Genomic DNA, 54,096 nt, shown 5'->3' with positions numbered 1-54,096 from the left:
GAAATCTTTCTTATTTACAATAATATATCTTTCTAATACAAGGTAATACTCATATTTAAACTTTAATTCAATTTCTATAACTATAACAATCTTATTTCGAGTGGAAATCTTACTTGAACTTGTTTTCGTGTCATGATTCTGCTTCAAGAACTTTCAAGCCATCCAAGGATCCTTTGAAGCTAGATCTATTTTTTAATTTCCAGTAGGTTTACCTACTAAAATTAAGGTAGTAATGATGTTCATAACATCATTCGATTCATACATATAAAACTATCTTATTCGAAGATTTAAACTTGTAATCACTAGAACATAGTTTAGTTAATTCTAAACTTGTTCACAAATAAAGTTAATCCTTCTAACTTGACTTTTAAAATCAACTAAACACATGTTCTATATCTATATGATATGCTAACTTAATGATTTAAAACCCGAAAACACGAAAAACACCGTAAAACCGGACATACGCCGTCGTAGTAACACCGCGGGCTGTTTTGGGTTTGATACTTAAAAACTATGATAAACTTTGATTTAAAAGTTGTTCTTATGGGAAAATGATTTTTATTATGAACATGAAACTATATCCAAAAATCATGGTTAAACTCAAAGTGGAAGTATGTTTTCCAAAATGGTCATCAAGACGTCGTTCTTTCGACTGAAATGACTACCTCTTACAAAAATGACTTGTAACTTATATTTTTGACTATAAACATATACTTTTTCTGTTTAGATTCATAAAATAGAGTTCAATATGAAACCATAGCAATTTGATTCACTCAAAACGGATTTAAAACGAAGAAGTTATGGGTAAAACAAGATTGGATATTTTTTGATTGTTGTAGCTACGGGAAATATTGTAACAATTCTATACAAATCATATCCTAGCTAACTTATATTGTATTATACATATATTCTAATATATTATGTAATCTTGGGATACCATAGACACGTATGCAAATGTTTTTGACATATCATATTGGCCCATGTATATATATTATTTGGAACAACCATAGACACTCTATATGCAGTAATGTTGGAGTTAGCTATACAGGGTTGAGGTTGATTCCAAAAATATATATGCTTTGAGTTGTGATTCTAGCCTGAGACGTGTATACACTGGGTCGTGGATTGATTCAAGATAATATATCGATTTATTTCTGTACATCTAACTGTGGATAACTATGTAGCGACCCGGCAAAATCTTCATTGACGGCGCCGCTACTTAGGTCCCGTTGCATGGTCATAGTCCCTATATGAGACGCGTTTGACCAAAATTAGGTCGCATTCATTTGAAACGTGCATGACTTGTAAAGTTTAGTTCACCAAACGGATCGACAACAAGTTTAAGTTTACAAAAGTAGTAAAGTACAAATGAAATATCTTGCGACATAATTAGTTTAAAATCACAGTTGCTATAAATAGCGTAAGTATGTAAACAATATGTTTGAATCCAAAGGTGCTATCACTAGCGTATGCATGTATGTATGCTTGACTCCAAGCAAGAAATCAGAGTGTATGCATGTATCAAATAGCCATGTATGAACCTGAGAAACATATAGAAAACTGTCAACGAAAAACGTTGGTGAAATCATAGGTGTATTAGTAAATGTTATATTTTGAACCACAAGATTTAGTATTTTCAATATGTTGATTATCCAAATCGTTTGCATTCCAAAAGTTTGTTCGCGAGCACCTAATTATCAAGACTTAACGTTTCCTTCCATAGAACCCCATCACAATAGTGTTAGAACATACACTGTTTCTCGAAAATATATTTCATCCGTAGACGGTAGCGAACCGTCCGAAATGAGGGTTTGTCAAACCCGTATGGCCACACAATATAAGTTCTCGCTTACACCCTGCAAGTGTAACTAATGATAATCGAATTGAGGATTTTTGTTCTAACTCGCTGTGGAATGTTTGTTTCATCGTACTTGTGTTCAAAGTATAAAAGTAAGTAGTACAAAATGTAACAAAGTATATGTTCCTCAGCCCACAATTTAAAAGTATAAAAAGTTGTTGAAAAGGTGGGACTATGATCTCACCTAGAGTGCACGAGTATAAAGGTACTTCACAAAGTAAACGTGTGCATGAAAGTTGCTTAGTCTTGACCTAAACAAGTAAATTGTATCAATTAACCGGTTACGACACATGGTTGGGTGAAATGTGTTCAATTAGTCCTATGGCTCGTTACGACTCGATTATGTAGCATGTGAATCACGTTGTCAAGTTTCATGCAAGAATCAAGTATAAAATAAGATTAGAACGATTGCATAAGTGTTTTGTTAAGTTTAACTAAAGTCAAACTTGGTCAAAGTCAACGAAAAAGTCAACGGGGTCGGGTCGGGTCCCGAACTATTTTACTAAGCTTAGAAATCATATATGAGCATGTTGTCCAAGTTTCATGTTGATCGGGGGTGTGTAGCATGCTTAGAATTGAACGAAAATTGACCAAAATGGGCAGTCTGCCTCAGATGCGCCGCATCTGAGGCAGATGCGCCGCATCTGCAGCTGTATCAGCAATTCTGGGGCAGTTTTCACTTATACGATTTCAACTTCAAACAACCATAACTTTTGACTCGTTAACATTCAAAACACGTATCTTATATCGTTGGAAAGGTAATTTAAAGAGGAATGCAACTAAACACATTTCATGAATCAAATCCATCACTAACAACAATGAAAACCTCATCAAATGATCATTAAACGTTCAAAATCAAAGTTTCAAGTTCACAAAACGCATTTCTTGACTCGGGAATCCAATTTACACATACGATACATCGTTTTGAAGGTAATGAAACATATAATACAATTAAACACTTACTAACAACATTAACAAGCATTCAATGCATCAAAATCCCATTTTAAAGTTCATCAAACCCTAACCAAAATCACGAATTCAACAATTTTGTAAATGAAGCTTTTCTAAATCAACCTATACATCAATTTGAAGCTAATGATGCTAGTAACACTTTTAATACATGAACTTTAACATTTAAACAACATTAACTCATCCAAAATCAAAGATTAAGCAAGCACTTTTCATGTTCAAGCTAGTTACACCAAAAACAACAAATCGAGCAAACAAAACATATATTCATGCTAGACACGAGCCATAGACACTAACTAACACCATTTCAAGTCAAAAACACGAATTTATAGAAATCTAGAGTTTTAGAAATGTTACCCAAATGTGATGAAATTGGTACCAAAATGTAGAGGATGAAGAGAGGATCACGAAAATGTAATTTGTTTTGATGTTTGCTTCTTGATTCGAATTTAGATGATGATTTTGTGAGTTGGGTGTTTGAGTTCATAAAATGGAAGTAGAGAGAAAATGGGGAGGTGGAGGATGGAGTGAATGAATGGTGGAGAGTGGGGTTTGACTAGTTGACCTAGTCAACTAGTTTGGCCCCTTTGCAACTTTGGTCCCTCAAGTTTGAAAGCGGGTGCGGGAATTAACCAAACGAATATTTTAAAAACGCTCGAGTAAACGAGTGATGTTATAATTAAATAACGGGAATATTAAGAACGTTAGTCAACGGAAAATACGATTTTAAATAACGAAAGGTATTATTTAAAAAAAAAAAGACGGTGTTAAAAATAAATTTAATGGAAAAATGCGGGATGTTACATTACCTACACCTTAAAAGAAATTTCGTCCCGAAATTTAGTTGGAAATAGTAGTTGTCGTTTCTTCCTTGAAATCTTGCGTTGTCAATTCTACGGTTAAGTGAAGGTACTTCTTTGGGTGTTTCTACGAACTTTGACAGTCGGGATTTTTGGTCGTTTCAGAGTTTGGTTTCATGATTCAAATTTTTAACCGGTTCTCCTAGGAAGTGAAGTTTGTCATCGATAGGAAGTTCATCAAAAGGATAACAAGTTCTTGTTCCACAAGACACGTCTTTAAGTTTGATACACGGAATGTAGGATGAACGGAGCTCAATTGAGTCGGAAAAGTCTAAACGGCTAGCAACGGGTCCAAAACGCCCCAAGATTTTTAAAGGATCAAAATATCGCGGATTTAGCTTTCTACGTTTTCTGAAATGGATTGCACCTTTTCAAGGTGCGACTTTTAACGTTACGCGGTTACCCACTTGGAATTCGAAAGGTTTACGTCTAACATCGACATAGCTCTTTTGGCGACTACGGGCCGTCTCGAGTCTTTCTTGGATCTGAACGATCTTAACGATTATTTCATGAATGAGTGCGGGTCGGGTGATTTGCTTATCATTTACTTGGTTCTACAAAAGGAGAATGACGTTTCCGGTCATATAAGATTTCAAAAGGTGTGACGTTAAGACTTGAATGATAACCATCGTTGTAAGAGAATTCGGTTAAAAGCAAAGACTTTTCTCAAGAAATTTTGAAGTCGATAACACGAACTCGTATTATGGTTTCCAAGGTTTGAATCGAATGTTTGTTTGGTCATTCGAGATGCAGTTGATGTGTTGTACTCATGTTTAAACGTGGTCCCGAGGCTTTTTGTAAGGCACTCCGAAATCTAGAAGTGAAACGAGGATCTCGATCCGAAACGAAGTATATCTCCTTAAGATATATTTTGAACAAGTTTTTGTTTCTCAAGAATTTTCGCGCCGCGGAAGATTTATCGATTTCCGAAAACGTTCATTAGGACTATTCTCCCTCGTGGTGAATACTTGTATAATGTGAAGAGTCTCTCTCTCCATTGAGAATTTTGATAAAAGATTTCCTTATACGGAAGTACGAGTGTAATGCGAGAGAAGTTTCCGCCTCGATGTGAGCATATCAAGCATGTTGTAGTTCGTCGATAAAATTGTGCGAAAACAAAATAGTATACACGTGTAACATACGTCTGATGTTGAAAGAATTTGCCATTCATTTGGAAGCATAAATATGGTTCGACAATAATCGAAGATGTGTCCCGGGTATGGTTGTTATCAGTATTCTCGGAGTTTTCGAATGTCCAAACAAGAAAGATAAAGTCATGTACATGGCACATGGTGGTGATTAGGTTGATCGAGTCCAATCACCATCACGTGTCATTAGAACTTTGGTATGGCTTACCATAATATAACAACGTTGATCGAGTGTCGTTATATTATGCTAACTCATACCTCCATTCCCACATCACTCCATAAAATCAAGTTCGGGTGATCGTGAAGATTTAAAATGAACAAAGTGTAACGACGTCTCTAACGTGACTCGTATTGAATCGAAAGAATTTGTGCAACTCTGAAGATGCGTTTCTCAAGGGAAGTGAATAAATGATTGTTCATGTCAAAGCGGTTCGAGTCAAACAATAATGTATTTCGGTACGAGAAGTGCAACGAATCATGATAATGAGTAGTACGCAACCGTAGTGATAAGTATTGATGACGATACTCACTTAGAGTAGTGATGGTAGTAACAGGAAGTGGTAGATAGTAAGGAACACCGGTGTGACACCGATAGTAAGTTGAGACGGTGGCGAATAACAACGTGGGAGACAGAGTTCCCGAATAAGTGTGACTAATGAAGTCGTCGTCATCCATACGCATATGAATCTTGAATTTACGTGTTTTACCAAAAAGTGGCAGAATACGGATTCGTATGATGAAAATTTGGTACCATTAAAAAGTTTGCCTAAGAATGATTCAAGTATAATGCACAAGTAGTCAAGTAAGTGCTATCTATAGCAAATGTATGTCAGAATGCAACGGCTAACTATCCGGTTGTAGTCTAGATTCACTAATGCTTCCTAACGACTCTGTCAGACACACTAATGCACATCCTAGATCCCTACAACCAACGCTCTGATACCATCTGTAGCGACAGATGGGGTAGAAACCCACCCAGTGCCTTTCCAGCTAACCGCTTGGTGACCACTGAGTGTACCTCAGACACTGATTTTACGGCCTGCATTTCTGCCAAACTGCCAACCCTCAAATTCCAAGGGATCGCAAGGGGTAAGAGCCAATGCTTCATCACAGGTAACACTGTGAGAACCCCCTCTACGATTAACCCGCCAAAAAGCATAGTCCGTATGAGTGCCCAGCCTGACAGCCGGCGCGCGTGACTAAATTTACGGCTAAGGTTAAACCAGCTCTGATACCATCTGTAGCGACCCGGCAAAATCTTCATTGACGGCGCCGCTACTTAGGTCCCGTTGCGTGGTCATAGTCCCTATATGAGACGCGTTTGACCAAAATTATGTCGCATTCATTTGAAACGTGCATGACTTGCAAAGTTTAGTTCACCAAACGGATCGACAACAAGTTTAAGTTTACAAAAGTAGTAAAGTACAAATGAAATATCTTGCGACATAATTAGTTTAAAATCACAGTTGCTATAAATAGCGTAAGTATGTAAACAATATGTTTGAATCCAAAGGTGCTATCACTAGCGTATGCATGTATGTATGCTTGACTCCAAGCAAGAAATCAGAGTGTATGCATGTATCAAATAGCCATGTATGAACCTGAGAAACATATAGAAAACTGTCAACGAAAAACGTTGGTGAAATCATAGGTGTATTAGTAAATGTTATATTTTGAACCACAAGATTTAGTATTTCCAATATGTTGATTATCCAAATCGTTTGCATTCCAAAAGTTTGTTCGCGAGCACCCAATTATCAAGACTTAACGTTTCCTTCCATAGAACCCCATCACAATAGTGTTAGAACATACACTGTTTCTCGAAAATATATTTCATCCGTAGACGGTAGCGAACCGTCCGAAATGAGGGTTTGTCAAACCCGTATGGCCACACAATATAAGTTCTCGCTTACACCCTACAAGTGTAACTAATGATAATCGAATTGAGGATTTTTGTTCTAACTCGCTGTGGAATGTTTGTTTCATCGTACTTGTGTTCAAAGTAGAAAAGTAAGTAGTACAAAATGTAACAAAGTATATGTTCCTCAGCCCACAATTTAAAAGTATAAAAAGTTGTTGAAAAGGTGGGACTATGATCTCACCTAGAGTGCACGAGTATAAAGGTACTTCACAAAGTAAACGTGTGCATGAAAGTTGCTTAGTCTTGACCTAAACAAGTAAATTGTATCAATTAACCGGTTACGACACATGGTTGGGTGAAATGTGTTCAATTAGTCCTATGGCTCGTTACGACTCGATTATGTAGCATGTGAATCACGTTGTCAAGTTTCATGCAAGAATCAAGTATAAAATAAGATTAGAACGATTGCATAAGTGTTTTGTTAAGTTTAACTAAAGTCAAACTTGGTCAAAGTCAACGAAAAAGTTAACGGGGTCGGGTCGGGTCCCGAACTATTTTCCTAAGCTTAGAAATCATATATGAGCATGTTGTTCAAGTTTCATGTTGATCGGGGGTGTGTATCATGCTTAGAATTGAACGAAAATTGACCAAAATGGGCAGTCTGCCTCAGATGCGCCGCATCTAAGGCAGATGCGCCGCATCTGCAGCTGTATCAGCAATTCTGGGGCAGTTTTCACTTATACGATTTCAACTTCAAACAACCATAACTTTTGACTCGTTAACATTCAAAACACGTATCTTATATTGTTGGAAAGGTAATTTAAAGAGGAATGAAACTAAACACATTTCATGAATCAAATCCATCACTAACAACAATGAAAACCTCATCAAATGATCATTAAACGTTCAAAATCAAAGTTTCAAGTTCACAAAACGCATTTCTTGACTCGGGAATCCAATTTACACATACGATACATCGTTTTGAAGGTAATGAAACATATAATACAATTAAACACTTACTAACAACATTAACAAGCATTCAATGCATCAAAATCCCATTTTAAAGTTCATCAAACCCTAACCAAAATCACGAATTCAACAATTTTGTAAATGAAGCTTTTCTAAATCAACCTATACATCAATTTGAAGCTAATGATGCTAGTAACACTTTTAATACATGAACTTTAACATTTAAACAACATTAACTCATCCAAAATCAAAGATTAAGCAAGCACTTTTCATGTTCAAGCTAGTTACACCAAAAACAACAAATCGAGCAAACAAAACATATATTCATGCTAGACACGAGCCATAGACACTAACTAACACCATTTCAAGTCAAAAACACGAATTTATAGAAATCTAGAGTTTTAGAAATGTTACCCAAATGTGATGAAATTGGTACCAAAATGTAGAGGATGAAGAGAGGATCACGAAAATGTAATTTGTTTTCATGTTTGCTTCTTGATTCGAATTTAGATGATGATTTTGTGAGTTGGGTGTTTGAGTTCATAAAATGGAAGTAGAGAGAAAATGGGGAGGTGGAGGATGGAGTGAATGAATGGTTGAGAGTGGGGTTTGACTAGTTGACCTAGTCAACTAGTTTGGCCCCTTTGCAACTTTGGTCCCTCAAGTTTGAAAGCGGGTGCGGGAATTAACCAAACGAATATTTTAAAAATGCTCGAGTAAACGAGTGATGTTATAATTAAATAACGGGAATATTAAGAACGTTAGTCAACGGAAAATACAATTTTAAATAACGAAAGGTATTATTTAAAAAAAAAGACGGTGTTAAAAATAAATTTAATGGAAAAATGCGGGATGTTACAAACTAGTTGTAGGTTACTGATATTGCTCAATAACATCATTTATATCTATCGCAATATCGTGTAAAATGCTCTAGAATCGAGGATAATGAAGGCGTTTCTACAAGTGATAATCCAAGATGCGCAAATTTGTATCGGAAGAGTGATTTACAAAGAGTTTTGATGATTTATGACATTGGTTGATCCCGATACGACTTAAGGTCTATTTAGTGCTCTAAAATGGTAAAACAAAGCTTTCAAGGTGTTAGGCTTCGTCCAAATAAAAGAGGATTGAAAAGAAAGCGAAACAGTGGATTTCAGCGTATCAGGACGCCGTCCTGGGTTATAGGACGCCGTCCAGCCTTTTGAAACAGGACGCCGTCCTAGATTTATAGGACGCCGTCTAGCTCTTAAGGACGGGACGCCGTCCAGTCTTTTTGGACGCCGTCCCGTAGTAGGTTTCAGCCGACTTTTGTACTTTTTACCTACTTTCTCCACTTTAAAACTACTGTTTTGAGGGACTGTTTCAGGTTTACGAACCAGAGAGTACAGAGACGATTTTTAGGAGCAAAATTGGAGAACTCCAAGCTCTTAGAAAGGGCTCAACATCAAGACATCAAAGATCAAAACCTTCATTATCCAAGAACTCCTTGTTCTTGTAGGTTATTCCTTGTTCTAAAACAATGATTTCAGTTGTTAATCTGATTGCTATGTTGTCTGTTACCATGATTGTTGGCTAGTTTCTATAATGTTTGTCTAGATTAATAACCAAGGTATTGGATGTAATCTTATTGATTGAATGTATTATGTGTGATAGATTAAAGCTTGAATTAAGAACCATGCTTATTGCTGTTAAAATCATTTGTATCTAGTTAATTGATATGTTGTTGATAAAGAGAACTCTTGTTGATGTATCATATTGATTTACAATCAACTTGTCTTAGATTGATTGTTTACTAAACCGGACCAAGGGGGTAAACTAGATTAAAATGGTTAAACAAAATAGGAATGAATTGTGTAGAGCGAACGCAAAGACAATTGTTATTCAAGTCTTTGATCTAGCTAATCAACTAGTCACAAACGAAAAGGTCTAAGTAATAGGGAACCCTCACTTAGTAATTCTAGTTTGAGTACTCGCTAAAGAGAACTCTTGACGGGTCGATTCAGGTGATTAGCATGCTTTTAATAGTTATTTGATTACAAATACAAGAACCATAGTGAAAAGGGAACCCTTGATCTTGTGATTGTGTTTGCGTGTTTATTCAAGAGAACTCTTAGTAAACCTATTAGATAACTTACACACATAATTATTCAATCAGGTCTTAATATCAAAACTTACATCCAATACCGAGGGTAAAATATCTAGATGAACATTTCATCTCTTTGATTTAAATCAAAACTATCTTACTTGCTTTCTTTGCATTTATTTTCATCTTATAAATTTAAAAGACTAAAAATATTGTTTTTACATTTAACCTTCTCTGATTTGGCTAAATCGTTAAATGGCCACCAAAACATAAAACTTGTACCTTTAAGTTTCATTTACTTAGTTAATCATAATATAGTTTCTAATTCTAGTTTGGCTAATACAACTGTCCTTGGAACGATACACGGATTTTACCATTATCTATACTACTACACGATCGGGTACACTGCCCGTTAGTGTGTGTAATCTTTAAAACCGGTATTTTCCATATAACAATTCATATACCACTTTTCGCACATCAAGTTTTTGGCGCCGCTGCCGGGGACAGTTTTGTGTCAAAATAGAATTATTAACTGATTTGTGATTAAGTAGTTTCTTAATTATTTTAAATTTTTAATAGTCTTTGATTTTTAAACTTATAGAATCGGTATGTTTAATAATTTTTGTTAGTTGTGTGATTGACAGTTTATAGGTCGCATATGCCACATACCCGAAGTTCAGAATCTCCATTACTTACACCGTTTACAGAACCTGATAGAAAGCTTGGTAGGATTTCAAAAGAAGTACTTGAAATTTTTGAATCTTCATCAAAGCAAGAAACCTTTGATTCAGAATCAAGTACGACCAAGCCTCGATATTCAGACTTTGGTAAACCCGTTCAACCCCCAAATTTTGAAATGGAAGGAGAAAGACCGTTGGTACCACGACAATCAATGGCAGCAAAGATGAAAGCAACCCGGACCAGACAAGGTAGTGCTATTACTCCACCTACTGGTGAGGTAACTTTTGAAATAAAAGGACCTATTCTTCAAATGATTAATAACAGGTGTCAATTTGGTGGTGGTCCGAATGAAGATGCAAACGAACATATTCGTCTCTTTCAAGAGATATGTCTTCTTTTTAAACTTAAACCAGAAACTGACCAGGCCATATTATTAAGACTTTTCCCTTGGACACTCCAAGGGGAAGCACGAAGTTGGTTAGATTCATTGGCCGAGGCTACGATAGAAACGTGGGATGGTATGTTGGAAAAATTTCTTAAGAAATATTTTCCAGCATCCAAGTCCGCGAGACTCCAACACAAAATTACCCAATTCTGTCAAAAGCCGATGGAAACCCTGTACGAAGCATGGAATCGATTTTCCAAAATGCTAAGAGGTTGTCCAAACCATGGTTTGGATACCTTTCAAAAGGTCCAAATCTTTTGCAAAGGTTGTGATGTAGCAACCCGAATTTCAATTGACCAAGCGGCCGGTGGTTCTCTTATGGACAAAACCGAGCAAGAGGCTTATGAAATAATCGAGAAGCTAGCCGATTATTCTCATGAGTGGCATCAAGAATGCCCAATTACTCGTAATGCTCAAGTCCAAAGCGTCGGCGCCTATGATGACCTTAGTTCTCTAAGTGTTAAAATAGACGGTGTTGCTCGAACCATGGATAAAATCTCCAAGGAAATTCATAGTATGAAAGTAGGTTGTGAATACTGTGGTGGTCTTCATTTAGAAAAAGATTGTGATGCCGGTTTAACAATGGCTCAAAAAGAAGAAGTGGCTTTCGTAAGCCAAAGAAATAACAATCAATTTCAAGGAAGAGCCCAATTTAACCGGAACTTTAACAACCCCTACAACCCTCAAGGTCAAAATTCCAATTACCAACAAGGGTCAAGTAGTGGGTTCCAACAACAAACTCCGAGTTTTTATCAAAAACCCCAACAGGAAGAAAAAAAGTCAAATTTGGAGAGTATGTTGGAAAAGTTGATTTCATCACAAACTCAGCTTGTCACAAATATAAACCAAACCAACGAGAAAAACGAACACCAATTTCGAAATCAACAAGCTTCAATTCAGAATTTGGAGAAACAAATGAGTGGTTTAGCTAATTTACTTAGTGAGAGAAAACCAGGTAGTTTACCGGGCGATACAAATAAGAACCCTCGAAATGAGCACGCCAATGTTATCACCACACGGAGTGGTTTAGCATACGATGCTCCAAAAATGCCCGAAAATTCTGATTTTAGTGTTCCGTTGAACCGAAATGATGAACCGGTTAAGGAGCCGGAAAAAGTGGTTGAAAAGGAAGAACGGGAAAAACCCGTAGTGAAACTATATCAACCACCGCTCCCATACCCAAGAAAACAACAACAAGAAAGGCTAGAGGCCGAAAGGTCAAAATTCCTAGATATGTTTAAACAAATTAACATAAATATGCCTTTCATTGATGTAATCTCAGGTATGCCCAAGTATGCTAAGTTCTTAAAAGACTTACTTACTAATCGGAAGAAAATGGAGGAACTTTCATCCGTCACCATGAATGCTAATTGTTCAGCAATTTTGATGAACAAAATACCAAAGAAATTAGCAGATCCTGGAAGTTTTACCATACCATGTCTCCTGGGAGATTTGGAATGCATTAAAGCATTAGCGGATTTAGGGGCTAGCATAAATTTAATGCCTTATTCATTATATGTTAAGCTAAAACCTGGGGTACTAAAACCAACCCGAATGGCAATTCAACTAGCAGACCGCTCTGTTAAATTCCCTCGTGGAATTTTAGAGAAAATGTTGGTAAAAGTAGGTACCCTAGTATTTCCGGCTGACTTTGTAATTTTGGACATGGAGGAAGACACACGTGTGCCTCTTATATTAGGTCGACCTTTCCTCAATACCGCTAGAGCTATGATAGATGTTCATGGGCATAAATTGACCCTTAGTATTGAGGATATGAAGGTTACCTTTTTCGTTGACCATGCCCTACAATACCCCGAGTCTACTGATGATCAATGTTATTATGTGCAAACCATAGACACATATTCGGAGTTGTTGCAGGAATTTCCAGAATTGCAAGGTGCGGGAGAATGCATTTTTGCGGAAGGTGATGAAGAGAATATGTTGGAAGAAGTGGAGATGTTGACCACTTTGATGGCTAACGGTTATGAGCCAAATGATGAAGAATACAGAAAGTTGGATTTAGGAAATGAGTACCGATGTAAAACATCGATTGAAGAACCTCCCGTTTTAGAACTCAAGCCACTTCCAAAACACTTGGAATATGCTTACCTACAAGAAGGTTCTACTCTCCCAGTTATCATTTCTTCCGAACTCTCTGTAAGTGAGAAGTCTAAACTTGTTTCCATGTTAAAAGCCCATAAAACGGCTCTAGCATGGAAAATTCATGACATCAAGGGTATAAGTCCCTCTTATTGTACGCATAAGATATTAATGGAAGATAACTATAAGCCATGTGTACAAAGACAAAGGCGACTCAACCCTAATATGCAAGAAGTTGTTAAAAAGGAGATTGTCAAACTCCTAGATTCAGGTCTCATTTATCCAATTTCGGATAGCCCTTGGGTGAGTCCGGTCCAATGCGTGCCCAAAAAGGGTGGCATGACCGTTGTCACAAATGAAGACGACCAATTAATTTCTACCAGGACTATCACGGGTTGGAGGGTATGTATTGATTACAGAAAATTAAATGATGCTACCCGAAAAGACCATTTTCCTCTTCCTTACATTGATCAAATGTTGGAAAGGTTGGCAGGAAAGAACTTTTATTGTTTTCTTGACGGTTTCTCGGGATATTTCCAAATCCCTATAGCACCAGAGGACCAAGAGAAAACGACCTTTACATGCCCTTATGGTACTTTCTCCTATCGACGTATGCCCTTTGGCTTATGCAATGCTCCTGCTACCTTTCAAAGGTGTATGGTAGCTATTTTTCATGATATGATTGAAGACTTTATGGAAGTATTCATGGATGACTTTTCAGTCTTCGGTGATTCTTTTGACTCATGTCTTCATAATCTTGAACGTATGTTGATTAGGTGTGAAGAATCAAATCTTGTGCTAAACTGGGAAAAATGCCATTTTATGGTAAAAGAGGGCATTGTATTGGGTCATAAAATTTCTTGTGTAGGTCTGGAGGTGGATAGAGCTAAAGTGGAAGTCATAGCCAAATTACCACCACCGTCAAATGTAAAAGGCGTAAGAAGTTTTCTGGGGCACGCCGGTTTTTACCGGCGGTTCATTAAAGATTTTTCCAAAATTGCAACCCCCATGAACAAACTTCTTGAGAAAGACGCTCCATTTGTCTTTACGGACGAGTGTCTTACCGCCTTTAACCTACTTAAAGCAAAGCTCACACAATCACCCATTCTCATATCACCGAATTGGTCAATACCATTCGAACTTATGTGTGACGCTAGTGACTTTGCTATTGGTGCCGTCTTGGGGCAAAGAATTGAAAAACATTTCAAGCCCATTTATTATGCTAGCAAGACATTGCAAGGAGCCCAACTTAATTACACTACCACCGAGAAGGAACTCCTGGCAATCGTCTTTTCGTTTGATAAATTCCGATCCTATTTGGTACTAGCAAAGACGGTTGTCTATACAGACCACTCGGCATTGAAGTACTTGCTTGCTAAGCAAGATGCTAAACCCCGGTTAATACGTTGGGTCTTGCTTTTGCAAGAATTCGACATCGATATTAAAGACAAAAAGGGGGCCGAAAACCTAGCTGCCGATCACCTTTCTCGACTTGAGAACCCGAATCTTGGGGTTCTCCATGAGACTGTTATCCAAGATAACTTTCCAGACGAAAATCTCATGAAGATTGAGAAAATTGATGATCCATGGTTTGTAGACATAGCCAACTATCTTGCGGGTGGATTCCTAGAAACCGGTTGGTCACATCAGAAAAGAAAGAAATTCTTTAGTGACCTAAAATACTATTTTTGGGAAGACCCTTATCTATTTAGGCGATGTGCGGATGGAATTATTCGTCGGTGTGTTTCGGGGAAAGAATGCACCGAAATTCTGCTTGACTGTCACCTTGGTCCAACAGGTGGGCACTTTGGTCCCCAAATCACGGGGAGGAAAGTTTACGAGGCCGGTTTCTATTGGCCTACAATATTCAAAGATGCCTACACTATTTGTAAGGCTTGTGACGCGTGCCAACGGGCCGGTCAAATCACTAAACGGGATGAAATGCCTCAACAAAGCATCCAAGTATGCGAGGTGTTCGATGTTTGGGGAATTGACTTTATGGGGCCCTTTCCAAAATCTCATTCTTACCTATACATACTTGTTGCCATAGATTATGTTTCCAAATGGGCGGAGGCAAAACCTCTACCAACAAATGATGGCCGAGTTGTGGTAAACTTTTTGATGGAACTTTTCTCTAGGTTTGGCACGCCAAAAGCTCTTATAAGTGACCGGGGCACCCACTTTTGCAATAAGCAATTGGAAAAGGTGTTGAAAAGATATGGAGTAATCCATAAAATTTCAACATCCTATCATCCCCAGACAAGTGGGCAAGTAGAAAACACCAACCGGTCATTAAAACGCATACTTGAAAAGACCGTTGGTGCAAATCCAAAGGAGTGGTCAATCAAGTTAAACGATGCATTATGGGCCTTTCGCACGGCCTACAAAACACCAATTGGAACAACTCCTTTCCGTATGGTATACGGAAAATCATGCCATCTCCCGTTGGAGATTGAACACAAAGCGCATTGGGCGCTAAGGGCATGCAATTTGGATTACCAAGAAGCGGGTCGGTTACGTTTGACCCAACTGAACGAATTAGACGAGTTGAGGCTCGAAGCCTATGACAACTCTCTAATTTACAAAGAAAAAACCAAACAATGGCACGACAAAAGATTGAAACATCCAAAAGAATTCGTGGAAGGAGATCGTGTCCTTGTTTACAATTCCCGTTTCAAGTTATCACCAGGAAAGCTTAAGTCCCGATGGACGGGACCATTTGTGGTCAGAAAGGTGTATCCTTATGGTACAATTGAAATGGTGAACTGGAAGGGTGGTACTTTTAAAGTGAATGGCCACCGGGTCAAACACTATGTTTATGGTCCCCTAGAAATTGAGGATGAGGTTAGCCTCAACTTCAAGAACAAAGCATAAATCAAATTGGGGACGAGTTTGGTGAACGACTCGTTAAAAAATGGTTCATAATTGTAACTAGGTTTGAAATGTGTGCACGATAAATTTTAGTTTGGTACAAAATGATTTACGTTTGGCTTTTAAACACGCGCGACTCAGAAAAACAGGTCAGTGAGTTTTAGTGCAATGGGACGCCGTCCCATTTACCTGGACGCCGTCCCCATTTAAAGACCTGGACACCGTCCCATTTACCTGGACGCCGTCCCCATTTAAAGACCTGGACGCCGTCCCATTTTCCTGGACGCCGTCCCCAATTAAATACCTGGACGCCGTCCTCTTTTGCTAGACGCCGTCCCAAGTGACTGACTCAGAAAAAAAAATACGTTTTAAATACCTATCCAACCCATTTCTTAACCACAAAAACACATTTTTATCCATTTCTCTCTGCCAAACACGAAACACTCTCCAAAAACCCTAATTTCTACCTCAATTTCGCGTTTTCTTCTTCAAATCCAAACTTCAAATCATGTTTTCTAGGGTATGGATACTCCATTTTTACACTTTTCTTTATCAATTACTTGAATTGTATGTTTATATCTATAAATTGGTGAAGGATAAGTGTGGGGTGTTTGATTTGCATGATTATTGTTAAGATTAACATGCCTTAGTAGTTTAATTGCCCATAATGTGTTTATTTTGCAAAGATTACATGCTTTTAAGGGTTTGTTCATGATTTTAGGGTTTGTGGAATTTGAATCCAAATTTAGGGTGATTAGTTCATGATGTTGAGTTTGTGTATGATGTTATTGAATCTTGTGAAGTATTTAATTGTGTTGGTGATATTGATGTCAAATTGGCCGGGTTATTTTTGAATGTTCTTGAATTTTTTAGCATATTGTTGAATTGTAATGAACTTATGAAGTATGTATGCTTGATTTTCATTTGTATGGGCCTGTTGAAGTAAATTGATGGAATGGAATGCCATAATGTATGATGTTATAATAGGTCATTTGAACTAAAATTGCGAAAAATGTGTTATGATTTGTGATGAATATCATTAGAATGCAAATTTAAATGTTATGACCTATAACACAACATGCTTGAATCCTTGAGTCATAAGTTGATGCTACATTGTGAAGTTGTGATTTTCATTTTTGAAAAGTTATTAACGGGTTTATGTTGACTATAGTTGACTTTGGTTTAAAATTTGTGAACATACGCTTTTGCTTAAATGAGTCATAATACTTATGAACTTGAAATGGAATGATTAAGTTCTCTTGCTACTCGGTTATGTTTTAGCTAACATTAACACAACGGTTTCTATGTTCTTTTGGTCTGGTGTTAATGTTTTGCAGGGACAATCAAGCCGAGGAGGACCGGCAAAGAGAGGAAGGACAGCAGGTTTGGCTCCACCACGACAACTACCACATCAGCAACATCATTCATCATCATCGTCAGGAGAAGAAGAAGAGGAGGATCGAAATGATCCTCGAGTTTGGTTGACACAGGTTCAAAACGACGAAGACTACGCAGAAACATTTGAGACGATAAACCGTAGGCCTATTAATGCCACTTGGTATTTTATCTGGGGCCCATTGGAAGAGGCGGGTATGCGCCGCCATGTTTCTAACTTACTCGCCATCCCCTACGGTAGAGTAGTCACCCACGCTTGGGAGCAAGTTTTCAGCATCAACGGACCAATTTATCCGGTGCTGCTTAAAGAATTCTACTCAACTGTGCGATTTAACAATGTCAGCAATTATTTGTCAAATGACTTTCTTCGATTTCGTTTAGGGGGTGAGTACAGGGGTATAAGTAGTTATGAGCTATGCCGAGTTTTGGGTATTTTTGAGGAACTCACCGATACCCAGTTAGGTGAATACTTGCGGGCCTCCGATTATGTTGGCCGGCATGAGTTTAGTGATGTTTTTTATTGGCGAAGGATTTGTAGGCCGAATGCGGCTGCACAGTTTAGATCAAGCAGGCACAGGTACAACGAAATTGTAGCCCGGGATGATAAACTGCTTCATAGACTTATCGCATGCACTTTTAATGCGAGGGTTAAGGGTCACGAGAAAGTGAAAACATTGGATTTATGGATTATGGACCAAATAAAGCGGGGTTGCTATACCGACATTCCTGGGTTGATCGGTAATTATTTCCTGGCCATTGCTACCGAGACACGGCAACAGAAGCCACTTCTGGGAGGCCACTACATCACCCGACTTGCTCGACATTTTAACATAGATTTCAGCAGATTACAGGAGTGTACAAACGTCATGAAACCATTAAAAAAGGTTTCTTATATTAATGCTGAAATTCTTATGAAAGATAGAAATGGGCATTTGGTACCTTTTGAGGCAGGTGGCGCAGGTGGCGCAAGTGGCAGTGGCGTGTAGCAAGAACAGCAGCAGGAAGAAGAGGCGGAAATGGAGGCACAGACTAACGTTGGTGATCAGGTTCCGTGGCATCCGTCCCAATCAAGTTGGGACAGTTTGGTTGGTGGTGTTAATAACATGAGGTTGAGCCCGAACGAACAAAGGACGCACAACGATCGAATGTGGGATAGTCAACAGTGAATGGAGCAACGACAGATTGCTCAAGTGCATGATCAGGGATGGATGAGTTATGGTATTGATTGGAATAACCATAACTCAGAGTTGTTTTATTCCAACCCCGAGCAGTACTATGGGACGACACGTCTGACACCCCAATATTACACGGATCCTCAAAACCCACCTCCGCCTCACCCGATTTATGATAATACCGCTGCGTTGCAGGATGCTCGGAACAGATTTGAGCAAGAATATCCACAGGGACGCCCGTACAGAGATGGTTCGGGTAATTATTTTTGGCCGTTTGATAACTAGGCCTGCGTGCCTTTGATCATTTTGTACTTTGTTTTGAGACAATTTAATTTGTATGGTGTGATTTTAGATAATATTTGGTTTGTAATAACTGGCTAATTGTGTGAATTTATGAACGGTTGTGGTTGTAAAAACACCGTTCTTTTTATTATAAATTGTGTGGTTTGTTAATTTGTGCAGCGTGATTGAACTTCAAAGACTGGCATTAAGTTCAGCGACATTTGATACTATGATGTGTGTATGATGATAATCGCGGAATGGACGATGCTCTTATGCTGGCAGTAAGTTCAGCGGCATCCGTCTACATGTTCCACGATTTGCAGGTTAAAAATTGAAAATTTCTACAATCACCCTATCGCTTTACCCTCTAAATTTAATCCTTTTTCTGATTTCATGCAATGAGGGCCTTGCATGATCTCAAGTGTGGGGTGGAGAATAGAAATTTATCGGAAACTCGTTTCACTAAAATTAAGGCGTTTATTATAAAAAAATTTAAAATTTTCAAGTAGCCTTAAAAAACGATTAAAAGTCCAAAAAAAACCATGTTATACGCATTATGATCTTATAATCTAGAAAATAAATGTTGGTTTACATTTTAAATTATTAATAGTCTTTGAAGTTGCACTATCATTCAATTATTTGAATGAAAATCCTACTAGTTTAGTAAGCTAACTTGTAGGTCACTTGTACCAAAACGAGTGTAAACCGTGAGAGAGCGGTGATTGTATAGCGTGGTCGGAAACCGGATCTCGCGCCAGATCGAAAACCCTAAGGACGGTCCTCATTGTTTCTCCTAACAAGAACAATGTTGCGTCCGACCACTTGATATGACCAATAGGATGTATCTTTTCCATCCTCAAGGAAGTAAAGTCTTCCGAATGACACACTTACTGATTCAATTCAGAAGATGTAGTCCAGACCAGTTGTAGGGTGACAAAAACTCTTGAAAAGTCATTACTGACATCGACTGGAAATCTACCAGGCCTCAACGTCAAACAGGGAAACTGGTAGTCAAAGTTTATCTCAATGAGGGAGATTAACTAGTAAAACGGGGGGCACCATGTATACACAAAATGTTAGTGATTTATCAGATCCCCGGAAGGATAACCTCCAGAAAGGTAAAATATCAGCTTTTAAGACTGATAAACCTCAATCTTCATGATTGATTTAACGGATTAGATGATTACCTCATAATTGTCAATGATGTCCGGACGTAATGTGTATCCTCCTAAAGCACATTATTTTCTACCGACATCTCGTAATGTTAGGTACCGTGGGAGGGATTGGCTTGACCAATAGCGGGAAACCCGCACTCATTTTTAAAAAATTCAGAAAATCCGATCAAAATCGGAAAACGTGCATAGTATTAAAAACTAGCATGATATTTTCAAAATCATAAAACGTTTTCATAAGATCCTGATTTCCCTAGGGTCAAAATTTTCGGATACTTGGTTCTAATCTCCCAAAAATGTGTGTGTGTGTTTCCATTGTGTATATAGCGTGCGTGTGATTTCAATAAAAGTGTGCTATACTTAAAGCGTGTGTTTCCATTGTGTATATAGCGTGAGTTGTGTTTCATATCAACGTGTGTGTTTCGTGTGCTTCGAGTGATTCATGTAATGTTTGTAATCTATATTGTGTGATTATGTTTGATATTGTTCTACTTTGTAAAGAAAGAATTGCTTGAGGACAAGCAAGGTTTAAGTGTGGGGTGTTTTGATATTGCTCAATAACATCATATATATCTATCGCAATATCGTGTAAAATGCTCTAGAATCGAGGATAATGAAGGCGTTTCTACAAGTGATAATCCAAGATGCGCAAATTTGTATCGGAAGAGTGATTTACAAAGAGTTTTGATGATTTATGACATTGGTTGATCCCGATACGACTTAAGGTCTATTTAGTGCTCTACAATGGTAAAACAAAGCTTCCAAGGTGTTAGGCTTCGTCCAAATAAAAGAGGATTGAAAAGAAAGCGAAACAGTGGATTTCAGCGTATCAGGACGCCGTCCTGGGTTATAGGACGCCGTCCAGCCTTTTGAAACAGGACGCCGTCCTGGATTTATAGGACGCCGTCTAGCTCTTAAGGACGGGACGCCGTCCAGTCTTTTTGGACGCCGTCCCGTAGTAGGTTTCAGCCGACTTTTGTGCTTTTTACCTACTTTCTCCACTTTAAAACTACTGTTTTGAGGGACTGTTTCAGGTTTACGAACCAGAGAGTACATAGACGATTTTTAGGAGCAAAATTGGAGAACTCCAAGCTCTTGGAAAGGGCTCAACATCAAGACATCAAAGATCAAAACCTTCATTATCCAAGAACTCCTTGTTCTTGTAGGTTATTCCTTGTTCTAAAACAATGATTTCAGTTGTTAATCTGATTGCTATGTTGTCTGTTACCATGATTGTTGGCTAGTTTCTATAATGTTTGTCTAGATTAATAACCAAGGTATTGGATGTAATCTTATTGATTGAATGTATTATGTGTGATAGATTAAAGCTTGAATTAAGAACCATGCTTATTGCTGTTAAAATCATTTGTATCTAGTTAATTGATATGTTGTTGATAAAGAGAACTCTTGTTGATGTATCATATTGATTTACAATCAACTTGTCTTAGATTGATTGTTTACTAAACCGGACCAAGGGGGTAAACTAGATTAAAATGGTTAAACAAAATAGGAATGAATTGTGTAGAGCGAACGCAAAGACAATTGTTATTCAAGTCTTTGATCTAGCTAATCAACTAGTCACAAACGAAAAGGTCTAAGTAATAGGGAACCCTCACTTAGTAATTCTAGTTTGAGTACTCGCTAAAGAGAACTCTTGACGGGTCGATTCAAGTGATTAGCATGCTTTTAATAGTTATTTGATTACAAATACAAGAACCATAGTGAAAAGGGAACCCTTGATCTTGTGATTGTGTTTGCGTGTTTATTCAAGAGAACTCTTAGTAAACCTATTAGATAACTTACACACATAATTATTCAATCAGGCCTTAATATCAAAACTTACATCCAATACCGAGGGTAAAATATCTAGATGAACATTTCATCTCTTTGATTTAAATCAAAACTATCTTACTTGCTTTCTTTGCATTTATTTTCATCTTATAAATTTAAAAGACCAAAAATATTGTTTTTACATTTAACCTTCTCTGATTTGGCTAAATCGTTAAATGGCCACCAAAACATAAAACTTGTACCTTTAAGTTTCATTTACTTAGTTAATCATAATATAGTTTCTAATTCTAGTTTGGCTAATACAACTGTCCTTGGAACGATACACGGATTTTACCATTATCTATACTACTACACGATCGGGTACACTGCCCGTTAGTGTGTGTAATCTTTAAAACCGGTATTTTCCATATAACAATTCATATACCACTTTTCGCACATCAGTTACTAACGAGGACAGCTGACTTAATGAACTTAAAATCATTATAACGTAATAAAAAATATGTTGTAAATATATTTTGAACATACTTTGATATATATGTACATATTTGTTATAGGTTCGTGAATCGACCAGTGGTCAAGTCTTACTTCCCGACGAAGTAAAAATCTGTGAAAGTGAGTTATAGTCCCACTTTTAAAATCTAATATTTTTGGGATGAGAATACATGCAGCTTTATAAATGTTTTACAAAATAGACACAAGTACATGAAAATACTTTCTATGGTTGAACGATCGAAGCCGAATATGCCCCTTTTACTTGGTAACCTAAGAATTAGTAAACCAGTCTACTAATTGATGCGAATCCTAAAGATAGATCTATTGGGCCCAATAAACCCCATCCGTTGTAGCGGATGCTTTAGTACTTCGATGTTGTTTTATCATGTCCGATGGATGTCCCGGAATGATAGGGGATATTCTTATATGCATCTTGTTAATGTCGGTTGCCAGGTGTTCACCATATGAATGAATTTTATCTCTATGTATGAGATGTATATTGAAATATGAAATCTTGTGGTCTATTATTATGATTTGATAATATATAGGTTAAACCTATAACTCACCAACATTTTTGTTGACGTTTTAAGCATGTTTATTCTCAGGTGATTATTAAGAGCTTCCGCTGTTGCATACTAAAATAAGGACAAGATTTGGAGTCCATGCTTGTATGATATTGTGTAAAAACTGCATTCAAGAAACTTATTTTTGATGTAATATATTCTTATTGTAAACCATTATGTAATGGTCGTGTGTAAACGGTATATTTTAGATTATCATTATTTGATAATCTACGTAATGCTTTTTAAACCTTTATCGATAAAATAAAGGTTATGGTTATTTTAAAAATGAATGCAGTCTTTGAAAAACGTCTCATATAGAGGTCAAAACCTCGAGATGAAATCAATTAATACGGAACGTTTATAATCAATATGAACGGGACATTTCAAATGAAAAGAATATTGAGAAAGAATCACCAATGTTTCTTGAAAGAATTCAAGGTTATATATATGGTCCAATTCATCCATCATGTGGACCATTTTGATATTTCATGGTTCTAATAGACGCATCTAGCGGATGGTCTCATGTTTGTGTGTTATCAAGCCATAATATGGCATTTGCAAAGTTTCTTGCACAAATTATTAAATTGAGAACACATTATTCTGATTACATCATTAAAAGGATGAGACTTGATAATGCTAGTGAGTTAACATCTCAAGCATTTAATGATTATTATATGTCTACAGGGATTGTTGTTGAACATCCAGTTGCTCATGTGCATACACAAAATTAGTTTAGCTGAATCAATAGATAAACGCTTGCAGCTAATAACTAGACAATTGGTAATGAGTACAAAACTCTCAATATTTATATGGGGACATGTAAATTTACATGATGCGATATTAATTCGCATTAAACCAAGTGCAAGTCATACGTATTCTCCATTACCAACTTAATTTTGGTCGAGAGCCAAATATTTTTCATCTTAGAACATTTGGTTGTGCGGTTTATGTTCTTATCGCACCACCACAACGCACTAAAATGTGTCCTCAAAGAAGGATGAGAATATATGTTGGATATGAAACATCTTCAATCATAAGATATATTGAACCCATGACGGGTGATGTTTATACAACACGTTTTGCTGATTGTCATTTTAATAAAATATTGTTCCCTAGATTAGGGGGAGAAATAAAAAATAAAGAAAATGATGTTTCATGGTGTGAACCTCAATTAATGTATCTTGATCCTCGTATAAAAAAATGCGAGATCGAAGTTCAAAAAATAATGCATATGCAAGAACTTGCGAATAAATTGCCTGATGCATTTACATATATAAAAAGAGTGACTAAATCATATATACCAGTAGCAAATGCTCCAGCTTGAATTGAAATTCCAAAAGCTGGCAATAATGTCACTCTTGAGTCTTTGCCACGCCAGAAACGTGGGAGACCAATTGGTTCAAAAGATAAAAATCCTCGAAAAAGAAAATCAGCTGATAATGAGGTAAAAGAACGTGTTCAAGAAGAACCACAAATCAATATTCCTTCTGTAGAGGATATTGACGATGTAAATACATAAATTGCAATAAATTATGCAATATTATGGAGCCGAAACAAAATGACAAATATTGATTTTTCATATAATCTTACAATGACATCATGAATAAAGATGATGATCTGGAACCAAAATCTGTCATTGCATGTCAAAATAGACATGATTGAACTCAATGGAAAGGAGCAATACGAGCTGAATTAGAATCGCTCAATAAAAGAAAAGTTTTCGGATCAATCGTTATCACTTTTAAAGATGTGAAACGTATGAGATATAAAATGAATTTTTATCCGAAAAAGAAATAAGAAAAAAATGAAGTTACAAGGTAAAGCTAGACTTGTAACTCAAGATTTCTCTCAAAGACCATGAATAGATTATGAGACAAACTTATTCTCCTGTTATGGATGCAATTACTTTTAGATACTTAATCAGCCTAACAGTTTTTAAAAAAATTAGAAATGCATCTCATGGATGTTATTACTACTTATTTAAATGAATCACTTGATAGTGATATATACATGAATATCCATGAAGGGTTTAAGGTATCTGAAGCATCTAACGCAAAACCTAAAGAAATGTATTCCATTGAATCACAAAAATTTTTATATGGGTTGATACAATAGTATAACTAATTAAGTGATTACTTAATAAGAAAAAGGTATACAAATAATCTTATTTGAATATGTGTTCTTATTAAGAAAACAACATCCGGATATGTGATCATAGCCGTTTATGTCGATGATCTTAACATCATAGGTACAAATAAAGAGATCCATGAAGCCATTCAACTTCTAAAGAAAGAATTTGAAATGAAAGATCTCGGAAAAACCAAGTATTGCCTTGGTTTGCAGATTGAGCATATGCCTAATGGTTTACTTGTACATCAAACGACTTATACAGAAAAGATTTTAAAACGTTTCAATATGGACAAGGCAAAACCATTAAGTACTCCTATGGTTGTTAGATCACTTAATGTTGACACTAATTCATTTCGTCCCTGTGAAGATCATGAAGATATCCTAGGACCAGAAGTACCATATCTTAGTGCAATTGGAGCTCTTATGTATCTTACAAATTGTACAAGACCTGACATTTCTTTTGCAGTTAATTTGTTGGCAAGGTTCAGCTCAGCTCCTACCAAAAGACACTGGAATGGGATCAAATATATATTTCGATACCTTCGAGGAACTACTAATTTAGGATTATTTTATTCTAACGAATCAAAACATGATTTGGTTGGTTATGCAGATGCAAGTTATTTATCTGATCCACATAAAGCTAAATCTCAAACTGGATATGTATTCCTAAATGGAGGTACCACAAAATCACGACGTTCTTAAAACAAACACTTGTTGCAACATCATCAAATCATGACGAAGTGATTGCATTATATGAAACTACTCGAAAATGTGTTTGGTTGAGATCAATGACACAAATCATTATTGATTCTTGTGGACTATAACGCTATAAAAGACCAACAACTATCTTTACCAATAACTATATATGAAGATAATGCAGCTTGCATATTACAGATGAAAGAAGAGTATCAAAAGTGACAGAACAAAATATAAATGCTGACGAGGCGCCAAAGGCATAGACGGTCTTAACGGTCATAAGTTTGATGGAAAAGAATGGTATGTTGGTAAGGCTCAGAAAAGACTAAAAGGGAATAGAAATTGAAAAAAGGGTTTGAGCAAACCATGAAGGAGACTGTAGACAAATCACATGGGCTAAACTTGTACATAAAAGATTTAGATGATACAGTTTCAGATGAAAACCTCATATTCTTCTCATATACTCAAGATCTCGTAAAAGACAACCAAATTAAAATGAGATACGTTCAGTCAACAACTCTGCTGATCTTTATACCAAAGCACTGTCAACCGCTGTTTTCAGAACACACGTTCACAATATTAGCATGAGGCAAGTTCAAAAGATGTGATGACTCAGCGATGTCTACTTGAGGGGGAGTCAACTCTATACTGCACTATTTTTCCCTTGACTAAAGTTTTTATCCCACTGGGTTTTTCTTTAGCAAGGTTTTTAACGAGGCAGTACTACTTGCTCTTTAATAAAATTGTCATCCAACGGAGATTGTTATAATATAATATAAATATACATAAAGTCATAAATGGATGTTGAAATGTCAAATATGGATGACCAATTTTTAGTATAAATACTACATTAATGTAAGCTTGTAAGTTGCACCAGAATTTCATAATCAAAATTCTCTACTTATTCTCATGCTTTGTTCATGCATATTAGTAAATAAGTCTTGCTTGCAAAAGTATAGGCCATAATAATTAATAATAATAATTAAAATTACAACAGTCAGCATTTTTTCAATATAAGAAAATTTATTAGCAAAATTATTTGAAGTTTTAGATTTTTACATTGTTTTAACTTTCGTAATACGTGAACTCATAACTCACTGGTTGATGAGTTGATCTCGTATTGCAAAGCCTCTAAATTGACTAGTTAAGAAATATGTGTATTTCCAAACCCTCAAAGTATGAACTTAGATGCTAAGCTTGTTCCATTAAGAAAAAGTGTTAAAGCTACAAATAAATTATATAACTTTTGTTTCATTGTGAGGTATATATCCTAAAAAATAATACCATTGTAAATGATAACATTTCAAATCGTGAATCTATGTAAATAAAATGTTACATGTTATCGAATGCAACGGTTAAAATACTTACCTGATATTTTTTCTGTTAAATATGACATGGAATGGATATAATTAAAGGTTGTGAGATACTCCGTAATTAACATTTGGGTTAAAGCTACAAATGTGTTATATATTTTCACTTTTGTTTAAACTAAATAGATTTCGAACCGAACTAAATAGATTTCGAACCATGAAGTGCGTCGGTTGCATTTGGATATAAGTGGTAACCCTAAAAGAAAAGGTAAATTTGTCTTAATCCATGTTATTATCTTTACCTTCTACGCATTGTCAATCAACATTTTTAATCCTATTAGCTTGTATGGAAATATAGAAAATATTGAGTTGACCTAAAAACATTGGAGTTGATGTGTAACAAGACATTAAGTTTGGATCACAATCTTAATGTAGAGTTGTAGACTACACGTATTAGTTATAGTTATACAAAACGCTAAAAAGAGATGGCCAAAATAAAATTTGCAAAAATTCAGCTCATTAATTAAAGTATATATGGGGAGTACAATTACAAAAGATTTAATCCGAGAAATCTGAACGTCTACGGTGACGATGGTGATGCCGGCTGTGACGATGAGAATCGTATCTTTGTTGCTGATCAGATTCAGAACTCTCGTGTCTACCACGCGGCCTATGTCCACTACCTCTACTCCTTTTACGTCTATCAGCTTCTAAATCATCTGATGAACTTGATTCAGACTCTATATGTTTCCTTTTCTTCTTATAATGATGATGATGGCTTTTATGTTGACTTTTACTCTTCTTTGATCTCTTTTCTGCATCGTCTGATGAGCTTGAATCAGACTGTATTTGTTTCTTTTTCTTCTTATGTCGATTTTTACTCTGCTTCGACCTCTTTTCTGCATCATCAGAGGACGAATCGTTTTGATGATCCTTGATCGTTGATGGTGATTGTCTTTTGTGTTTTCTCTTACTACTACTTGACTTCTTTTGCTTACTTGAAGAGAAGTTGGCTAGCAGATTAGGGATGACATCCTCACCAAGAAACCCTAGCACATTATAAATATAACATTATGTTTCATGCAATGTAGTTTCAATGCATTTAACAGTTACCCAACCCACCTGACATAAAATATTTTTTTATTATTACTATTATTTATTTATTTATCATCTGGTAATAGGTAAATAGGTAAATGTGTAATTGAAACTCTGTATACAAGAAGGTTTACCTCCATATTCATCGAATATGTCCTCTGCAACAATCTGTTGGTTTGGATCGTCCGGTCTGAACCCGCCACGAGGTGGACTCATTCCAGGCTGTTGTTTCAACTCCCACTTAAGAGGCTGAAAAACGAATTTAAGCTCTTAAATCATCTATACTAAACCTTGAAATGCTTAAATTAGGCTTTACCCAAAAAATATTTGCTTAAGAGCTAAAACATTTTTCCAATTTCTTGACTTCATGTGTCAAGTAAGAGCAAACTGGTCCCTCAAGGATCCTGACTAGGGGTGGCAATTTCGATCCCAGTAACTTATGTATGGGACAATTTGGGTTATCTTTTTATCTCTAGTGGGTCAAAGTCAAACCAGCATAAATTACAATTAACATTAGAGGAAAGTAAGGAACGTGTAAAAAGGGTAAACATTAGAGGGAAGTAACAAACGTGTCATTGATTCAAATGTTCCAAAGTGCACTTTATACCCATACAACACCCTAAATAAGTTTAGGCAAAAAAAGTAGATTATCATAAAAAGAATGTAAAAAAAGGGTAAAATCGACCCTCTGGCGGCCCCACACCGACCAGTTCCACAGCCAACATGTGAGAGGAAAATCGCGTAACCCATGCTTAAAGGGACATGGGGCAGGGATTGAACCTATGACCACCGCTTTATGCTGCATGTCCCCCAACCACTAAGCTACCATCGGGGACAATTATCATAAAAAGAATGTAACATTTGTGATTGTATCTAACACATAATTACTTTACAAATATATATATATATATATATATATATATATATATATATATATATATATATATATATATATATATATATATATATATATAGAGTGGTAGGATCAAGAGGGAAGTATCCATTCGGGGGGAAGCAAAAACATTTTTTTTTTTTTCGTTTTTTGAAAAAACTTTGTTCACGAACATTATAGATGAGATGAAAATATGAACATTTAGTAGAGACACTTTGTGATAAATGTTTTTATTTTGGCGGGAAAACGCTCGAAGAAGTAATATATAACAATTATCGTATTTTTCGAGCGTATTTTGAGGTTTTAGCTATTGGGGTTTAGATATTAGGGTTTATAGGGTTTAGATATTAGGGTTTAGAAATTTAGGGTTTAGGGTTTAGATTTAGGGTTTAGATTTAGGATTTAGATTGAGTTTTTAACACGAACGGTTTAGAGTTTAGGGTTTAGGGTTTGGTGTTTTGGGTAACCCTAAACCCTAAACTCTAAATCGGGCTAAATTTTACTTCACAAAACATGAAGAAAAAAAAACGTTCATATTCTTCACGAACAATATTATCTTGAATGTTATTTTTGTCGTCGATCGTTTTCCCGCCTAAATAATAACATTCATCACGAAGTGTCTCTTCTAAATGTTCATATTTTCGTGTGATCTTGATGCCGGAAAAAAAAAATTTCAAAAAAAACGAGAAAAAAAAAATTTGCTTCCCCCCGCTTCCCCCGATTGGTTACTTTCCCATTGATCCTGCCCCTATATATATATATATATATATATATATATATATATATATATATTCAAATAAATTGAAATCTAAAACAGAGTGTAATCACCTCAGATGACTCTGTCTGAGCTATAATAGCTGTTAAGGGATCATCTCTTTTCAATCGACTCTCTTCATTAGGCATTATAGCATCCTTCAACGGACATTCTCGATCTCCGCTTTGGTGGCCAAATGCCCCGCACCTCACACATTTTACATTCCGTATTTCAATCCCAAATGGCCTTGCCCTTCCAGCAATACCGGTGTCTAGCCTGAAACAACGTTAACTTGTTAACACTTAAATTACACATTGCAAAAAAAGTATTCCGATATAAGATGTGATACCCAAGATTACACAGCTACCAAGATATTTCTATAAACAAGATGTAACCAAATACTCTGCTGTTACATTATTTTTCATTTTTTCAGAAAATCTGACCTAATTAATTTCAAAACTATCAAATCAAATCAAATCAAATCTCAATAAAATAATAACCAAATGTACCCAAAAGTTTTGCAATTTCCAATAACATATAAGTTTGTTATTTGTTATAATAAGATAAGCAAAACTGAAAGAAAACATGGTTGTGTAAAAAAGCAAGAAGTGTACTTTGGGGCATTTTTAAGGGCTTCAAATTGTTCTTCTGTTGGTAGAACACGGCCAAAAACATCTTTTGGCCTTGGCTTCTTCTTTTGCTCATTGGGAGGCACGGGATCTTGCAACCTGCAACCAAAGCAAAAATGTAAGTAAGTTATACGCATTATAAGATCACTGTAATAACAATTAGTAAGCCAGTATAAATCCATCCATAATCAATTACGTATGAGCCTCTTCTGAATGTGGATCTTGTGAGGGTTCTTGAGTTTTCTTCTCCTCAGCAACCTCTGCAGCTTTTGCACTTTCAGCATTATAACCAGGTGGTCGGATATACATAAAGCTAACAGCTTTTAAATTCTCCATCTTCAGAATTAAAAAATCAAGTAAGATTATTTCAAGCAAATTTCTCACATACACTAAAAGAAAAATCCAACATTAACCAAAATCTTCCCATTCTTTACATTACCATATCTCGATCTTATAATTATACACAAATAAACTCATACCAGCAGAATAAAATAGTGTCAATATCTTGTATTTCATCTGTTCTAACTAAAAGAAGACATTTGACTTTTTGGTTGAGTACACAATTTACAAATGCAAAATCGATACTCCGTATTATTTTGAATGAATACAACACTTGCCTAGTTCTAATGCTTACGGGAAACATATTAGAAAAAAAAAAATTCTAATGATTTTAACAAGATAATTCAATTGTAAAGATGACATTAAACTTCTTTAGCCTCCTAAAATTGGCTTGTGGTCCTGTAAAAACCATGGCCGTTTCAAACTAATTGAGAATCTGAAACCGATTACTCAAGTTCCAAATACTGTCCATTTGTAAATTGGTTTAAAAGTTTTATGAAAAAGGGTGCTTTTTTACGCTTTGGACTGTAAGGACACCTACCATACCTATGCAATTATTAGTATCCCACAACCTAAAATATCACAATTCACAATTTAAGCTTAAATAGATCACTATACTAAACTACAACTCTACAAGTTCACAATTACTCTAAAACGAATCAAAACCTCACCTTTTCCTTCTCTTTTTTTGAAACAAGTGCCGCTTGTCGAAAAAACTCTTGTTCTTGAGCATACTGCATACAATTTATAATTACATCAAAAAAATCAAAACTTCACATATATATTATACCTAAACCCTAACTCTAAAAAATAAAGTATACACTTAACACAAATTAAGGATAAACGAAACAAAATCAATGCAAACCCTAACCTCACGAGCAACTTCTTCAGCACGGCGTTCTTGTTGAGCATGAGTTTGTTCAGCGATCCATTTACGGCGTTGATTAGGGTAAGATAATGGATGCCATGGTTTTTGATTTAAAAAATTGTGAGACCAAGCTGTTCCTGCTTTAGTTCTGTAATCAACTTCATCAGCCGCATTTTTGTCTGAAAATCTTTTGCTTAATCTCGGCCCTTTTTCATCATCATCCATCGTATAATAGATTTTGATTTTGTTGCTTCTGGAAGTGATTGAATGAACGAAAAAGTTGCAGGGGGTAAATTGGAACTTGTTTGATGCCGTCAATTTTGGGCTGAAATCAAATCTCGACCCGACCGACCGACCCAACGCAATCCGGTTACCTCACGAGTCACGAGAAAAAAAAACATGAGTTACTATTTATTTATTTTTTCGCTTCCTGAAACAATTGTTATAATTCAGTAGGCTTATAACTACCTTTAGTGGTTTGATTCTTGATGTTATAATTCAGTAGGCTTATAACTACCTTTAGTGGTTTGATTCTTGATTTAGAATACTAATAATGAAGTGTAAGAACAAAGATGATAATGGAGAGAAAGAAAGAAACACTTTGTAAGTGTGAGAAATGGTGCAAGTTTAATGCTTGCATTCATGAGTATTTATAGCCTAAAATCTCAATATAAAAATACATACTTTGTGTACCAAAATTGACTATATGTATACACCAAAATTGACTATCCATATCTATATTATTATTATTATTATAACACTCCCCCTTGGATAGCAATTTTATTTTGTTGAAGATCAACTATAAATTACTGCCTCGTTAAAAACCTTGCTAAAGAAAACCCAGTGGGAAAAAAACTTTAGCTAAGGGAAAAAGAGTGCAGCATGGAGTTGACTCCCCCTCAAGTAGACATCGCTTCAGCTGTTACATCATTTGAACATGTCTCATGCCAATGTTATGAACGTGTGTTCTGAAAATAGCAGTTGGAAGTGCTTTCGTGAAAAGATCAGCAGAGTTTTTGCTAGATTGCACATATCTCATTTCAATCTGGTTGTCCTTAATGAGATTTTGAGTGTATGAGAAGAATCTAGGTGGTATGTGTTTTGTTCGGTCACTTTTGATATACCCTTCTTTCATCTGTGCTATGCAAGCTGCATTATCTTCATAGATAGTTGTTGGACTTTTATCGCGTTCTAGTCCACAAGAATCAGTAATGAGTTGTGTCATTGATCTCAACCAAAAACATTCTCGAGTAGCTTCATGTAATGCAATCACTTCGGCATGATTTGACGATGTAGCAACAAGTGTTTGTTTTTGAGAACGCCATGATATTGCAGTACCTCCATTTAGGAATACATATCCAGTTTGAGATTTAGCTTTATGTGGATCAGATAAATAACCTGCATCTGCATAACCAACCAAATCTTGTTTTGATTCGTTAGAATAAAATAATCCTAAATCAGTAGTTCCTCGAAGGTATCGAAATATGTGTTTGATCCCATTCCAGTGTCTTTTGGTAGGAGCAGAGCTGAACCTTGCCAACAAATTAACTGCAAAAGAAATGTCAGGTCTTGTACAATTTGTAAGATACATAAGAGCTCCAATTGCACTAAGATATGGTACTTCTGGTCCAAGAATGTCTTCTTGATCTTCACATGGACGAAATGGATCAGCTTCAACATTGAGTGATCTAACAACCATAGGAGTACTTAATGGTTTTGCCTTGTCCATATTGAAACGTTTCAAAATCTTTTCAGTATATGTTGTTTGATGTACAAGTAAACCATTAGGCATATGCTCAATTTGTAAACCAAGGCAATACTTGGTTTTTCCGAGATCTTTCATTTCAAATTCTTTCTTTAGAAGTTGAATGGCTTCATGGATCTCTTTATTTGTACCTATGATGTTAAGATCATCAACATAAACAGCTATGATCACATATCCGGATGTTGTTTTCTTAATGAAAACACAAGGGCAAGTAAGATTATTTGTATACCCTTTGCTTATCAAGTAATCACTTAATCGGTTATACCACATACGTCCCGATTGTTTTAACCCATATAAAGATCTTTGTAATTTAATCGAATACATTTCTTTGGGTTTTGCATTTGATGCTTCTGGTACCTTAAATCCTTCAGGTATCTTCATATATATATCACTATCAAGTGATCCATATAGATAAGCAGTCACAACATCCATGAGATGCATTTCTAAATTTTTAGAAACTGCCAGACTGATTAAGTACCTAAAAGTAATTGCATCCATAACAGGAGAATAAGTTTCTTCATAATCAATTCCCGGTCTTTGAGAAAAACCTTGGGCTACAAGTCTAGCTTTATACCTTGTAACTTCATTTTTCTCATTTCTTTTTCGGACAAAAATCCATCTGTATCCTACAGGTTTCACATCTTTAGGAGTGAGAATGATGGATCCGAAAACTTTTCTTTTATTGAGTGATTCTAATTCAGCTCGTATTGCTTCTTTCCATTGAGCCCAATCATGTCTATTTTGACATTCAACCATAGATGTTGGTTCTGGATCATCATCATTATTCATGATGTCATATGCAACATTAAATGAAAATTTCTCATCAAGATTTTTCATTTCATTTCGGTTCCATAATATTTTTGAATATGCATAATTGATTGCAATTTCTGTATTGACATCATCAATCTCCTCTGCAGTAGGAGTACTGATTTGTGGTTCTTCTTGAACACTTTCTTTTACTTCATTATCAGCTGATTTTCTTTTTCGAGGATTTTTATCCTTTGAACCGATTGGTCTTCCACGTTTCTGACGTGGCAAAGATTCATGAGTGACGTTATTGCCAGCTTTTGGAATTTCAATTCGAGCTGGAGTATTTACTGCTGGTATATATGATTTTGTCACCGTTTTTGTATCTGTAAATGCATCAGGCAATTGATTTGCAAGTTCTTGTATATGCATTATCTTTTGAACTTCTGTCTCGCATTCTTTTGTGCGAGGATCAAGATACTTTAATTGAGGTTCACACCATGAAACATCATTTTCTTTATTTTTCATTTCTCCCCCTAATCTAGGGAACAATGTTTCATTAAAATGACAATCAGCAAAACGTGCTGTAAAAACGTCACCTGTCATAGGTTCAATATACCTTAATATTGAAGATGTTTCATATCCAACATATATTCCCAACCTCCTTTGAGGACCCATTTTTGTACGTTGTGGTGTCGCAATTGGAACATACACTGCACAACCAAATGTTCTAAGATGGGAAATATTTGGCTCTTGACCAAAAGCAAGTTGTAGGGGGGAATATTTATGACTTGCACTTGGTCTGATGCGAATCAATGCAGCAGCATGTAAAATTGCATGACCCCATATAGATACAGGGAGTTTTGTTCTCATTATCAATGGTCTAGCGATTAACTGTAAACGTTTAATCAATGACTCGGCTAAACCATTTTGTGTATGCACATGAGCAACAGAATGTTCAACAACAATTCCTATAGACATGCAATAGTCATTAAATGCTTGAGATGTAAATTCACCAGCATTATCAAGTCTCACCCTTTTAATGGTGTAATCAGGAAAATGAGCTCTCAATTTAATAATTTGGGCAAGAAATTTTGCAAATGCCACATTACGGCTTGATAACAGACAAACATGAGACCATCTGCTAGATGCGTCTATTAGAACCATGAAATATCTAAATGGTCCACATGGTGGATGAATTGGTCCACATATATCACCTTGAATTCTTTCAAGAAACATTGGTGATTCTTTCTCAACCTTAAGTGGTGAGGGTCTAGTTATCAATTTTCCAAGAGAGCAAGATGTACATGGAACCATTGTATCATGATGGATTTTTCTATCCTTTAGTGGATGTCCATGAGTACATTCAATAATCCTTTTCATCATTGTTGATCCTGGATGGCCTAATCTGTTATGCCATAAACTGAGTACACCAGGATCAATATATTTTTCGTTAACTACCATATGTATTTCTGGTACATTTATATGTGTATAATGTAATCCAGAACTAAGTCTTGGCAGTTTTTCAACCACATGACTCTTGTCAGTGATACTTAAATATTTCTCATTTTCTGTTGTCACTGACTGATAATCATACCCGTTAAGGTATATGTCGGAGAAACTCAATAAATTTCTGCTTGACTTGGGAGAAAATAAGGCATCATTTATTAAAAATTTTGTACCATTTGGTAGTATGAAATTTGCCTTTCCTATCCCTTTTATCAAGTTAGCAGGTCCTGATATTGTATGTATAGTTCCTTCCGTTGGTTTTAGATCAATAAAATATTTCTCGGATTTAAGTATAGTGTGTGTAGTTCCACTGTCTGCTATACAGAGATCTCCACCACTTGATTGATGTTGTATTCCAGCAAAATTCATATTGAACTTCATATATAAGAAATAAATAGTGAGTACATTAATATTACACAATATTTTAAACGCAAATAGATAGTACTGAAACATTTAGCAAACATAATGACAAAGACAGACGATATTAAATCGTTTATTTTTCAAAAAACACACAACTTAAACATTCAAGAAATCTTCATATAAATCAGATGGTTTCTCAGTGACTGTTGGATCAATATTATCCACAAAATTTACTTCCTTTTCTTTACCTTTCAGCGAATCCTGATACATCTTAACAAGATGTTTAGATGTTCGGCAAGTATTAGCCCAGTGGCCCATTCTACCACATCTGTAGCAAGATTCTTCAGAATTTTTAGAAGAATTTTCTTCACCATCTTGTTTAATGGGCTTGTTTTGTGGTTGATATTTATATTTTCGTGGATTACTATTTCTTTGACCACCACGGCCACGACCACGACCACGTCCACGCCCATTACCATTACCATAAGGATGGTTTCTACCATAATTATGGCTTTTGGCATGATGATGGTGATGGTTATTATAACCACGACCTTGCCCGCGTCCTTGTCCCTGTTTATAATTATTTGCAGTATTTGCTTCAGGGATTGCAAGTGTACCAGTAGGACGGGATTGCTGATTTTTCATTAATAGCTCATCATTTTGCTCTGCAACTAAGAGATATGAATTAAGTTCAGGATATGTTTTGAACTTTAGCATTCTCAAATTTCTTTGCACTGTGATGTTTGCAGCATTCATTGTGGAGAAAGTTTTCTCCATCATGTCTGCATCACTAATTTCATGTCCACAGAATTTAAGTTGTGAACATGTATTATACAGAGCTGAGCTGTATTCATTTACTTTCTTAAAGTCTTGGAACCTTAATGTTCTCCATTGTTCCATTGCAGCTGGAAGTAAAATTTCTCTTTGATTATTGAATCTGCTTTTGAGACCTTCCCATAAAACATGGGGATCTTCTACAGTCACATAATTATTTTGTAAGCATTCATCAATATGTTGATGAATAAAGCAACATGCCGTAGCTTGTTCTTTTTCAGAACAAGTGTTGTTTTCATTTATGGTTTCAAGAATGCCCATTGATTTAAGATGCATTTTTACTTTTATAACCCATGGCATGTAGTTGTTTCCAGTTGATTCTAAAGGAGTAAATTTAAGCTTTTCCAGATTCGACATTTTCTATTATCAAAAATTAAAACAAACATCATGATAAATTAGAGTCAATTTATATTCATAAGTATATAAACATTAAACATAAATTTAATATAACATAAATGATAAGTAGGTGACAGTGTCGACCATGTATTTTTTCAGGTGGTATAACCGACCTATATCATTCTGGTGGTATAACCGACCATATATCATTTTGGTGGTATAACCGACCATATATCATTTTGGTGGTATAACCGACCATATATCATTTTGGTGGCAGAGCCAACCATATTTAGTATTAAGATTATCGTGCTGATAACGTGTTATAATTCAGTAGGCTTATAACTACCTTTAGTGGTTTGATTCTTGATGTTATAATTCAGTAGGCTTATAACTACCTTTAGTGGTTTGATTCTTGATTTAGAATACTAATAATGAAGTGTAAGAACAAAGATGATAATGGAGAGAAAGAAAGAAACACTTTGTAAGTGTGAGAAATGGTGCAAGTTTAATGCTTGCATTCATGAGTATTTATAGCCTAAAATCTCAATATAAAAATACATACTTTGTGTACCAAAATTGACTATATGTATACACCAAAATTGACTATCCATATCTATATTATTATTATTATTATTATAACAACAATAAAATTGTACCGTTTCTATGTATTTCTCTTTATTTCTTTGATGTCTTATTTGTGTTCAAGCTTAGTTAGGTTTCATGTTAGTTGCTTGGCTCGGTTTGTTTATGTTGTATGTTTTTAAGGGTCTTCAATTTTTGTTGAAGTCTCATTTGTTATGAAAGTTTGTTTTTTCACCATAAAAAAAAATACGAGTAAGAGCATATATTTTCCGTCCAAAATAACGACTGCTATAAACAAAAGGCGATTCATCAAGACACCAAAAGATGATAAGGCCGAACAAGAATGATCAGTTTATCACACTGAGTCCAACAACAAATTATCCAATAAACATAAAACATATCTAACCGATAAGTTGACCCAATAACTATATTGAATATTAACTATTACAAAATATTTTCCCTGTTCCATATTGATAGTTAACTATTCTATCTTGAATGGTTTTAAATTAATATATAAGTAATAAAGTCAATTTTTTTTAGTGGCGGGTCTACGATTGTTAGTCACCGGTTAAACCCTAAAAAAATTTCTACTAGATGTAAAGGCGATTTACTTATTAGTCCGTGGGGTCCCGGGACACTACTAGTATAAATTTTTTTAATATAAATTACCCTTTAAATTGTATATGACGCCGTTAAATTTAATTGTAGAACCTCATATATTTTTCAAATTTATAGTTTTTATTTTAAATTGTATAACATAAAATACCACTAAATTTAGCTACTCGGACCCGAATTTTTTTTTTTTTTTTTTTAATTTTGAAGGTAAGCTACCACTAAAATACGGAGTAACATTCACATATGATTAGTACTGAAAAAAGTTCCGGGACCCCATTGACTCATTATGAAATCGTCACTGACTAGATATCTTATTTCAATGTTGTCACTCAATAAATTGTACAATATCTAGTGGTTTCACTAGTTAAAAACTCAAAAAAAAAAAATCACTATATTGCGTATTTCAGTGGTGTTCCGTGCAACCACTATGGTAAATCCGTCCCTGATTTTTTTTATGCTCTTAACGTTTGCATATAAGATAAAAAAAATATGTCAAAGGAAAGAAATAAAATTGTAAAGTAAAAAAAAATAGTGTGTAATGATAGATTTTTTTAAACGGTGTGTTTTTTGTGTGGAGAATGTTAATATAAAACGGAGAGAGTATATACCCCGGAATTTCTGATAATTAAACTGGCCCAATCCGACTAACAAACTAGCCCTATAGCCCATATGTTTTATTGTACAGAAGAGTAGAGACATGCCGAAGCAAAAAACATCAAACACTTTCGATCTATTATTATTTCCAAACAAAATTCAATATCTTTGCTTCAATCCTAAGATGGCCTGCATTCTTTTTCATTACAATTTCCACCCACCTAACATTTATTCATAAATCCTTTTCAAATCAATTGAACTTAAGAAACAAATCTCAACCTATATCTTCTCATAACCACCAAAAAGATTTTATAAATTCATGTGTACGTGTGATCGGGTTAGATGGAGATCTCATTAGACGGCAGTTATGGCCGCAATGGTGGTGGTGGTGGTGCTGGTACAAGTGGTTCGAGAGCACATGTCGCAATGACGTTGGTACAATTGTTCAGTGGCGGATATCACGTGATCACTAAAATAGCTTTAAATGGCGGAATCAATGAGATTGTTTTTTGCCTGTATCGTGACGTTCTTGCCCTCTCTATCCTTGCCCCGATCGCTTATTATCGTGAAAAGTTAGTTGAATTCTTCTTACTTACAAAATCAGTATCAAGTTCTATTTATGTCCTCTTAGCAGTATCATTTTATCATCCTTCTTTGCTAAATCGTGTGAAATATTTGTTATGCTAAAAATTTAATATTCAAGCTTTAAGTCTAAAATCATATATAAAAACATCAAGTTTCTTCATGTTTATTTTTTCGTACCATAAATAAAAAGCCAAATCAACAAATATATGTTGCATATCCTAAAGATCTAAAACCCGGCACACAACCGGCCTTGAGCCTATTTGACCCGTGTTCTAAACTAACCCATATAAATCCGATATGAACCCTTTTAAATCCTATCAAAACCTATAGATTAGTAGTTGAAGTATTGGTATCTTAAAACATATCTCAAGTTCAAAGCTCATTAGCAACATATCTTTTGGGGTGATCAGAAAGTCGAAGATGGTCACAGAATAACCTTCTTAGACCACGTACGTAAAAGTATTTCGCTTCTCCGGATAGCTTGAACAGGAGAAACTTTATCCGTTTACATGTGTTAAATCGTTATCCAACCCGACCTAAAACGTTCCAAAATAATTGGCTAGATGGATAAGGTGTTGTCTTCAAAACAAATGGAACATAAAAACTCCAAAATTCAGCCAGTTGGTTTATTCCTTTTTTGTTATTCTGACAATTTTAACTTCAATTTCAATTATTTCATTTAAATCCACCACAGCTGCTCATCTCTTCCATTCACATCCAATCCACCTATTATTTTATTTTAATCACACTTTGACTTTTTTGTCCCAATTTGACTTTTTGAGTCTTTCTTCAACAACTTTGACGACAAATATCTTTATTTGTGTTATATAATATTTGTTGAAAATTACATAACCGAAAACACATTTTAGAACCGAATGCATTCATATAAATTTTATTAAATATTATAAAGTATAAATAAAAATATTTGAAGTCAAAGTTAAAAAAAAAAGACTTTGAAAAGTCAAACGGGACAATTATTTTGAGACGGATGGAGTATTTTTTATCAAACACTTTCACATAACAAATTCTCAACCTGCTCATGTTATTTCTTGCACCAAAACAAATATCTAAATTATTATAACGATGTCACTAGGCGACGATTGTGGTGCTGATGAAGGAATAGCGCGAAAGGCACACGCTGTAATGGTGTTGGTACGGTTGTTCAATGGAGGATATCATGTGATCACTAAAGTAGCTTTGAATAGCGGTATTAACCAGATAGTTTTTTGTTTGTATCGCTATGTCATTGCCATATCTATCCTTGCTTCTGTTGCCTATTTGCGAGAAAAGTTAGTTGAGTTCTATTACCTCGATAAGACTCCGTAACTATATTTTTCTGTTTCTAGCAGTATATTGTTTTCTGATATGCATGTGTACATCATTGTTTTCTGGTTGCTTGATTGTCGATATTTTGTAATTCTTGATCTTTATGTTTTGTGCGAGCTAGGCTAGTTATGTTATAGTTTCATGTTTGGTTCTCTTAGGTTATAGTATGTTTTTAGGGACTTATATTTATGTCGAAGTCCTTTATTTTACTACTAAGTACTATGTTTTTTTCGCCAAAAAAAATTATAATTATAATTCTTATGAATTTTTTAATGACAAACTTAGGTGTTATCATTAAAAAAAATAGGACGTACAAATTTTGTTCATAAATTTTAGTAACTACCTTCTCTTAAAAGTTACTACTCTTAAATATATTACTATTTATTTAAGAAAATTTCTAATAACAACCCTAGTTGTCTTAAATATATTAGAACATGCATCATTTAGTTGTACATCTAAATTAACCACCCACCTTCTAAAAGTAACTATCTCCAACCCCAACTATCAAATTGTATCACTTTTGTATCCACAAAGTTACTCTTAATGACAATTCTAAGTATTATTTTTAAAAACTTCTTTATTTAATGCACAAATTTGTTTTTTAATGACAATCATAAAGATTGTCATTATAGAACTTCTTATTATTATATTTCCTACTACAAAAAATAAGTAAAAATTACCCTCAATTTCAGGGGGTATTTTGGTAATTTACTTCTTTCTTGAAAATCTTTTTTGCATTAATTTTTTTTTATAAATTTTGTTCACTTTCATTATTTCCTTTTCTTTTTCATTCTTTTATTTTTTAAATGTTTATTTATCCGACCGTCAACCGCTTTGTAATCGTTAACTATATATATATATATATATATATACACATTATTATAAAACGCGTGCCAATAATCCTATGTGTCAGTCTATTATTAATTCTGGTTAAATTTGCTTATGTGGCGTCTTGTGGTTAACTTACAATTTATAGTAATTATCTTATACACTTAGGAGATTCCAAATCAATCAAAACTTATCCATACATTTATTTATTATTATTTAAATAAAGATAAAGATATAGCTAATTCTAACTTCCATATATATTATAATAATAAAAAAATAATGATCCTTTATATAAAGATATGACGATTCAACTTTTTTATTATTATCATTTATAAAACGCGTGCCAATAATCCTACGTGTCAGTCTATTATTAATTCTGGTTAAATTTGCTTATGTGGCGGCTTGTGGTTAACTTACAATTTATAGTAATTATCTTATACACTTAGGAGATTCCAAATCAATCAAAACTTATCCATACATTTATTTATTATTATTTAAATAAAGATAAAGATATAGCTAATTCTAACTTCCATAGATATTATAATAATAAAATAATAATGATTCTTTATATAAAGATATGACGATTCAACTTTTTTATTATCATTATAATAATAATGAATAATGAATATATATATTAATAATAATGAATTCATATACTACGTACAACGTAAATGGAATCATATACAACGTAATAGGATTCATATAAATTTTAGATATTTTCTCGATTAGTAAATATATACGGAGTATAAACTTAAATATGTGGCAATAATTCCGGGCATATATCTATCCTTTTATGTTATTCATTGTTTGTTTCCTTGATCCTATTGTTAAGTGTCATGTATCATTTAAGTATAATGTATTGGTATCTTTGTACTGTATTAAAATAAAAATAATTTATTTTTATTTTGTTGTAAATAGTTAAGTAAATATAATATAATATATTAGAAGATGATTCTTATACCAATATTTAGTAATACACCAATAAAACTTCTATACCTATATATAAATTAATTTAAAAAGAAAAAAATTTGGGTAAGCAAGGAAACACACTATGAACAAGCACATTGATTTCCCCATAGAAGGTAAAACTTCGGGTAAACAAATTTTATATTGTGTAACCTTGAATGAGAACAATGATTGATGCATTCTAATTATATTCAAATAATAATGTTTATGACATTAATGTTTTCAATACTAATGTTACCAATCATAAAGAGTTTTTTGCATTGTAATTATATTGTATATTTGATCAGTATTAATACTAACGTTACGGATAACTAATTTATACATCTTTCATGCACGGGCTCATAAAATTATATATCTATATATTGACGTGTCATCTCGTGGTTACATTCTGTCACGTGGCACGTCAACAATGTTTGTTATTTTTTTTAAATTAATTAATTATATAGTTTTCCCTTTTATGTTGTAATTGACTCATAAAATGTAAACTAAACAAACTCTCGCGAACTACATCAACTTTCTGATTCAAAAATCCGTACAACTACAACATATAGTTTAAATTAATTTAAATATAACTTAAGTATATATGTTCAAAAACTGTGCAACATTAAATGAGAACAATTGATTGTTACATTACAATTGTATTTAATACAAATGTTTAACAAACTAATTTTTTCAATAACAATATTTTCAATAATAACGTTATCAATAATAAAGGAGTTATTCATTACACAACAACAAAATGGGGGAGGTGAGATGTAGACAATCCTTCCCCTATCCGAGAATAAAGACAAGTCATTTCTCCACCCAGAGTGAAAACACTCTCAAAAGTAGAGAAAGTCCTCCCTCTCCCTATTCGACGGATAGAGAGATGACTTCCGAGTGGACCTCCGGTTAATAAGTGCGGCAAAAAAATTAAAAATAATAAAATATAATAAAAAATAAAACTGAGACACCATGAAAATGGTAAAATCAAATTTTGATGGTTTTTAAATCCTGCCTGAAATTTAATTTAGGTTCTAAGAGTTAGTCAAGTCGTCAATAAATCGACGATTACTGTTGACTCAATAACTAGAGCCGTAAAGGAGTTATTCATTGTAATTGTATTATACATTTTATCAACATCAATACTAAATTATCGAAAACTAATTTACAAAACTGTCGTGCAACGCACGGGCTCATAAAACTAGTATATATATATATATATATATATATATATATATATATATATATATATTTATATATATATGGTCATAATGAAGATGGAAGCACTTTTTTGGGTGAAGTAATTTTTTTTTAAAATTTTAGTTTTTTTCGAAATTTTTTCTTTCAGACATCAATATTAGGTAAAAATATGAACATTTAAAAAAAACACTTTGTGACGAATATTATTATTTTGGCGGTAAAACGCTCGAAGAAAAAAATGAAAACATTCAATGCATTGAATGTTTTGATTCTGAATTTATTTGTATCGTTTTGTTCTCATCTTGTGTGAAGTGTTTTTTTCTAAATTTAGAACGATTTATAGTTTAGGGTTTAGGGTTTTGGGTTTAGTCCCTAAACCCAAAACCCTAAACCCTAAATCCTAAACCATAAACCCTAAACTTTAAACCGTTCGTGTTAAAATATTCAATCTAAACCCTAATTTCTAAACCCAAACCCTAATTTCTAAACCCTAATAGGTAAACCCTAATTTTTAACCCCCTAATTTCTATACCCTAATTTTTAACCCCTTAAAAAAAAGCTCAGAATCAAAACATTCAATGCATTGAATGTTTTCATTTTTTTCTTAAAGCGTTTTACCGCCATAATAATCACATTTACACAAAGTGTCTTTTTTAATGTTCATATTTTCATGTGATCTTGATTCCTGGAAAAAAAATTCGAAAAAAAGGAAAAAAATTACTTCCCTCTCACTTCCTCCCAAAAAAGTGCTTCCCTCTTAATTATATATATATATATATATATATATATATATATATATATATATATATATATATATATATATATATATATATATATATATATATATATATAATAATTGTTTTATTTAGAAAAAAACGAAAACTTATATAATACGAACACGGAACATGTAAGTTCAATAATTTTTATTTGTAATTATTATTATTATTATTATTATCATTATTATTATTATTATTATTATAGATAGATTATTACTAGATAAATTTTTATTTAAAGATCTTTTAAAACGTGTAGATCGATAGAGACACGCAAATCCTACGTGTCATTTGACAACCCACCAAACTCACCTCGTAAGAGTCGGATGCATTTAAATCACCTCCACCAAGAAATCCCATGTGTGACAGGCAAGAGTCTAGCCTGAAGGCATCCTCCAAAGGCACGTGATAGACCCGACGTATAAGGGGATCATCGTATGCACAAGGTAAGCTGATGCAGCGCTACGAAGGCATACACAAGATTCAAAAGTAAATTATGATCCCCCTCGAACTTCGCCTGTTATTCTTTCAAGCTTTTACACATGGAGTCCTAGCTTCAAATGAACGAGTACCGTTGGATCACATAGTCGTTGGTAATTTTATTTTTATTTAAAGTTAAATTTAGGAATTTATAAGAAAATATTACCACCTACTACATATCAAGATTCCTTTGATAGTCAAAAATCCATGTGGCAATAAGCCAATAAGTGCTGTTTAAATCCAAACTGCCCCAGGTCTTCTCTTACAAAACGTCAAAACAGAGTAGATAGATAACCCCCAAATACACACGCAATTTTAAAATTTGGAAAATAAATATTACAAGTTGTTGAATATTTTATTTCAACATGATCAGCACTTCAATTAATTCCACTCGCTCCATCCATCTAATCACTCATCCATCATTCGCATCTCAGATCAACACGAAATTTCAATTTAATACTAATTCTGATTCTAATTCATTACGAATACGCCCGTGTTTTAAGATCAGTGTGTGTGTTTCTGTGTGCTTACGTCATCATCCGGTTAGATAAGGATGTCATTAGGCGGTGAATTAGCATGGAAAGCACACGTGGCGATGGCGTTAGTTCAGTTATTCAATGGAGGATATCATGTGATTACTACAGTTGCTCTGAATGGCGGAATCAATGAAATTGTTTTCTGTTTGTATCGTGATCTTATTGCGCTATCTATACTCGCTCCGATTGCCTATTTTCATGATAAGTTAGTTACTAATCTGTAATTATGATTCTTAATTACTCTAGTTATTGTCATTGCTAGTTTGCTACTATTTAATGTACTTGCTAGTTTATTGTAATAATTGTGATTCTATTAGATTTGATTGATCAATAAGTTAGTTGATGTTAGTACATAGTGATTTATTCTAGGTGTAGAAATGAGGTGGAAGATAATCGTAGTGATAACGGAAATCGGGATAAAGAAAGTAACAATTATATTTGAATTCTACGGAGTTTATTATTATATTGGTAGGGATGATTATTATTGTTAACAGGTGGGCAACTCCCGTCTGATTTACAATTAGTGTTTTTTTTTTTTTTTTTTTTAACTTGGTCAGAATTAGTATTCGTGTTTACACAAACATTTTCGAAGATGGCTTATCAATCAGTACCATCTTGTTGGTCGTAAGTTTTAGTATCCATCCACATCGTACACGTACATATGCTAGTGCATTGACTCTGGTCTGTGTTGTCTATGATCATGAAGGACAATTATATTATTTGTGGATAAACTTTTTCATCGTTAACCTTTTAGTAGCACTTGTATCATTTTGGAAATGTCATAAAAGTAAAGTTGGTCTGGATTTTGATGTTTGTAGGAGAGTAAGACCTGCAATGACAAAGGAATTTCTCATGTATTTCTTCTTTCTCGGGTTGACTGGGTAAGTCTTCTATTATGTCGAATATTTTCTTTATTTGTGTTTGTAATCCCCTACGGAAAACAAACTTGTAATATTTGTTTTGGTTTTCATTTTTACTTACTACGGAGTATTATTTTCTTTGATCTTGAACAGGATATATGGGAACCAACTATTGTTTCTTGTTGGTCTTGGCTACACAAATCCAACCTATGCTGCAGCCTTTCAACCAGCGATTCCTGTCTTCACATTTATACTCGCTATAATTTTGGGGTAAGCCTTTCAAGTTTCAACCTCCAGTTCTTGTCTTCACATATATGCTTGCAACAATGTATCTTTATGTGTAAACAAATGTATGTTTATGTGTATACATATGTATGTTTTATTGTATAACCACATATATGTATAAGATCTCTAACATATCATCGCCATCAAGTATTTCTTACGCATATTCATATGTTAACGTCGTGTGAGGTAATGTACATGCAGTGTAGAGACAGTGAATGTGCTTAAGACTGAAGGCCAGGCAAAGGTTGTAGGTACCCTTGTTTGCGTTTCTGGTGCCATATTAATGGTTCTGTTCAAAGGACCAGCTCTATTGGGTTATGCAGATTTTGTACCTAGGCACCATCATCACATAAATGCAGTGGGTCAACCCGAACTGGCTGGATGGATGTTCTCTGGTCAAGCCACCTTTGGAATTGATAAATGGCACATTGGTGTCTTATGCTTAATAGGGAATTGCATGTGCATGGCAGCATTTCTGGCTATTCAGGTACTCTATGGTATATTTGAATTCATTAGTTAGAGCTGGCATAATGGGCGGGTCAGGTGGAATTATGTCTTGAACGGCTTCCAACCTATTTTATGTTTAGCATCACGTTTTATATATATGTGTGACCTCTTAGAGATAAAACAAGGCCTGAATTGACCCGTTCGTAAGTAAATGAGTTGAAGTTGCTACCTTTATTTTAAAGCAACATTATTTTTGGTGTACGATTTTCAGCTAAATGTGCTATAGCTCTCACCCTTAGCAATTTCCACCCTTATTCTTGATGTGATTATTGATGTTTGGTTTTTTGCATATAATTAATTCAGGCTCCTCTGCTGGCCAAGTACCCTGCAAACCTGTCTGTTACCGCATTTTCGTACTTTTTTGGTACAATTTTTATGGTAGTGACAGCAATCTCCACGAGCAATGGGTCAACAAACTGGCATTTAACTCATTCTGACATTTGGGCAGTAGTTTATGCTGTAAGCATGTTATCCTTTGCCATTGTATTTGTTACAACATCTCAAATATAAACATGTATATCTTCTAAGCGTAATAAATTTGATATAACATGCAAAATGCTTTGCTTTCTTCCTATTTTTTACTAAAATGCATGCAAAGAAAGTGTTGGCATTATTGGAGTAGTGATAAATGTATATTCAGGAGAGGCTAAAAGAGGTGTGATAATACCAATCACTGTATAATATTGCTATTGATGTTGGTTATATATAATATTACTTAACATTAGTTTCAGTTATGAAAATTCAGTGATGAAATGTATTATTTAGACAATCTGCTTAACTTTTTATCACATTAAATGTTGAAATTCATCTCTTACTTTAATAGTATACATATACTATTGTTATTTATGTTGTTCTTTAATATTATCTCAACAGGTAGGGTGTACTGTATCCATTAAATTTTTCTTGTAGAGTATATTAATAAATAAATTAAGAATAGCTTGGACGTCCTTTTCAAATGTGTGCTTTAACTGACCTATTCTAGTTCTTGTCACTTTTAACGGTTCAGTCTAATGATGTCCATACTTTGTTGAAGTTTCAATCTTGTTTCATGCCTATAGTTTTGCTATCTGTTTATCTAGCCTGTTGTGAATTGCATTTTGATTTATTAGTAATTATATTATATATTATGTATTATATACGGAGTATGTGTTATTACGTCCATAGTTCTTATGCTTTATATGCCCTTATGTGATATGTGTTACTCATTACCTGGACTAGTCACTTCACAAATTCTCTATTGAGGGAATAATAATATATGATTTAGATGATCTTGGTTTCTTTCAGGGTATTGTAACATCGGCGTTGAATTATGGACTTATGACATGGTCCAACAAAATACTGGGACCTGCTTTGGTTGCTCTTTACAACCCACTGCAACCTGCTGCAACTGCCTTTTTGTCAAGAATTTTCCTTGGAAGCGCAATTTATCTGGGAAGGTCTGTTATCTGTCTCTCCGTTACTAAAATTTCTTGTTTGTTATGCAGACATACAGAATTTTGAGTTTCTGATAACTTTTCACACTGGGTCACTTCCCATCATGAAAATATAATATATTTTTTTTGAACAGTAGTACGGGATCAACCGGGGATGTAATCACCCACGCGTTCATCTCCCGCAGTTGCATAACCCGCCCCCAACTCCTGCCCAGGAGAAACCCGGCCCAATCCGTGGGCATGGGCGGTAAAACCCCCCTCCCCCACTGCCCCGCAACGCGATGTGCGGAAGGCACCCTTGGGTGGAAAACAACATCCTACTCGACACTTCGTACCCAAAACTGCTTACTTTTGCACACTGTCTTGTTTTCTTTGAATTATAGCAAGAGTAAAATTTGTTTACCAAAATTTAAGAAGAGAAATAAGATGGTTTGAAAGCTGATCACCTTATAAGTGATTCTCGTTTTTCTCAGCATGAGACAGGAACATATAAATCCAGAATTCAAATGAACCTAAACCAATCAACCGTTAGTAGACTCGTACTTTTAGACTTTGGAGCAATCCAAAGAGGCTGAAGTAATGACTGTTAAGCCTTCCAAGTAGAGAGTAGAGACAGAAAAACGGGCAGGTCGGATGGGTTGGGTTGGGTTGACCTGAAATACACGTTGTCTGAATTAATTAGGTATAAGCATTGTATCAAATATGGTATTCACTAATAACTTTTTTTGTTATTATTAATATAATTTCGTATGGTCTAATGCATTAGAAGCCACTATGGACTACTTTTGAGTTTTGACACCCTTTTTTAGTTCTCTTTCTATTCCGTTTGAGAAAGCGAAACCCATCGAACCTATTTACTTGATTGAAATGCAACTTTGCTAGGCTTTTGGATGGACCCGGTAGGAAACATTTGTATTTGACCATTAACTTGCATTTATGAACAGTGTTGTAGGAGGACTATTGATTGTAGCCAGCTTATATTTGGTGACGTGGGCGACGTATCGGGAAAAACAACAGGCAGCAGGTTCAGGTGTCGGCCATTCTCGTGAGTCAGAGCCGTTGATAGGTCAGATTTTTTCTGGGCCTTCACCATCAGTAGCCAAGAATTTTGATTAACCTAGATGTGGGACAAAGAGTATTCTTGTTTTTTTTTTCCTGTATAAAATACTCAATACTGACAAAATACAAAGATTTTTCTCCCCAAATGAGCTTATTTTGTTTCTATGGGAAGTGATTTATGCACGACACAATTTGATCCATAATTTATAATTTTATTGCTCGTCACTTGAAAGTAAACAGCAAGGTGGCGTAAGTAACATGTGATCAATTGTTGTCCATGGAGTTTAAATTAGTATGCCAATGAGTTTAAATGATCATCACAATTCATATATAATACTGAATACTGATGCTGATTAATGATTTCAAATTATACAATAGAAGTTTAAAGCTACTAATCTGTTGCATTAATTATTGTGACAAAATTTGAACAATATCACTCATTTTAAATAAAATATGCAAATTGTTGCGGAGTATTAGATAATGTGTATTGTAAAATGTTTTGTAAAAAGCTTCTCTCATATTCAGTCTGTTAACAATTTTTAAACTTATATGATGGATATTCATCAGTTCGAACTATATATCGGATTAGATTGGACATTGTAGTTGTAAAATCCTTAGTAAACTTTTTCTAGTGTTCTTTTAACTTTTATATATCATTTTCATAGCCCAATATCGAAGTCGAAATATAGTCAAAATACTAGCCGAAAGGTCAAATTTAAGAATGAATATATTCAATGTGTGTCATATCATTTTCGTGGTCCAACATAAATACTAGCCAAAAGTTTCAATTAATATCTATTTTACCTCTAAATACAATCCAATAAAAAGATAAATTACATTACATATAGATATATAGAATCGAATAGACCATTGTATGTCAAATACCACACAATTGTAGCAAATAAAAGGTATTTCTTGGCTGAACAAATGTTCCAACTTTCTAACCAAGTGGAGTAGTCTTCATATGAATCGAATGAAGGCAAACCGCAACCATCCCATAGGCGGTAGGCCATAGCCGAAATAAATTTATAGAGCACGAAGACGAAATAAGGTTTTTGATCAATCATTGGTCAAGAAAGAAGGTAACGTTACTTCCACGTATGAGAATTATATTAATCGACGAAATAAGGTTTTTGATAAATTATTGGAGTATGTATTTATTTATTATATATTTACTACTCTCTGAGTGAGTCTTGTGGGAGACTGGGAGAGTCAACTCACGCGTCTTTAGACATAGTGGTAGAATGTTAATTAACCAAAATGACACTTTCATTCGGTATTAATTTAGAGGGTGATACTCACACACCAGTTTTTGATCCAATCACACTTTTTACCATAAAACTTACAATTATTATGTCTTTTGTTGTAATATCATAAAAGTCATGATATATGGCCGACAATTTATGTCCACACATTTATCAATCAATCTCATAAAGTAAAAGACAAAATTATAATTGATATCTTGTGATTGCACAGTAAATCTTGTAATATAAATAAGGCCTCTATGTTAGCCTTCATGAAACACACAAATATTTTTACAATATAAACTATTTCCTACTTCTCTTTATGAACTCGTTGTTCATCTACATATATTAGTATTAGTATGAATCCTTGTTAAAATAATAGACAATCAAAAGGTAGTTATATACTACAAAGTTACAACACGTTATCAGCACGAAGTGCTCCGTATAATCAAGGTTTATCTAAGCAAGCACAAGTCACTAATCAAGGTAAGAAATTCTTTAACAATATCTTCTATTATTTATTAGTAAGGTAAATATTATTATCATCATAAGTAAAATTATATTTATGTAATCTAACTTTTATTAACTTCACTACCATTTATATTTATGTTATTTAAGTTATATATGGTCGGGTATACCGCCTGAATTATATTTATGTAATCTAACTTTTATTAACTTTACTAACATTTATTTTTATTTTATTTAAGTTATATATGGTCGGTTATACCGCCTGAATTATATTTCTGTAATCTAACTCTTATTAACTTCACTAACATTTATATTTATGTTATCTAACATTTATGATTACTTATGCAATTAATCATTATTTATTTCATGCACACTAATGTTTATTCTTAAAATTTATTATTTATGCATAGTATGTTTATTCTCTTAATCGTCGTATTTATACTAAACGTATTTATACTAAATGTATTTATAGTAATCGTATTTATACTAATATAATTCTTTTATTAAAATTATTATTAATACAACGAGTACATAACAGTCGTTAACGCCAACTAACGACGTTACAACGGTCATATATACATAACGGTTGTTAACGTCAACTGACGACGTTACAACGACTATATTTTTCAAATATAAAATAAACATCTCCGTTTTCACATTTTCACAAATCAATATTCATTTTCTCAGATTACCACTCTCAAAAAGTTTTTTTTTGTAAAGATGATTCACACAAGGATGATTTTTCCTATTATATTGGTCATACTAACTATCATCATTGTTGCTAATATACCACGGGGTGAACCTATATTCTATCCTGCTCTTGTGGTTTTATCATTTGTAATCATGTCATTATTCTGTTGTTTGCTACTTATGAATTTAAAATGATTCTAATTTCATTTTATTATTTGTTTATGAATAGAAGTTGATTATGATTATGATTTATGTTGTTCATCTTTTTGATAATAGAAAATGTCGAATTTGAAAAGGCTTAAATTTGCTCCTTTAGAATCAAGTGGGAACAACTACTTAACATGGGTTATGAATGTAGAAAAACATCTCGAATCAATCGGCATTTTAGAAACCCTGAATGAAAATAATAATTGTTCCGAACAAGAAAAAGCAATAGCAAGTATTTTTCTTAGCAAACATATTGACGAGTCCTTAGAATCTACATATTATATGATCGAAGATCCAAGTGTATTATGGAAAATACTCAAAGATAGATACGATATTAATTATCAAGAAATAACGGTGATCCATGAAAGAATAAAATTGAAGAGTGTAAGACCCAAATATTTCACCGTACATATGCGTAAATATGATCTTTGAAGTGTGGGTGTTCGTTTCATAATTTAAAAAGAAGGCAGAATCTGGTCTGGGCGTTTAGCCAGCCGCGCGGCCTTTTGGCGCGCCGCGCCGTTTGTCTATGACAGATTCCTTCTTTCTTTTAAATTAGATATTTTGAGGGCAATTTGGTAAATTCACAAAAGGGCCGACTTTAAGGCCTTAGATCAGTTTATGGAGCCTCATTAGCTCCATTTCCATCTACTTCAACCTCATCCATTCAATTCTAGAGAGAGAGTGATAACCTAGTGAGAGAAAACTCATTTTGGAGAAGAAGAATGAGGATTCTTGCTTAAGCTCAAGTTCTAAAGTTGTTCATCTACTTCCTAGCTACGTTTTGGTGGTAGTGGTATGCTTTAATCTTGATTTCTTGATTCAATTTTGTGTAAGGGTTAGAGTTAGGGTTTATGGTGAACTTAAAACCCACTTTGTTAGTAAATTGGGTGTTTTGGGTGAATTTGGGTTATGTTGACTCAAAGAGGACTAACTAGGGTTTTTCAAGTATTAATTGTTGTTAATGAACCTTAAGTAGTTAGTAAATTGCTAGCACACCTATATATATGTAAGTGGGCGTTGTGTGGGTTAATGGGTGACCCGAAATGGGTGTGTTGACCTTAAATTGGTCAAACGGGTCAAAATGGACCTAGGTTGGTTAATGTTTGTGATTAATGCATAAACTTAGTGTTAAAAGGTGTTTTAAGATCTAACTTGGCTAATGTTAGGGTTTTGGCGAAAGATTACCCAATTTTAGGGTTAAGTGTTCAAATGGGTCAAAATGACCTAGTAGTGGTGAGTGTTGTGGGTTTGACCAACTTGGATGGTTGATTGATCATATGTACTTTGTAATAGGTGAGTTACCTTGAAGATTCAAGCTTGGTTTATTGATTCACCAAAGGCGTAAGGTGAGTGGAATAATTATATGCGTAGATATATAATGTATTTATTTGTTGTAGCGTGAGATGTGAAGTGTTGATGTGCTAAGACACCACATTTCACGTGACGAGTGAAGTGTCGATGTGCTAAGACACCACTCAAAGTAATGTGACGGGTGAAGTGTCGATGTGCTAAGACACCACCCGGGGTGAAGTGTCGATGTGTTAAGACATCACCCGGAGTGAAGTATCAATGTGCTAAGATGCCACTCCAAGTAAGTTAAAGGGTGAAGTGCCGACGTGTTAAGGTGCCACTCGAGGTGAAGTATCGACGTGTTAAGATGCCACCTCAAGTAAAATGAAGAGTGAAGTGTCGAAGTGTTAAGACACCACTCGGGGTGAAGTGTCGACGTGTTAAGACGCCACCCGGGGTGAAGTATCGATGTGTTAAGATGCCACCTGTGGGGTTAGTGTACGAAGTGTTAAGTGCACTAATGGTAGTTATGAACTCCGACGGTCTTTAAACACCGTTCCTTGTTCGATTGGTTAACCATGGTTATTGTGTTGTAGAGTAAGCATAT

At 34.6% G+C, this 54,096-nt stretch overlaps 2 protein-coding genes across 2 annotated transcripts; one reads left to right on the top strand and one right to left on the bottom strand.

Moving 5' to 3' along the window:
- Nucleotides 1–27,227: 27,227 nt before the first annotated feature.
- Nucleotides 27,228–31,707, bottom strand: LOC139861039 (uncharacterized zinc finger CCHC domain-containing protein At4g19190). The gene is made up of 7 exons (XM_071849372.1): nt 31,429–31,707; nt 31,229–31,291; nt 30,415–30,554; nt 30,204–30,317; nt 29,664–29,865; nt 28,078–28,192; nt 27,228–27,897 (listed from the first exon to the last, which is right to left on the bottom strand). Exons 1-7 carry the CDS (start codon nt 31,648–31,650, stop codon nt 27,407–27,409), a joined length of 1,347 nt encoding a protein of 448 aa, XP_071705473.1. The 5' UTR covers nt 31,651–31,707; the 3' UTR covers nt 27,228–27,406.
- A 13,553-nt stretch (nt 31,708–45,260) lies between these two features.
- Nucleotides 45,261–49,812, top strand: LOC139861023 (WAT1-related protein At4g19185-like). Its single transcript, XM_071849371.1, has 7 exons — nt 45,261–45,648; nt 46,262–46,324; nt 46,457–46,573; nt 46,790–47,075; nt 47,399–47,554; nt 48,380–48,531; nt 49,473–49,812. Exons 1-7 carry the CDS (start codon nt 45,461–45,463, stop codon nt 49,642–49,644), a joined length of 1,134 nt encoding a protein of 377 aa, XP_071705472.1. The 5' UTR covers nt 45,261–45,460; the 3' UTR covers nt 49,645–49,812.
- Nucleotides 49,813–54,096: the final 4,284 nt, after the last annotated feature.

Source organism: Rutidosis leptorrhynchoides, chromosome 1 (assembly GCF_046630445.1).
Source record: "Rutidosis leptorrhynchoides isolate AG116_Rl617_1_P2 chromosome 1, CSIRO_AGI_Rlap_v1, whole genome shotgun sequence".
NCBI classification, from domain to species: domain Eukaryota; kingdom Viridiplantae; phylum Streptophyta; class Magnoliopsida; order Asterales; family Asteraceae; genus Rutidosis; species Rutidosis leptorrhynchoides.
The sequence above is the reverse complement of the archived record's forward strand: the minus strand, read 5'-3'. Positions and strand labels throughout refer to the sequence as shown.

Bases quoted from the DNA above. Each gene is read 5' to 3' on its own strand.
- LOC139861039 (XM_071849372.1), bottom strand. From the start codon at position 31,650: ATGGATGATGATGAAAAAGGGCCGAGATTAAGCAAAAGATTTTCAGAC. The intron at 28,193-29,663 runs GTGATTACACTC...TTCGTTTTTCAG, and splicing joins CTCAGACAGAGTCATCTGAG to CCTCTTAAGTGGGAGTTGAA. The intron at 27,898-28,077 runs GTAAACCTTCTT...ATAATGTGCTAG, and splicing joins CATATTCGATGAATATGGAG to GGTTTCTTGGTGAGGATGTC.
- LOC139861023 (XM_071849371.1), top strand. From the start codon at position 45,461: ATGTCATTAGGCGGTGAATTAGCATGGAAAGCACACGTGGCGATGGCG. The intron at 47,076-47,398 runs GTACTCTATGGT...TAATTAATTCAG, and splicing joins CAGCATTTCTGGCTATTCAG to GCTCCTCTGCTGGCCAAGTA. The intron at 47,555-48,379 runs GTAAGCATGTTA...GGTTTCTTTCAG, and splicing joins TTTGGGCAGTAGTTTATGCT to GGTATTGTAACATCGGCGTT.